This window comes from Oncorhynchus kisutch, linkage group LG14, assembly GCF_002021735.2.
Source record: "Oncorhynchus kisutch isolate 150728-3 linkage group LG14, Okis_V2, whole genome shotgun sequence".
In the NCBI taxonomy this organism is placed as follows: domain Eukaryota; kingdom Metazoa; phylum Chordata; class Actinopteri; order Salmoniformes; family Salmonidae; genus Oncorhynchus; species Oncorhynchus kisutch.
Genome location: NC_034187.2, coordinates 46,675,922 through 46,747,783, shown reverse-complemented (window position 1 = coordinate 46,747,783; position 71,862 = coordinate 46,675,922). Strand labels below are relative to the sequence as shown.

Genomic DNA, 71,862 nt, shown 5'->3' with positions numbered 1-71,862 from the left:
TGCACGCCTCCAACTCAATCATCAAGATTGCAGACGACACTAGAGTGGGAGGCTTGATTACCAACAACGACGAGATGTCCTACAGAGAGGTGAGGCCCCTCGGAGTGTGGTGTCAGGAAAATAACCTCACGCAATGTCAACTAAACAAAGGAGAGGATCGTGGACTTCAGGAAACAGCAGAGGGAGCCCCCCCCTCCCCATCCACATTGACGGGACTGTAGTGGAGAAGGTGGAAAGTTTCAAGTTCCTCGGCATACACATCATGGACAAACTGAAATGGTCCATCCACACAGACAGCGTGGGGAAGAAGGTGCAACAGCGCCTCTTCAACCTCAGGAGGCTGAAGAATTTTGGATTGGTACCTTAAACACTCATTTTTTTTACAGATGCACAATCGAGAGCATCCTGTCGGGCTGTATCACCATCTGGTACGGCAACTGCTCCACCCACAACCACAAGGCTCTCCAGAGGGTAGTGCGGTCTGCCCAACATATCACCGGGGGCAAACTACCTGCCCTCCAGGGCACCTACAGCACACAATGTCACAGGAAGGCCAAAAATGTAATCAGGGACAACAACCACCCGAGCCACTGCTATCATCCAGAAGGTGAGGTCAGTACAGGTACATCAAAGCTGGGATCGAGAGCCTGAAAAACAGCTTTTATCTTAAGGCCTTCAGACTGTTAAACAGCCATCACTAACATAGATTGGCTTCTGCCAACATACAGACTCAAATCTCTGGCCACTTTAATAAATGTAATAAAAGGATTTAATAGTTAATGTCTACATATGCTACATTACTAATCTCATGTGTGTATACCATACCATCTACTGCATCTTGCCTATGACGCACAGCCATCACTCATCCATATATATATATGTACATTCTTATTCATCCCTTTACATTTGTGTGTATAAGGTAGTTGTGATTTTTGTTAGATTACTTGTTAGATATTACTGCTTTGTTGTCGGAACTAGAAACACAAGCATTTTGCTACACTCGCATTAACATCTGCTAACCATGTGTATGTGACCAATAACATTTTAATTGGCTAGGGCACTGTAAAATGGCAGCCATCTCCTCCGGGAGTTTGAGACCTCACTTCAACAATGTTGTGCCCTGCTGAACGCAGCCAAGTACTACAGTATATTCAGTACTACTTTACATTCAGGTCAGTCCAGATAGCAGTGGCCCAGTCAGTCATTCAAGTAGGCTTATCTCCCCAAGGCCTTATCAATTCAACCACCTCTGACGTAGACAGTAGGGGTCCAGGGTTGGGTACAATGAGACACTCCCGTCCCCCACCTTAGCCCTCCAGAACCTGACCTACCAGGCCAACCCCAGGCTGTAGCTATTTTAGCTTATCTCTGGCTCTGCATATCATCAATACCCACACACCTCAATGGAACTCCCCGAAACAGGGCAGATGGTTGGTCCCATTGGTGTGCTAAAAGGAGATTTACTTTGAATTGTTCTTAGTGCTCCTTTGTATTATGGGCCTGTTCCATGAGAAAGAGCTTGAAAACAAGGAACATTTACATGTATTAATTAAGCCCCATAATGACCCGTCAAGTGATTATTGGCATGCATTCCCTGGGCTTTTGTAAACTTTGCAGAGCACCGTATGGCTTGGGATCTCCCCCCTTTGAAATGGGTAACAGATTGTGGGAAGAGAGGGCTGAAAGGAGTGCATACACATGCCCACACATTGTGTGATTGGTTGGTTGGAGTAGGGTACAGAGCAGATCAATTCCTATATTGTCACTAACAAGAATAGAATATGCTATTAGTTCAAATTAATCCTAGCATTTGAATTGCATACTGTTTCACAAAGACAGACTCCGAAACAACAAAATATATTAAAGTATTTATAATACAAAACAACCATAATAACAAAGTACAGAATGTCAAGTACAGAATGAATTGTCATTGAACAGAATCCCTTTCATTGAAAAAGTTAAACAGGTTCACACCCACAAGGTGTACATATTATACACAAACAATGTAATGATAATTATATTTTAACATCACATATGGCATTAACTTAATTTGGCATTAAAATCAAAGACAACTACTGGGGACTGGAATGGTTGTAATCATCTAGGCCAACTGCTGTGATGTAAGCACTTATATGCTTGTTACCATGTGCAGCCCTCAATGCACAAACCCGTATCCCTACGCCAAGCCACAAAGTTTCATGGCGCATTAACATCAAAGTGTAGTTGTTGTAGAGCTGGACCAATGTAGGTCCGACCACTGGACCAATGTAGCCTCGCAAACACAACACACAATGCAAATAAAGAGAGGGGGGGGGGGGGGCTGAACAGTGAGGGCACTATTTTTTCATAATTATATCTGATGGGGAATCCCTTTAAATAATTATTGGCAGCATGCAGGATTGGCAGCCAGATCAAACAAGCCACTGAGCAAAAGCCCTATAAATATATCACATTCATTCATTCGCTTCAAAAACACCCTCCCTGCATTCCCCAACTCCCGTTGTCCCACTCCTTACACCATAGTTCCTGGTGATGCTTTTGTCTTTTTCAAATACACCTCCGAGTTCCCATCTGTAACCAAATGGCTGAAACCACTTTGGAACGAGGCGAGGAGCCGTCCTGCAGACAAGCAAAGGCAAAGAAATAACAAAAATGCCAAAGTAAAGTTCTTCAGTGATTCAGAATTACAGTACATCTCAACTGGAGCTTGATATCATGTTTAAAGGCCAAATGTTCAATAAAGAGAGCACCCATAAAAGTTTACTTAAGTATTAAGGGGTTTAAATGTGAATATTTTAGGCATGCTTATTAATGACAACTAGGAGTTCCCAAAGATAAATCATTTTCCAATTCCACTCGAGATGACAACCACAATTCGGTCAATGCCTCAAGGCTGACAGTCAGTGACACTAACCTGTCCAAGTCCTCTGGTCGCTCAGGCTGAAGCTAGTGCACTGAGGAAGGGAGTTACAGATAAAGGCCGCCTCCTTGTCGCTGTGCACCGACAGCATGCAGCCTTGGTGGTTGTACGAGGGCCAGCATCTGTATTCCATATTTCCAGAGGTGCTCATGCCTTTCATGACTGCATAATCTAATGGGGGGAGAAGAAACACCAGAGTCTTTCAGAGACGTTGTGGGGCCTGGGCCAAACTCATCTGCTAAACATTTTCATGGGCTGCAAATTAGGAGCGCCTGACCCCCTCCGACCCAACATCAGAACAGAAGTCAACTCATTCACAGTGAGGGGAAGATGGCAGGGGTGTCATGTTACTCCATTGGTACTCCTTCACCTAAACCTACAAGGCCGGGGTTAAAAATGTTGGAGGGGGCATATTAATAGGGAACAACCGCTCCAGTTGGGGCATTAGTGCGGCAAACAGAGGGTCACTTTAAGGTTCTTTATAAGAACACTCAGTAGAAGAAAATCATCTGGAAAAAGGGAAGACATTGGGATTATCTGTTTTATTTGAAGTCTTGGACAGTGAGTCTCCCATGTATATCCTCTGTCTATGGACTTCCAGATACTCAAAAAATTCTAAGTTAACATACCATTCATGAGATCTATAGGCCCAGGAATCAATTTTGCCTGTAACTGAAGACACGTACTTGAGAACTAGAGTTCTAAAAAGGAACTGCGAACTGCTTTGCCGTGACCTAGCAGCTTGCAGTGTTAATATATCACAACACTGTTGGTCTAAAGCATTCCTTCATATTTCCAGACTCAGTCCAATCAATCCACTTCCCGAGCTTACTATGATTACTACTCATAATGTAGCCGTATAAAACATTGAGCAGCTTGAAAATACAGCTGCAGGATCTGGGCCAGTCTGGAGCACTGTAAAAGCCATTTAGACCAAAGAATCAAAGAAAACAGGAGACTGTGGTAAGAAGGGGTTCACTTCATACCTCTGATTATTGACGAAGGCATGTTGTCCAGGTGCAGGCCGGATTTGTACAGATGGAACATGTCTTCAAAAGCTTCCAGCGTGTCATTCACATCCCCTTTCAGCTCTCCTGGAGAAACACAGCGGAACTGGTCAGCACAGAAAAGGTATGAGTGGAAACACCCCTGGAATTGGTCATATGTGAACAATTTGTTTTTCCTGGTCAGGCTAATGTGGTCGGCCATATTTGGTCTTTCCAAATGATTAATAGTAATGGCGGGTCATGTTCAGTCTACTCCAGTCCTCACCCGTTGAGTTCATGATTTGATCCACCAGATGTCTCAGAGCAGGCGGGGCTTGGTGAGGCAGGAGATAGGTGAAAAAATACCTGAGGCAGGGTAAAAGAAACACTTCTCATTTAGACAAGTCCCGTCACATATTTCATGAAATGTTGACTCTTCATCACACTATTAAACCAAGCATGCAGTAAACCTCGCAGAATCATGAGTGAATATATGTAGCCTACAAAATAGCAGTGTCACAGAACAAAGCGAGCTATAACACATCTCACCCACCTTTCCAATGCTTAAAAAAAAAAAAAAATTGGACAAATTTCACTTTCCACAGCTAGAGATGTGTTTCTATCAAACTGACTTATTATGGATAAAAGTATGTGCATAATGACATAAAAATAACTTTTGCGGTTAAATTCCATCAAGCTAATCAATTGCACTTTCACCACCCTTATTTGATCTATAGCCTCGTGAACTGCATGATTTCCATCGCGTGACTCCAAGTTTACTTCGATATGATGGTTATTGTATCAATATTTGCACTGCCATTTCTCGCATAATTAATTTTACAGACGGAAAAATATCCAACCATGTCGAACGAACAAATTGTCTGTCGGCATTTATAAAATTGTCCCGGCATGAAATGGTTGGATGGAAACCTGGTTATTGGAGAGACTCCGTTAAGCATGTTTTTTAGTCTTAGCAGAAACTTCTGGATCTGGGAAACTATCCCTAGGAGTGCAGCAATGACATCTCACCAACCTGGCAAAACACTTGAAAATGGCTCTGTTTTTTTACCCAGATTTAGCCTAGCAATAGGAGTGCAGCTATATTACCTGTAGGCGTTGTAGAGATTCCTCATCTCGTTGAGGCCCTCACACACTCCCTGGGCCGAGCAGGGCAGGCTGAAGTTGCGAAGGGGGAACTGTAAGATGCAGTCCTGGTCCATCTGACAGGCAGGCTCCGTCACGCTGGCGTCATCCAGGTCTGTGAGCTTCAGCTCCCCAGACACCATGACAAACTGACGGGGCTGGAAGTCCAATAGAGCCACTGAGCCCAGAGGGGAGTGGGAGAGGTAGTGGAGAAGCCTCACCAGGCCCAAACAAACCTGAGGGGAAAATGTACAGGTTGGATGTTGTTGACATTACGGTTGCCATTGTCTACTCTATTGTCCATTGACATGTACAGTATATGTCATATGTACTTGGTGATATGGGGATGATGTCATCGTATGTGATAGTATTATTGTGACTGTCTGCTCTTTTGCCTATGTCCTGTGGTATGTAAAAAATATGTGCAAGAAAATACATTGTAATACATTGTTGTTACAAGTGTAATTAAAAGGTTACTACACAGGTTTATGGGCAACATCTTGTAACGTGTTACCCACTCTAAAAAGGAAAGAAGAAGAAAACCAATTATATTGCACAAAGACTCTTCTTGTATCACACTGCTTTTTCAGAACATTTGTGCAGTTGCTGCGTCACATCACATCGATGCTTGTTACTGCATCCCTGTACAACATGAGCCATAGAAGAATTGTCAAGATGAAACAAAGCGGTGGAACAAGCATCGTGTTGGCACAGCCCACAAAGAAATGAAACGGGTAGCATTTGCCATGCGTTGACGCGGCAGAAAATGATTTTGTCACGCTGCAAACATAGTTGGGACATTAGGTAACCCGGCGAGTCTGTTGAACGTCTCTCAGTGCAGCCGCAGCGCTATAAAAAACAGAGGTGGATGAAACCAAACACCTTTTTGAATGACTCTACAGCGGTGAAGTGTTTTGCTCCGAGAGACCAGGCACGTTGAAATAAGTGTTCCTTTAACACCTCACCCCTAACTGTTGCTCACTGTTACTCATTTCTCACTTTCGTGGATGCTTGAAATTACTTGGCCTGAAGGAAACAGGAACACTTATGTACTTCTGGACATATACCCATGCACACTCATGCATGCTCCCTCACACACACACTATCAGTGTCACACACACAGTATGCACTACGCACACTAGAAGATAGTAGAGGGCTTAAGGCACGAGAAGAGGGGACCGACATTCGAGATCCGCCTAAACGCAGACATCTATCCTTCAGAGTATTTGATCAGGCTCAGTTGGAATGGAGATGGGGCCTGGGTTAATCCACTCCAGGCAAAGAATGTCATCCTCCAACAGCAGCTCTTTCTCCACCCCCATCCCTCCCTTCCCCACCCCAGGTATGCCCCAGAGGGAGCCAGGGGGTGGGCCACTCCTGATTAACACTCTCTCCAGGGATGTGGAGGAGGAGGGGCATGGTAGAGAGAGGGAGATTAAGTGTGTGTGTGTGTGTGTGTGTGTGTGTGTGTGTGTGTGTGTGTGTGTGTGTGTGTGTGTGTGTGTGTGTGTGTGTGTGTGTGTGTGTGTGTGTGTGTGTGTGTGTGTGTGTTGAGAGATCAGAGAGAGACAGAGGGCCTAGTGGTCTTCTTACCCGAAATCGTTCCTCCCAGGGGCTCTGTAGGAGCTGGATCATCTGCAGTGGGAAGCCCTGCTCCAGGATGGCTGTGATGCCTCCTGCCCCCACACTGTCATCGCAGTGGCCTCGGAGCTGCAGTAAGGTAATATGTTATACTGCATTATTAGTGTCACAGTAAACCTGACACCGGGAATGTAAACTAGTAAAGTATAGGGATAAAATTATGTGAGCGCAGCATAATAATATCAAAACACATGTTCTCAGGACAAACCAGTACAATGTGGTGTTCTACTCTGGCCTATTACAGTGAATAGGTGCGTTCATAAATGTATTCATTAAACTGTGTTACACGGTAGCCGGTAAACAGGTTAGGATTGTTTACATTCAAGTTGCACATTTGACCGTAATGGATTGATTAAATAGACTTTGGGGATTTTTACACCTATTCTAGGTTAACAGATAGAAAGGGGCATTGTATCTCCTCCAGCTTCTGGTGCAGAACTGTGACTCAAGGTCAGGGGAGATTCAAGAGGTTTAATTGAATTACATGGGAAGGTCCTACAGATGCAGTGAGGCTTTTCATCAATATTCCACATGCAGCAGAGCATATAGGCACAGGGAAGCAGTTAGCTCCTTAAATAGACAGCAAAGTCGCATCAATGGTTTCTAGCACTGTAGGCCATGTTGTCTGTAACGTTTATGTTGTGTGTTTGTGATGTATGTAAGCTTCTGACACCTTGATTAGCCTATACACCCTGGAGATCAATAAAGTTATATTCTACTGGTTACCTTAGGCTAATTATTTATTTAATGAATAATACTTTATTCACGTACCTTTATGATGTTTGGATGTTGCAGTCTCTGCAATAAAACGATTTCTTTTTTCAGTTTAAAAGACACGAGCTCGTAACAGCCCACGGGGTCTTTAAAATCCTCGAGACATCTCCCCATGTCAGTTCCTTGATCGTACACAGTTTTCAATGCCACAGACTGTCCCTCCGATAGCAAAACTTTAAGTACTATTTTGGTATAGCCCGAGCCAAGGATATGCACAGCTTTCATATCAACAAGCTGATCACAGCCAATATGATCCTTATTCATTCTAATAAATCCACTGGAAACGTCACTCTCATTCTCCAAACTAACATCCAAATGTTTACTTTCAAATGATTTGTGCTGCCCAAAGTGTCCCGATTCATCCAATAACCTCTTTACCCCAGAAGAGATGAGGAAAGGAAGAATTTCCTTGCGTCTTTCGTTGAGTTCACGAACTAATCCGTTACGCTCCATAACAAAACCATCCTCAATAGTTCCATTGGTAAAAATTCCTTTATGATCTCTGAAGTGCCAACTGTTCACAAAAAGACTTAAAGAAAAGACCAGAAAAGCTAAAAGTGCCGCGGCGCACAGAGAGCTGCCCATCGTTGACATTTCGTGCGCGGGTCGAAGGAAAACGCACTGAACTTCAATCGGAGGAAGACCTCTTCTGTAGTCATGACAAGAGAGAAAGGTTGAGCTCGTAGTTTTCACCTCTTGTGGCACGCCCCCAGAGGCGTGTCTTCCCTTAAAAGTAAAATCCTGCCCCTGTTTTAGCTAGTGCAGGGTCATTTGGAACATATGGAACTATTTTAAGATACCTTGGATCATTTAGCTACTTGATTTAGATTTTTGGACCCTTTAGGTATACAGTGCTTTCTGAAAGTATTCAGACCCGTTCCCTTTCTCCACGTTTTGTTACATTACAGCCTTATTCTAAAATGGATTAAATTATTTTTTTCACTCATCTATCTATCTACATATAATACCCCATGATGACAAAGCAAAAAAACGTTTTTAGAAATGTTTGTAAATTTACTACAAATAAAAAACAGAATAGCTTACCAGTCAAAAGTTTGGACACACCTATTCATTTAAGGGTTTTTATTTATTTGACTATTTTCTACATTGTAGAATAATAGTGAATAATAGTGAAGACATTAAAACTATGAAATAACACATATGGAATCATGTATATAAACTCTTCAAAGTAGCCACCCTTTGTCTTAATGACAGCTTTGCCCACTCTTGGCATTCTCTCAACCAGCTTCATGAGGTAATCACCTGGAATGCATTTCAATTAACAGGTGTGCCTTGTTAAAAGTTAATTTGTGTAATTTCTTTCCTTCTAAAATGTGTTTGAAGGTAGGGGTGGTATTCAGAAGATAGCCCTATTTGGTAAAAAACCAAGTCCATATTATGGCCAAGAACAGCTCAAATAAGCAAAGAGACATGACAGTCCATCATTACTTTAAGACATGAAGGTCAGACAATTCGGAACATTTCAAGTACTTTGAACATTTCTTCAAGTGCAGTCGCAAAAACCATCAAGCACTATGATGAAACTGGCTCTCATGAGGACCGCCACAGGAAAGGAAGACCCAGGGTTACCTCTGCTGCAGAGGATAAGTTCATTAGAGTTACCAGCCTCAGAAATTATAGCCCAAATAAATGCTTTACAGAGTTCAAGTAATACATCTCAACATCAACTGTTCAGAGGAGAATCAGGCCTCCGTGGTAGAATTGCTGCAAAGAATCCACAACTAAAGCCCACTAATAATAAGAAGAGACTTGCTTGGACCAAGAAACATGCGCAATGGACATTAGACCAATGGAAATCTGTCCTTTGGTCTGATAAAATTAGACCAAATTAGAGATTTTTGGTTCCAACCGCCGTGTCTGTCAGACGCAGAGTAGTAGGACATGATTTGGAAAGGCACACACCTGTCTATATAAGGTCCCATACTTAACAGTATTTGACAGAGCAAATACCAAAGGAATTGTCCGTAGATCTCTGAGACCATGTCAGATTGTGTCAAGGCACAGATATGGGGAAGGGTATTAAAACATCTATGCAGCATTGAAGGTCCCCAAGAACACAGTGGCCTCCATCATTCTTAAATGGAATTAGTCTGCAACCACCAAGACTCTTCGTATCGCTAGCCAGCAGCCAAACTGATCAATCGGGGGAGCAAGCCTACTTGAAGGTAACAGCGCTTACTATTGCTCCTAGTGGCCGGTTTCCACGTCGTCTCTTGACGTCCTCAGACATGGCTAGACGTCGAATACGGACTTGTGACCTGGCTGTCTTTTCTGCACATTTTGCTATGAGGATGAGAGAATTATACATTTTTATAGCTAATTTCCTGCTTTTCTACACATTTTGCCATGAAGCTGACAGAACATTTTGCGGTTTTACAGCTAATATCCTGTGGTCCCCTTAACCTTGCGGGGGCTGCGGGTGTGTGTGGTACACCACTGCCTAGGCAAAAAAAGAAGAGTGCGACCATGCTCGCATGCGCACACACATTGAACACAGTGGATTTTTTGCAGGATATGGGCATCAATATTCAACAGCAAAAAAATTTTTAAAACTGTTTGCTTCTTCCAATAGTATGTTTCCTACTCTACATGCCAGAGAGGCATGTTTGGTCTACATCAGTGGTTCTCAACCAGGGGTAGTACCCCTGTGGGTACTTGGCTTATCCCCAGGGGCTACTTGAGAAGACTCTTGAGACCATAGGCTTACTGGTAAAATGGATGAGGGGGTACTTGGTGGTGCAGTAACCAAAAAAGGTTGAGAACCACAGGTAACATGTTTCCATCTGAACATTCAACAAAGTTGTGTCCTGCTGAACGGAGCCCAGGACTGACATCAGTCTCTCATACCTCTCAGGCGGTCGATGAGTTCTGAGTGTGTCTTTCCAGTGGACATCCATGCCATGGTTCTTGACAGCAGCACACCCATAGGGACTGCCACTACAGCCAGTATGAACACTGCTTGCATCTCCTACACTGGTGGAGCTCCCTGACAATGTCAATAAAAACACATACTGTCACACAAAGACCCCATTGCAATGTATGCTCAGACCGACTGACGTGCGCACACACAACTGAATAAATACAGACACATGCAAGTATTGTTCAACAGGTGGCAGTAAAGCACCAAAAGCCCAAAGCTGGTGTGGCGAACAGTACACAAAATATGGTGATTAGTAGTCTAACAGTAATATACAGGTAACTGCCAAAACAAAGGAAACACATGAGTAAATGAGGGATACAAAGTATATTCAAAGCAAGTGCCTCCACACAGGTGTGGTTCCTGAGTTAATTAAACAATTAACATTCCATAGCCTAATGCTTAGGGTTATGTATAAAAATGCACAGTTTTGTCCATTATTTTGGCTACCATGACTAGAAGAAGAGATCTCAGTGACATTGAAAGAGGGGTCTCAAAAGGAGTGCAGGGGGTTTAAAGGGTGTGTGTGTGTCTCTCAGTCACCAGATCTCAACCCAGAACACTTTTGGGAGATTTTGGAGTGGCGCCTAAGACCGCGTTTCCACCACCACCCACAAAATACCAAATTATGGAATTTCTTGTTAAAACTTCTTAAGGTATAGGGGGCAGCAATTTCACTTTTGGATAAATAGCGTGCCCAATTTCAACTTCCTGCTACTCATGCCAGGCATATAAGATATGCATATTATTAATAGATTTGGATAGAAAACACTCTGAAGTTTCAATAACTGTTTGAATCATGTCTGTGAGTATAACATAACTTATGTAGCAGGCAAAACCCAGAGGACTAACCGTTCAGAATTATAATTTTTTTGGTCTCTGTCTGTTCACTGATTTCTCATTGGCAAATTATATTTCTTAGGAACCTGTTTTCAGTTCCTACCGCTTCCACTGGATGTCACCAGTCTTTGGAATTTGGTTGAGGTTATTCATTTGTGCAATGAAGAAGTAGGCCATCTAGGAAATGGGTAACACTGTTGAGAGTGCGCAAGATGTGAAAAGTAGCGTTGGTTTGTTGTCTTCCTGTATTGAACACAGATAGACCCATCTACAATTTGATCGATTATTAACGTTTAAAAATAACGAAAGTTGTATTACAAAAGTAGTTTGAAATATTTTGGCAAAGTTTTATAGGCAACTTTTTAAATATTTTGTAGCGACGTAGCGTTTTTTGGAAGCTGTTTTTTTCTGGATCAAACGCGTCAAATAAATGGACATTTGGATACATATGGACGGAATTAATCGAACAAAAGGACCAATTGTTATGTTTATGGGACATATTGGATTGCCAGCAAAAGAAACTCGTCAAAGGTAATGCATGTTTTATATTTTATCTCTGAGTTTTGTGTAGCGCCTGCAGGGTTGAAATATGCTACCCTCTTTGTTTACTATTGGGCTATCATCAGATAATAGCTTCTTATGCTTCCGCCGAAAAGCCTTTTTAAAATCTGACATGTTGGCTGGATTCACAACGAGTGTAGCTTTAATTGAGTATCTTACGTGTGTGATTTAATGAAAGTTAGACTTTTATATAATTTTTTATTTTATTTGCCGCGCTGCATTTCCCCTGTTTTTTGCCCGTGGGACGCAACCGTCCCCTTTACCATAAGAAGTTTTTAAAGAATGGTGTTGCATCCCTCCAATAGTGTTCCAGACACTATGCCAAGGTGCATTAAAGCTGTTCTGGCGGCTTGTGGTGGGACAACGTCAAGACAATTTATGTCGCGGTTTTCTTTATTTTGGCATTTTCCTATATCTTATACAGAGGGAATTAACTTAGCATGTTATTAAATAAATTCATGCTGAAAATAGATAAGGAGAGACTTTAGTCTGAGGACACCTTTGCACACACCAGTGTCACAGACATTACATTGAAAAGAACAGTTTGAGAATTATCAAATCTAAACTAACAGTAACATTTGATTTCTTAATTCATATAAAATAAATATAATTCATAATTAATTGAGATATAATGAATGTAAACATCTTCATGCAGATGGATGAAATAACCATAGTGGCACACTTTTCAAATGTTGTCTGTTTTAGATGGCATTTTTCATGGGCATCAGACTGGCACCGTACAGCATTCCTCAGCAAAATGGCATAATCTTCTGATGGGTACAGTGGCAGAGAAAAAACAGCTAGCCAATTGCCAGTGCTGGAGAAATGAACTGGATCTCTACTTAAATGAAAGCCCAGCAGTTCTGTTAGGAAGCACTAACTATAGGTTTAATGGCATTAAACATGTAACATAGCTGAATTATTAACCATTACTCTCGATCCTAAACCGAAGGTCAGATTAGATGATTCATTGTGAAATGTTCACAGTTCACACTTTCCTTACTGAAATATATAATATGGTGGGTCATTTGGGAACAATAATTCTGAGAGCATGCCTTTTTGTACTCCTTGCCCATTTATCTTCCTATCTCTTGTCATAAGCAACATCTTGCCTTAGGGGAGAAGGATACAAATGTTCCCAATTATGGAAATCTTTCCACTCAGTCTTGAGCTGTAAATACATTTTTAAAAATGGCTCATATCACAAATAACTGGGAAGAGATCTGCCATGGGAAATTACCATGGGTGTCAGTTCAGATCCACCCCTTATCTGGAGCAGACAAAGCTATAGCTGGGCTGGGGATATAGCAACTTTAGCGAACTGGGGGCATTAGCCTCAAGACATGATCAAACCTCACAGCTTATTTACAGACTGGATGTAGCTACAACACTGGCTTGCAATGTAGATGATAAACCCAGTTTTGTATCTGTCATATGAGAATCCAATGGCAATGGGAAGATTGAAGCTCAATCTGAGTACTTTACATCTCTAGGCCTACTTAAGGATAGGGTCTATTTTTCGCCATTTCCTCCTGACTGACGTGCCCAAAGTACACTGCCTGTTACTCAGGCCCAGAAGCCCGAATATACATATCATTGGTAGCATTGGATAGAAAACACTTTGACATTTGTAGAGATGTTAAAATAATGTATGAGATTATCACACAATTGATATGGCAGGCAATAATCCATAGGACAATCAACCAGATTTTCTTTTTTGAGCTCCCAGGCTCTTATAATGGAAAAGCTATGGGTTCTATGTAATTCCAGCTCCCAATTCCTATGGCTTTCACTCGATGTCAACAGTCTTTGTTCATTTTTTCAGGCTTGTTCCTTCAAAAACTAGCAAGAATTTTGAGTTTTTATACAAAGAGTCACGGTACAATATCAGTCTGTTGGCGCGCGACGAAGAGGACACGCGCTTATTAATTTTACTTTTCTATTGAACATACATTCTTTCCGTATTAAATATTATAGTTTATTTACATTTGAGTCTAGTTTGACTTGTTTGAACAAAGTTTAGCAGTAGCTTTTTGGACTCCTTTGTCTGCATGTTGAATGAGTGGAATACTGAAATCGATGGCACCAACTAAACTGACTTTTTGGGATATAAAGAAGGATTTTATCTAGCAAAATGACCATTCATGTTGTAGCTGGGACCCTTGCGATTGCAAACAGAGGAAGATTATCAAAAGTAAGTGAGTTATTAAGGCGCTATCTGTGATTTTATGAAGCCTGTGCTGGTTGAAAAATATGTCAATGTGGGGTGCCGTCCTCAAAAAATTGCATGGTATGCTTTCGCCTATTGTAAATCGACAATGCAGTTAGATTAACAAGAGTATCTTACGTGTGTGATTTAATGAAAGTTAGACTTTTATATAATTTTTTATTTTATTTGCCGCGCTGCATTTCCCCTGTTTTTTGCCCGTGGGACGCAACCGTCCCCTTTACCATAAGAAGTTTTTAAAGAATGGTGTTGCATCCCTCCAATAGTGTTCCAGACACTATGCCAAGGTGCATTAAAGCTGTTCTGGCGGCTTGTGGTGGGACAACGTCAAGACAATTTATGTCGCGGTTTTCTTTATTTTGGCATTTTCCTATATCTTATACAGAGGGAATTAACTTAGCATGTTATTAAATAAATTCATGCTGAAAATAGATAAGGAGAGACTTTAGTCTGAGGACACCTTTGCACACACCAGTGTCACAGACATTACATTGAAAAGAACAGTTTGAGAATTATCAAATCTAAACTAACAGTAACATTTGATTTCTTAATTCATATAAAATAAATATAATTCATAATTAATTGAGATATAATGAATGTAAACATCTTCATGCAGATGGATGAAATAACCATAGTGGCACACTTTTCAAATGTTGTCTGTTTTAGATGGCATTTTTCATGGGCATCAGACTGGCACCGTACAGCATTCCTCAGCAAAATGGCATAATCTTCTGATGGGTACAGTGGCAGAGAAAAAACAGCTAGCCAATTGCCAGTGCTGGAGAAATGAACTGGATCTCTACTTAAATGAAAGCCCAGCAGTTCTGTTAGGAAGCACTAACTATAGGTTTAATGGCATTAAACATGTAACATAGCTGAATTATTAACCATTACTCTCGATCCTAAACCGAAGGTCAGATTAGATGATTCATTGTGAAATGTTCACAGTTCACACTTTCCTTACTGAAATATATAATATGGTGGGTCATTTGGGAACAATAATTCTGAGAGCATGCCTTTTTGTACTCCTTGCCCATTTATCTTCCTATCTCTTGTCATAAGCAACATCTTGCCTTAGGGGAGAAGGATACAAATGTTCCCAATTATGGAAATCTTTCCACTCAGTCTTGAGCTGTAAATACATTTTTAAAAATGGCTCATATCACAAATAACTGGGAAGAGATCTGCCATGGGAAATTACCATGGGTGTCAGTTCAGATCCACCCCTTATCTGGAGCAGACAAAGCTATAGCTGGGCTGGGGATATAGCAACTTTAGCGAACTGGGGGCATTAGCCTCAAGACATGATCAAACCTCACAGCTTATTTACAGACTGGATGTAGCTACAACACTGGCTTGCAATGTAGATGATAAACCCAGTTTTGTATCTGTCATATGAGAATCCAATGGCAATGGGAAGATTGAAGCTCAATCTGAGTACTTTACATCTCTAGGCCTACTTAAGGATAGGGTCTATTTTTCGCCATTTCCTCCTGACTGACGTGCCCAAAGTACACTGCCTGTTACTCAGGCCCAGAAGCCCGAATATACATATCATTGGTAGCATTGGATAGAAAACACTTTGACATTTGTAGAGATGTTAAAATAATGTATGAGATTATCACACAATTGATATGGCAGGCAATAATCCATAGGACAATCAACCAGATTTTCTTTTTTGAGCTCCCAGGCTCTTATAATGGAAAAGCTATGGGTTCTATGTAATTCCAGCTCCCAATTCCTATGGCTTTCACTCGATGTCAACAGTCTTTGTTCATTTTTTCAGGCTTGTTCCTTCAAAAACTAGCAAGAATTTTGAGTTTTTATACAAAGAGTCACGGTACAATATCAGTCTGTTGGCGCGCGACGAAGAGGACACGCGCTTATTAATTTTACTTTTCTATTGAACATACATTCTTTCCGTATTAAATATTATAGTTTATTTACATTTGAGTCTAGTTTGACTTGTTTGAACAAAGTTTAGCAGTAGCTTTTTGGACTCCTTTGTCTGCATGTTGAATGAGTGGAATACTGAAATCGATGGCACCAACTAAACTGACTTTTTGGGATATAAAGAAGGATTTTATCTAGCAAAATGACCATTCATGTTGTAGCTGGGACCCTTGCGATTGCAAACAGAGGAAGATTATCAAAAGTAAGTGAGTTATTAAGGCGCTATCTGTGATTTTATGAAGCCTGTGCTGGTTGAAAAATATGTCAATGTGGGGTGCCGTCCTCAAAAAATTGCATGGTATGCTTTCGCCTATTGTAAATCGACAATGCAGTTAGATTAACAAGAATTTAAGCTTTTATTAAACGATATACGATACTTATATGTTCATAAATGTTGAATATTACGATTATTTATTTTAATTGGTCACCCTCCAATTTCACCGGATGTTGTCGGCAGGTGTCCCGCTAGCGGGACGCCTAGCCTTAGCCTACTTAAACATATATTGATGTATCTTAAGAACTAAAAGCCATATTTAAAATGTTATTCAAAGTTAAGCCTTTGAAGTTTTTGGGGAACTAATATGAAATCTATGTTTTCTCCCAAAAAAGGGGCCGCTTGGAACATGTATATCTAAATTTGAAATACATCAACAAGTTCTTCACATAATACGCTAGTGTGTAGGCATATTTCAAATGTTATAGTCAGTAATCTAATTATCTCAGCACTAAGGCATACATCAAAAAGTAGTGCTTTCTCTAGGAAACTGACTGCTTTGCTTGAACCATTGAAATCACATTTTTTGGACACTTTGACAAGTCGTTGATAAAGTTTGATTTCCAGACTGTGTTTCTATGGAAGACAGTGCGAAAGATGTTAAATTTTGTAAAATTTTTAACCAATTTTGCTCACTGGGTGCCTCAGTGTCAAAAATACCATTGATCCTTCCTCCAGCCTACTCTAATGGGTTCAGTGATGAGGTGTCTGCATTATGATTAATCTGTTGACACAGACCAGCTGGCATGCCAATGATCATTCACCAGAGCAGAAGATAGAGTAACCCAAGGAAGAACACACTTGCTCTCCCTCTCTTGTCCCAGGTGCCTTTTCTGACTACAGGTCACCAAAGGACAGCAGAGTGTGTATCAGCAGAAAGGCGTCATCACCTGATGGCTACGGTGGTGGTAGAACTACAGGTTACCGCCTAGGAATATGAGCTGGAGATATACTTGAATTAATGGAGTACTGCAATTCCATTTGGAAGCAAAACTAAGATTATTTCCCAAATCTAAACATTTGGGACCACAATTCAAAAATATTAGGCGTAGTTTATGTCTTCTGTATTGTATTTACACCAACAAGGTGTAATTTCACAATTGCTTCTGCAAATCTGACCTAAAGGGATAGTATTGCCTATTATATAGGCTAGTTATGTGACAATACTTTATTATTCACAATAAATTATGCAGACATAGGCTACAGGTTTATGGCTTTATGTCAGATTTCTAAATATTAAAACTAGATAAAACTAGAGCCTGCAGGACTTGTTTGGTCAACTGTAGTGTTAAAAATGCTAAGCATCATTATTAGCTTCTACAGACATATTTGTCTTCTCTTTTCAGCAGTAGGCATTTGCTTTCCAAACTGTACATTCTTCTCGCGATTGTATTTAGAAATGTGCGAAAGGCAAACTGACTGCCATAGAAATGTAATCCATAGATGGCGGTTCCAATTCAAGTCAGGACTGGCAGCCATTGCTAGTGTACCCATGTGTTTAATGGTCAAATTGCCAGGGTTAGAGGTTCCAAAACCCTTCTGTGGATTACATGTCTATGGCCACAATACAACAAGTTGTTCTATATTTGGCACGTGTGCTGCCCAAATTGCAGCCTTCCCGACTAAGGGTTTATGATAAAACTTAATCAACAGCTATTTTTTGAGCTATTTATCCTCTGTGGCTAAATTATGCTCTCTGGTGTAATATTTTTGAATGATTTTCAAAATAGACAAGAGTGATATAATTGTATGAAAAAATATTATTTATATAGCCTAATTATGGCAAGATGATTTACATTTATCAGGGGATGCTACAGCACCTCCAGAACCCCTACTTCCCACAGCTATGCAGGCCACAGTAGCAGTATCGGGCAAACATGAAAGCAGCAGTGTCAGCAAATCAACATCCTCTTTAGATCCAAATATTATGTAACATCAACATTTAGCAAATAGCCCAGCACTGCCAAACTGAGGTTGTTTCTGGTGGACACAGCAAAGTATCAGCTGATACTTTAGACCAAAATACATTGTTATATCAACCTTTGATAGAACGTCTCCCATGTCAATTATAGTGGGGAGAACAAGTATTTGACACACTGCCGATTTTGCAGGTTTTCCTACTTACAAAGCATGTAGAGGTTTGTAATTTTTTATCAAAGGTACACTTCAACTGTGAGACGGAATCTAAAACAAAAATCCAGAAAATCACGTTATGATTTTTAAGTAATTAATTTGCATTCCTGTATAGACACACACTCACTTTCTTGACAATTTCCTTCACAACAGCTCTGCACTGCTCTGCGAAGGGCAACAAGTATGAATGCCCTGACTTCTACAGTCCTCCCGGTAGCCGAGCGGTTCAGAGCATTGGGCCAGTAACCAAAAGGTTGCTGGTTCAAATTCCTCAGTCAACTAGATTAAAAATATGTTGATGTACCCTTGAGCAAGGCACTTAATCCTAATTGCTCCTGGAAGTCGCTCTGGATAGGAGCGTCTGCTAAATGGCTAAAATGTAAATGTAGTTCAGTAAATAGTGATTGATTTAGGAATTGGACATCAACATTGTACATGCTGAAACTCTGCTGACCACCAGAGATGACAACGTCATGCACCATTAGTAATTGCGTTAGGCCTAAAGACAACACGAGGAAGATTTTTAAAAATATCTTTACCCACTTCTTCCATAAACATCAGTTATTGTTCATTTCATCCGCTGCAGTCCCTATCCACGGGACTCTCTTATGAATGTGGACAGGCGGAGCATCTCTGCCTAATTGGGCCTTCAAGCAACGCAACAATACTTTAGAAATGTCATTCCTTACCCAATGAATTTGGTTTGCCTACTCAAGGCAACCATTGATTACTGAAAATTCCAGTGTACATTTGACAAATGGCAAGCACTGCTACTGTAGGGGTTATACAGAAATACACTTATCCCTCGGTCTGTCTTCTGACAGTGAGATACCGGTGATGTCACTGTGTCCTCCCAACACTGTGTGCCTGGAGGCCCGGGCGACTCTGATCCAAACCAAAGGGGACCAGTCTGACAGCTGCAGCCTCTCCAGGCCCTCCTCCTCCCAGCTCTACCACCAAGTCTTACAGGGCGATGCCAACGATTCGCCACAGACCCGACGATGTCACTGTAAAGGCAATGCGTGTCTGGAGTCACACCCAATTACTGTGTGTCCTCCTCACGCCGACTGCTCGATGGGCGCTTTCAAGACCAGTTGCACCTGCAGCCCATCCCAATGACGGCGGTGGCCCCCACAAGTCCAAACAGCATCAAGTGGTCACAGTCAGCTCTGTAGTCTATATATACTGTACATACATTAGCATATTATCATGGAAAAATATAATCTCAAAACAAGGTCAATGACACAGAATTATGTTTCTATTTTAGGGATGACAGACTCTACTGGATCCCTAGAAAGTCAGTTTCCACGACAATAAGATCATTATGTGAATAAAAATGACCAACAATTTACCTTGCGTCCAATTGTACTCAGTGCATGGTAGTAATTAGGACAACAATCTTTAGCTCTTAATTTAGCTATACAACACGGTCATAAGCTCAAGATAGTATTGTGTGACTCAAAATATGAGTACTGGTGACCAATGTCTCAAGATTTAATGTTAAATGTTTTACTTAGATTTTCCTAGAGATATATAGTACTTTAATTATGCAAAGAGAGCCTCTTTTCCTGTGGCATTTCCTTGACAGTTACTCCCAGGTGGTAGTGGAGTATCCTCTGGCGGTGCTCGTCGGGTGTGCAGTGGTCCTCCTAAGATGGCCGGCCTGTTAATTGGTCCCCTACCAGACTTCCCTGACCCGCTGATGGTGAATGTCTCCCTCGGCAGCACTGTGGCTACAAGTGAAAGCATATCAGTGCAATTGCAGGTCTAATGAACAGTCACAGTTGAAAGTTTACAAACACATAGGTTGGAGTCATTAAAACTAGTTTTTCAACCACTCCACAAGTTCTGGCAAGTCAGTTAGGACATCTACTTGGTTCATGACACAAGTAATCTTTCCAACAATTATTTCGATGTATCACAATTCCAGTGGATCAGAAGTTTACATACACTAAGTTCTTCTGTCTTTAAACAGCTTGGAAAATCCCATAAAATTATGTCATGGCTTTAGAAGCTTCTGATAGGCTAATTGACATAATTTGAGTTAATTGGAAGTGGACCTGTGGATGTACTTCAAGGCCTACCTTCAAACTCAATGTCTCTTTGCTTGAAATCATGGGAAAATCAAAAGAAATCATCCAAGACCTCAATAAAAAAAATTGTAGACCTCCACAAGTCCGGTTCATCCTTGGGAGCAATTTCCAAACGCCTGAAGGTACCACGTTCATCTGTACAAACAATAGTATGCAGTATAAACACTATGGGACCACGCAGCCATCATACCACTCAGGAAGGAGACGTGTTCTGTGTACTAGAGATGAAGGGACTTTGGTGCGAAAAGTGCAAATCAGTCCCAGAACAACAGATGTACGAGGAAACAGGTCCAAAAGTATCTATATCCACAGTAAAACGAGTCCTATATCGACATAACCTGAAAGGCCGCTCAGTAAGGAAGAAGCCACTGCTCAAAAACCACCATAAAAAAGCCAGACTATGGTTTGCAACTGCACATGGGGACAAAAATGAAACAAAAATAGAACTGTTTGTCCATAATGACCATCGTTATGTTTGGAAGAAAAAGGGGGAGGCTTGCAAGCCGAAGAACACCATCCCAACCGTGAAGAACAGGGGTAGCAGCATCATGTTGTGGGGGTGCTTTGCTGCAGCAGGGACTGGTGCACTTCACAAAATAGATGGCATTATGAAGACGGAAAATGATGTGGATATATTGAAGCAACATCTCAAGACATCAGTCAAGAAGTTAAAGCTTGGTCGCAAATGGGTCTTCCAAATGGACAATGACCCCAAGCATACTTCCAAAGTTGTGGCAAAATGGCTTAAGGACAACAAAGTCAAGGTATTGGAGGGGCCATCACAAAGCCCTGACCTAAATCCTATAGAAAATTAGTGGGCAGAACTGAAAAAGTGTGTGCAAGCAAGGAGGCCTACAAACCTGACTCAGTTACACTAGCTCTGTCAGAAGGAATGGGCCAAAATTCACCCAACTTATTGTGGGAAGCTTGTGGAAGGCCAGCCAAAATGTTTGACCCAAGTTAAACAATTTAAAGGCAATACTACCAAATACTAATTGAGTGTATGTAAACTTCTGACCCACCCGGAAATGTGATGAAAAAAATTAAATCTGAAATAAATATTTCTCTCTACTATTATTATGACATTTCAAATTCTTAAAATAAAGTGATTATCCTAACTGACTAAAACAGGGAATTTTTACTATGATTAAATGTCAGGAATTGTGAAAAACTGAGTTTAAATGTAGTTGGCTAAGGTGTATGTAAACTTCCGACTTCAACTGTAGGTATTGACCCACTAATTCATCATTCAAGTGTTCACTTTCAGTTATGCAAGAATATAAGCAGTCACTCTAGCTCCATTTTTGTAAGTGAAGACTGAGCACAGATGATGATGAGGGGTGCCATGTTCTTGCCACCATCTGTGGTATCACAGGTCACTGGTCTTCTGCTCGGGAAATTATGCCAGTCTTCAGAGCATGAAGGCGATCTACTCCATGTGTGAGATTGAGCAGGTCAGGGTAGGTGACTAGGTCTTTACTCATCTTAAATCAGCAGACCATCTGCCATTTTCCACCATTACGAACCAGACCATGAAATCAGGGAGCCAACAAACAAATTAAAGACAATTCTGGGATGCAGAACTTGGCAGACACTGATATAATAAACAAAATGGTGTGCTATTCTTAATTTGAAAGAAAATAAAGTTGTTAATGGATCCCCATTGGTTGACAATTGATTTATTTTACCTTTATTTAACTAGGCAAGTCAGTTAAGAACAAATTCTTATTTTCAATGACAGCCTTGGAACAGTGGGTTAACTGCCTTGTTCAGGGGCAAAATGACAGATTTGTACCTTGTCAGCTCTGGGATTCGATCTTACACCCTCTCGGTTGGTAGTCCAACACTCTAACCACTAGGCTACCTGCTACTGACAATAAGTTACTTGATGATAAGTTGCAAAAAAAACTGCACCTTTCATTTTGCTCTTGTAATAAAAGGTAGATGGAACATAATTATAGTTTTTGCCATGGGTAGAGTGAGAATAAATTATCATAGAAGTCCATAGATGTGTTAAAATGACAAAATTCTCTTCTCCATGTTTCAGATTCATTCACAACCCCACTTCCAAGAACTCTGCAAGCAACATATCTGTTTGGAAGTGGACGGTGCCATGATCAGGGGCGGATACTGTCCAAGTTGGTCATTGGGAAACTACCTTGGCATTTCTCAGCAATGCCTCATCCTGTCTAAGCCTGACATCTTTGCAGGTGACGGAGAGTCTTCACCTTCTCCGCTTTTGCACCGCATACTACCACAATGGAAGCCTGGTGGCGTATTGTGCAGAGAGGGGCAAGCAAGGTCACTGTGCATCTGTGCCAACTCGGTGCAAACACTCGTGCAGTATTCTAGATATTGCATTACCTGGTTGATAAGGACTTTCTAGGGCGGCAGACAATAGAATATCAGGTCCCCTCACTGAAATATAGCCTCCTGTTTCTACCGGTGGAAAAAGGAGATCACTTGATGGAGATATACATGAACAGCCTTGAAGATCTTGAGCTTATATACAAGAACACTACTATTACAGGAATGGACCTAGGCATCAAGCAAAACCTATTCAAGTATTATTTGGCTAGGGATGCCATCTACCCTGTTCTGGCTGTAGTTTCGCTGTTCCTCACCATGGCCCTTTATTTGCGGTCACTTTTCCTATCAGCACTGTCTTTACTCGCAATTGTGAGTTCGCTCTTGACTTCCTATTTCTTCTACAAAGTGGTTTTCCAGCTGACATTCTTCAACTTAGCTTCAGCTCTCGTCCTGTTCGGCAGTTGCTCTAACCAGACTTTCACTTTCATTAATTTCTGGAATCTACAACTATCCCAGAATCCACCTGCTTCTCTAGAGAAGAGAGTCAATCAAGTTCTCCAAGAGGATGGATATTTGATACTTGCATCAGGACTGACTTCTAGTGCCATGTTCTTCTCATCACAGCAATGCGATGCTTTGCGGTGTACCTGGGAACTGCGTACTTAATCTGTACTCTCTCCGCCCTTGCGTGGTTGCCCAGCTCTCTCACTTTGTGTGAGCGCTACACTGCGGCTGCCTCAGCCTCAGTTACTGTTCAGACCTGGAAGCCTTACGGAACGGAAAGCCCAGGCGGGTTCTGGGACACAAGTTCACTAAGGCAATGCATCTTCACCTTTGGTCAGAAGCGGGGACTGTCCGACACCTCCAATGTACTTTCCCTGAAAAATCCTCCCTTGTGGAGTGGTCAAGTTCAGCTACATTTGGGTCTGCTGGTTCGCAGTGTTGGCCGCAGGTGGAACATGTATCTCAGCTGTAGACCCTGGTATGAGACTACCAACTTTAGACAACAGGGCAACTCAGTTATTCCACTCCAGCCATCGCTTTGAAAGATATGATGCTGAATATTGCCACCAATTAATGTTTGAATGACTGTTGAATGGGGAGGACCAGTTTTTTACATTAACTCTTGTTTGGGAATCACCCCAACCGATAATGGCACTCCCTTTGATCCAAAAAGCAATGGATCTTTATAGTTATGGATCCAGAGTTTAACATGAGTAAACCGTGTGGAATTGTGTGGAAGAGTTCAAAACCAAGGCTTTTATTTACCCTCATCGTCCGAAAACAAAGGCTCAACAGACAATGTCTGTATTGTCAAGCAACTCATAGACTGGGTGTCTATTCCACGTTGCTCCGAGAATGAGGATGCTTTTTTTTGTTGCTGCAACGCTATTCCTTTTCCTTACCTACCGGGTGTTTTTGAACAAAGCCTGAGCATGATGGTGGCCGAGCGGCATGCAGAGGGTTATGTGTCCGGGGTTGGAGGCCTACATTTTGGGGCATATGGGCAAATAGAAGTCCTGGTAATGGTATTTAGAACTACGCACCGCTATAGTTACAACTTTAGTAACACCACCCTTTTCTATAATGATATTGTGTCATGGTTTAATGGATACATTTCTAGGGCTCCACTGGGAGCCAGTTGACACTGACTTGCAACAATGTCTAAACTCAGAGACCCTTGTGGTTACTGGGTTCTCCATAGCCCTAACGTTTGCCTTGCTTCTTCTGACCACATGGAATATTCCACTGAGTATTTATGGCACTGCTGCTGTTGGAGAAAGTGTTTTTTTGTCACCATCGGTCTCCTTGTCCTTCTAGAATGGCAGCTTAGTGGTGTGGAGGCACTCTGCATATCAGCTGCTGCTGGGCTGTCTTGACTTTTTAGCCAACTACTGCATATCATATAATTCAGCTCCACACGCTGATAGAGCTGGAAGAGTTGGATCCATGGCCTTTTGCTGTGCGGGCATCATTATGCACCCTACTACTGCCTCGTTGTTCAGAAAGCTGGGGATAATCCTACATCTGGTGAAATGTGTAGCATGTGGATTTGCCACCTTTTTCCAATCCCTATGTTGCTTTTTCAGTCCTAAAAAAACTGTGGTAAAGTAATGTTGCCATGTTCATCTAAACAGGGAACTGAAGGTCTGCCATCCTGCTCAGCATCAGAACCTAGGTCCTCGACCTCTGCAGTCAGAGGGGCTTTTGGGAGTTCAAAGGAATTTCAATAAAGACCAGGGTAATTACCTTTACCCAAACCAACAGCGCCAAAGACAGTCAACACAGAGTTCATCTGACGCGCTAGAAGATTCCAATGAGACTTGGCTGAGTGATACTGAACCAGGGCCCTCAAACCAACAGATATCTATTAAAGCAGAGGGAGAACTTGAATCACAACCAGGGCACCTTATTAATGGACAGAGAGACACCCTACGTCTCTCCCTGAGAGAGACCACCTATGAGACAGCCTCTCCCGGATATGGGAGGGGTCATACAAGCCAGAGTGAAGGACCAGTCATGTTGCCAAACAGTAAACCAGATTTGCCTGATGTATGGATCAAACGAGTTGGGCCAAGGGAAGATACAAACTGAATGCGATTTCAAAATAATCTAAGCATGCAAAAGTGTTCAGTTCATCGTCTGTCAGCTTCATTCGCTCAATCAGAAACTATCCTTTGATAAAGTATTATCATAAACAGGTCTAGTTAATGCAGATACTGCTTCATGTGGAATGTTATGTGACAAAGATTCTTCATAATGGATTTAGAAATGTTGAAAATTCACAGCTAGACAGACACTGGAACTTGGATAGTCACTGGCCTTTTTGTCTTGGACTGATCCACAAATTGAATAATTTCCCAATACATTTTAGATGTGAGAGAAGGTGCGCTTTTGCAATGCTTGTGCCTATGCTATTAACTTGTGCCATGCGATTAGAGGCAAAGACCACTAAAACAAGAGGCACACCTCACTTTATCTTAACATGGAAAGGTGATGTAATTCACATCAAATCACAAAAAATAGTTCAGAGATGGAGTCATCTCTATATACATTGTGTAACCATTTTAATGTCAGAACATACCACCCATTGCTGTTGCTCAAAGTCAATGCCAAGAAATGTAACATTAATTTGGTAACTGTGAAGACAATTTTGTGTGTATTAATTAATTAGGGGAACTGAACAGCACTGTTGCAGACCTGCAGGTACAGAGCTATATTTGAGCCTTGTTTTTTTTAATATTTTTTTTATTTCACCTTTAATTAACCAGGTAGGCCAGTTGAGAACAAGTTCTTATTTACAAATGTGATCTGGCTAAGATAAAGCAAAGCAGTGCGACACAAACAGCACCAGAGTTACACATGGAATTAACAAACGTACAGTCAATAACACAATATAAAGTCTATATACAGTGTGTGCAAATGAAGTAAGATTAGGGAGGTAAGGCAATAAATAGGCCATGCTGGCGAAATAATTACAATTTAGCAATTAAACACTGGAGTAATAGATGTGCAGAAAATGAATGTGCAAGTAGAGATACTGGGGTGCAAAGGAGCAACAAACAAAAAAACAATATGGGGACAAGGTAGTTGGGTGGGTTATTTACAGATGGGCAATGATCTGTAAGCGGCTCTGACAGCTGATGCTTAAAGTTAGTGAGGGAGATATGAGTCTCCAGCTTCAGTGATTTTTGCAGTTCGTTCCAGTCATTGGCAGCAGAGAACTGAAGGAGGGGCGGCCAAAGGAGGAATTGGCTTTGGGGGTGACCAGTGAAATATACCTGCTGGAGCGCGTGCTACGGGTGGGTGCTGCTATGGTGACCAGTGAGCTGAGATAAGACAGGGCTTTACCTAGCAAAAACGTATAGATGACCTGGAGCCAGTGGGTTTGGCGACGAATATGAAGCGAGGGCCAGCCAACGACAGCATACAGGTCGCAGTGGTGGGTAGTATATAGGGCTTTGGTGAAGAAATGGACGGCACTGTGATAAGATTGCATCCAATTTGCTGAGTAGAGCGTTGGAGGCTATTTTGTAAATTACATCGCCAAAGTCAAGGATCGGTAGGATAGTCAGTTTTACGAGGGTATGTTTGGCAGCACGAGTGAAGGATGCTTTGTTGCAAAATAGGAAGCTGATTCTAGATTTAATTTTAGATTGGAGATGCTTAATGTGAGTCTGGAAGGAGAGTTTACAGTCTAACCAGACTGAGCATGCATTTAGTTTTACTTGCGGTTGGAGGTTGGAGCAGTTGGAGGCCACGGAAGGAGTGTTGTATGGCATTGAAGCTCGTCTGGAGGTTAGTTAACACAGTGTCCAAAGAAGGGCCAGAAGCATACAAAATGGTGTCGTCTGCGTAGAGATGGATCAGAGAATCACCAGCAGCAAGAGCGACATCATCGATGTATACAGAGAAAAGAGTCGGCCCGAGAATTGAACCCTGTTGCAACCAAATAGAGACTGCCAGAGGTCCAGACAACAGGCCCTCCGATTTGAAACACTGAACTCTTGTCTAAGAAGTAGTTGGTGAACCAGGCAAAGCAGTCATTTGAGAAACCAAGGCTGTTGAGTCTGCTGATAAGAATGCGGTGATTGACAGTCGAAAGCCTTGGCCAGGTCGATTAGTACGGCTGCACGGTATTGTCTTTTATTGATGGTGGTTATGATATCGTTTAGGACCTTGAGTGTGGCTGAGGTGCACCCATGACCAGCTCTAAAACCAGATTGCATAGCGGAGAAGGTATGGTGGTATTCGAAATAGTCAGTAATCTGTTTGTTAACTTGGCTTTCGAATACCTTAGAAAGGCAGGGTAGGATAGATATAGGTTTGTAACAGTTTGAAGAGGGGGATGACCGCGGCAGCGTTCCAATCTTTGGAGATCTCAGACGATACGAAAGAGAGGTTGAACAGGCTAGTAATAGGGGTTGCAACAATTGCGGTGGATAATTTTAGAAAGAGAGGGTCCAGATTGTCTAGCCCATCTGATTTGTAGGTGTCCAGATTTTGCAGCTCTTTCAGAACATCAGCTATGTGGATTTGGGTGAAGGTGAAATGGGGGAGGCTTGGGCAAGTTGCTATGGGGGGTGCAGAGCTGTTGACCGGGGTAGGGATAGCCAGGTGGAAAGCATGGCCAGCCGTAGACAAATGCTTCTTGAAATTCTCGATTATTGTAGATTTATCGGTGGTGAGTTTTTCCTAGCCTCAGTGCAGTGGGCAGCTGGGAGGAGGTGCTCTTATTCTCCATGGACTTTAGTGTCCCTTACCTTTTTAGAGTTTGTGTTACAGGATGCAAGTTTCTGTTTGAAAAAGCTAGCCTTTGCTTTCCTAACTGCCTGTGTGTATATTGGTTCCTAACTTCCCTGAAAAGTTGCATATCGCGGGGGCTATTCGATGCTAATGCAGTACGCCACATGATGTTTTTGTGCTGGTCAAAGGCAGTCAGGTCTGGAGTGAACCAAGGGCTATATCCGTTCCTGGTTGATTTTTTTTTGAATGGGGCATGCTTATTTAAGATGGTGAGGAAAGCACTTTCAAAGAATAACCAGGCATTCTCTACTGGACTGAGGTCAATATCCTTCCAGGACACCCGGGCCAGGTCGATTAGAAAGGCCTGCTCGCTGAAGTGTTTTAGGGAGCGTTTGACAGTGATGAGGGGTGGTCGCTTGACCGCGGACCCATTACGGACGCAGGCAATGAGGCAGTGATCGCTGAGATCCTGGTTGAAGACAGCAGATGTGTATTTAGAGGGCAGGTTGGTCAGGATATCTATGAGGGTGCCCGTGTTTACGGATTTGCGGTTGTACCTGGTAGGTTCCATAATTTGGGTGAGATTGAGGGCATCTAGTTTCGATTGTAGGACGGCCGGGGTGTTAAAGCATATCCCAGTTTCGATAATGAAAAAGGAATGTCTTGCACATTTATTGGCAGGCCTGAATTTGACAAACGGGGATTTTACTGGCCTGTGGCTCCATCCATCATGTGGCTCCTTCAGATAATTCACATCACTGTGCAAAGAAATTAAGATTCAGCGTAGAGTAATACAATCTCTATTTACACTTGACAAGGTATTCAAAAATGTAAATCACAACAGTAGTGCAGACTGCGTTTACAACATTGCACCACCAGCTGGAACATCAGTTGAAATATACAGTACCAGTCAAAAGTTTGGACACACCTACTCATTCAAGGGCTTTTCTTTATTTTTTATATTTTCTACATTGTAGAATAATAGTGAAGACATCAAAACTATGAAATCACGCATAACCAAAAAAGTATTAGACAAATCAAAATATAATTTTAGATTTCAAATTCTTCAAAGTAGCCACCCTTTGCCTTGATGACAGCTTTTCACATTCTTGGTATTCCCTCAACCAGCTTCATGAGGTAGTCACCTGGAATGCATTTCAATTAACAGGTGGGCCTTGTTAAAAGTACATTTTGGGAATTTCAGTCCTCCTTAATGCATTTGAACCAATCAGTTGTGTTGTGACAAGGTAGGGGTGGTATACAGTAGATATGGCTATTTGCTAAAAGACGAAGTACATATTATGGCAAGAACAGCTCAAAAAAGCAACTCTGCCTAGAAGGTCAGCATCCCGGAGTCGCCTCTTCACTGTTTACGTTGAGACTGGTGTTTTGCAGGTACTAATTAATGAAGCAGCCAGTTGAGGACCTGTGAGGCGTCTGTTTTGCTCAGTTGTGCACCGGGGCCGCCACTCCTCTTTCTATTCTGGGTAGAGCCAGTTTGCACTGTTCTGTGAAGGGAGTAGTAACAGCGTTGTACAAGATCTTCAGTTTTTGGGTAATTTCTCACATGGAATAACCTTAATTTCTCAGAACAAGAATAGACTGACGAGTTTCAGAAGAAAGGTCTTTGCTTCTGGCCATTTTGAACCTGTAATCGAACCCACAAATGCTGATGCTCCAGACACTCAACTAGTCTAAAGAAGGCCAGTTTTATTGCTTCTTTAATTAGCACAACAGTTATCAGCTGTGCTAACATATTTGTAAAAGGGTTTTCTAATGATACATTACCCTTCTAAAATGATCAACATGGATTAGCTAACACAACGTGCCATTGAAACACAGAGGAGTGATGGTTCCTGATAATAGGCCTCTGTACTCCTATGTAGATTTTCCATAAAAAAATTATTCAGTTTCCAGCTACAATAGTCATTTACAACATCAACAATGTCTACACTGTATTTCTGATAAATTTTATGTTATTTTAAATTGACTTTTTTTTTTTGCTGTTCTTTCAGAAACAAGGATCGAATCCCCGAGCTGACAAGGTAAAAATCAGTCGTTCTGCACCTGAACAAGGCAGTTAACCCACTGTTCCCCGGTAGGCTATCATTGTAAATAAGAATTTGTTCTTAACTGACTAAATAAAGGATAAAATAAATAAATATATACTATATAAAAAATTATCCACTTTAAATTCTGTCTGAAACACAACAAAATGTGGAAAAAGTCAAGGGGTGTGAATACTGTAGATGGATAATCCACAATGTCTCAAAAAAAGCAACATTATTTCTCATACATTTACAAACAAGCAAGCATTTTCATTAATGTTTTTATTAAGAGGTTATGGCATTTGCGCATAATCATTTCAATAATTTTTTCTAAATAAAGTGGATGTATTCCCATCGCTATGTAAAAAGGGTTGTTTTTCTGTTACTAAGACAGTAATTGTGGTCATTTAGGTCACTATGTTTACTTGGATTCACGTCAGACATTAGAAACATTTTTTTATGAATTTCTTCCCTTTATCAAGACACCTTCATGTTGGTTGGTGAAGCCCAATCACTGAATTTGTATGAGTGTTGCATCTTTGTAAAATTACATCATACGTTTATTTTATGAAACCTTATAATAAATAAGCCAACCTTTCAGCCAGACATCTGTGAGGAACATAAACATTGTGTTTTGATGTTCTGAATGCAACTCCAATTGCAACCATTAATCCAACAGCCCTTGGCAACCCTCTGAGACAACTGTCATCTGCAACCCAGTTTTAGTCAATAAGCACATAGGACGTGTTGCTAGGCTGCAGACAGATGGCGATCTAGGGAACACAAGAGCTGCAGCACCAGCGCCACCTCCTGCAGGGGCAGCCACACGACACAGCAGTCAGAGCTCACCTCTGGAAAGAGAAACACAGAACAACCTCTCTCAGGAGAAATAATTCTAGATGTGAGATGATGAACTAATGATGAACCTCCTGACGGCAGGTGATGGTGACAAACTTCAACTTGTGTCAAGTTGGCTGGACGTCCTTTGGGTGGTGGACCATTCTTGATAAACATGGGAAACTGATGAGCGTGAAAAACCTGTCTGGCACCTACTACCATACCCGTTCACAGGCACTAAAATATGTTGTCTTGCCCAACAAGTGACATCAAAGTAGCCAGCGTGAAAAGCCCAGCACCGTTGCTGATTATAGCTTTCACCTGGTCTGTCTGTATACGTACCCAGGCCATTGGCGTCGCTTGTCAGTCAAAGGAACATAGATCACCCCCATAAGGGCTTTCCTGATGAAGGTGCCGTCACTCTGGCGATCGTACTGTTCTAGGACCTGGCTTCCCCCATCAGGACCAACAGGCAAAACCAGCCTTCCACCAGGCTTCAACTGATCCAATAGCTGTGTAATGAAGGCATAAATGATGAGAAAAATGCACATTTACTTTCCCACCCTTGTGAAAATACAATGTTGTAAAATGTGTGTTAATGTATAATGCTCTGATATAATTCCCATGATTCAAAATGCTCTGAAATACTAATACCATTTATATAGTAATGCTTTGACATCATAATGCCCTTAACGGTGTAATAATGCTCTGACATAATGCCCTTAATGGTGTAATAATGCTCTGACATAATGGCCTTCATGATGTAATGATGCTCCGATATACAGTACCAGTCAAAAGTTTGGACACACCTACTCATTACAGGGTTTTTCTTTATTTTTACCATTGTCTACATTGTATAGTGAAGGCATCAAAATAGTGAAGGCATCAAAACTATGAAATGACATATGGAATCGTGTAGTAACCAAAAAACTATTAAACAAATCAAAACATATTTTATACTTGAGATTCTTCAAAGTAGTCATCCTTTGCCTTGATGACAGCTTTGCACACTCTTGAGAATGCCAAACTTTGACTGGTACTGTAGATGCGGTAAAGGAGTCAATGGAACACAGACGTTCCACTGACCAGATTGGCGCATATTAAACAAATCTGACCTACAAAGTGGATATTCGTCAAATTTGTCATGATATATGTATTGTAAAGTATTCACAACCCTTGACTTTTTCCACATTTTGTTGTGTTACAGCTGGCATTTAAAATGTATTACATTTTGATTTTTTTCATCTTTGGCTTACACACAATAACCCATAATGTCAAAGTGGAATGTTTTTGTTGTTACATTTTTCACAAATTAATTGTCTTGAGTCAATAAGTATTCAACCTCTGTTATGGCAAGCCTACATAACTCCTTGGGCTTACTCTGCATGCAATAATAGTGTTTAACATGAGCAATGAATTTCAAACACAGATTCAACCACAAAGACCAGAGATGTTTTCCAATGTCTCGAAAAGAAGGGTACCTTCTAGATACATTTTTATTTTAAAGAAGACACTGAATATACCTTTGAGCATGGTGAAATGATTCATTAGGCTTTGGATGGTGTATCAATATACCCAGCCCCTAAAAAGATACAGGAGTCCTTCCAAACTCCAAAGTTGTCGGAGAGGAAGGAAACCGCTCTGGCATTTCACCATGATGCCAATGGTGACTTTAAAACAGTTACAGAGTTTAATGGCTGTGATAGGAGAAAACTGAGGTTGGATTAACAACATTGTAGTTATACCACAATACTAACCAAATTGACAGAGTGAAAAGGAAGCCTGTACAGAATAAAACATATTCCAAAACATGCATCCTGTTTGCAACAAGGCACTAAAATACTACTGCAAAGAATGTGGCAAAGCAACTCACTTTTTGTCCTGAATACAAAGTGTTGTTTGAGGCAAATCCAATACATAACATTACTGAGTACCTCTCTCATAATTTCAAGCATAGTGGTGGCTGCATCATGTTATGGGTATGCTTGTAATCATTAAGGACTGGGGAGTTTTTCAGGATAAAAAGAAACAGAATGGAGCTAAGCACAGGCAAAATCCTAGAGGAAAACATGGTTCTGTCTGCTTTTCACCAGACACTGGGAGATTAATTCACCTTTCAGCAGGATAATAACCTAAAACACAAGGCCAAATCTATATTTGCTTACCAAGAAGACAGTGAATGTTCCTGAGTTTTGACTTAAATCTGCTTTAAAATCTATGACAAGACCTGAAAATGGTTGGTTAGCAATGATCAACAACCAATTTGACAGAGCTTGAAGAATTTTGAAAATAATGTAAATGAGATATTTCTGTATTTAAATTTTCAATAAATATGCATAAATTTCTAAAAACAAATTTTCACTTCGTCATTATTGTGTGTAGATGGATGGGTGACAAAAAAATGACCATTAAACCCATTTTGATCCCACTTTGTAACACAACAAAATGTGGAAAAATTCAAGGTGTGTGAATACTTTCTGAAGGCAATGTAAGTCCGATTTGGATATATTTGGCTGTTTTCTCTGCATACAATGGCTAAATGCTAACTCCTGTTTGTATAAGCTGGTTAGTATAGCCAGCATACAGAAATTGGTGGTACAAAGTCGATCGAGTCATGTGCTTTCCGAAACATGACCTGCCAAACCGCGCTTCTTAACACCCGCCCGCTTAACCCGGAAGACAGCTGCACTAATATGTCGGAGGAAACACTGTTCAACTGACGACCGAGTCAGCCTGCAGGCGCCCGGCCCGCCACAAGAACGCGATGAGCCAAGTAAAGCCCCCCGGCTAAACCCTCCCCTAACCCAGACAACGCTGGGCCAAATGTGTGCCGCCTTATAGGAATTCCAGTCATGGCAGGTAATGACACAGCCTGGGATTGAACACTGCGATGTAGTGCCTTAGACCGCAGCGCCACTCGGGAGGTCCTACATACTAAGATTTTTACCTCAACATAGTGTGAAATACACATAAACAATAGCCTAAATGTAAGCTAATTATACCCAGGGGCAATGAAGAGACCCCACACGTTTCCATGGCAATTCCATTGTTTCGCTCATGTTCAATTCACCTCTTTACCGCATCTATTACTGATGATAAATTCAAGTCGTCAGTAAAATAAAAATACTGGCTTGAAAGTTATTGATCGGCCAAGTCCTTACAGCTTTAGGGAGCGTGGGCGCGGCTGCCCCTACATGAATGGCATCATATGGGGCTCCATCAGGGTAGCCTAACCGTCCATCTCCGACTGAGAAAAACATAAATATTATGAAACATTGTTATGGTGTGTGGAGAGAGAGAATTTATTTGACAATTTAAAACAATACAATCACACGTGGATAATGCATTTACAATCATCAAGGATAACACAAGAAATTTTGAAAACTTATTTTCATTGTGGTCCTCTTATTAGGCATACATTGGTTAGACATATAACTCATAACAAAACAAAAAGACAGAACGACATTGTCATAGCCTGGGGCATTACATACAGACGTTTATTTTTGTCAGCTTTTGACATTTTTAAATGAAGTTATGGTTGGTTTGGCTTTGAGTTGCTGTGGTAGGTTGTTCCACTCAACAGTCCCGGTATATAAAAACAGAGTCTCTGGCTCTGGTGTTGTATTAGTGGACATCTCTAATATAAGTACAATTATTTTGATAGGTACATAGGGGCTGAGTAAGTAATAATTCTATGGATCAGACCAAGTTGATTTAATTTGACCCTTTTCTCTACAGATAGCCAGCCTAGCTGATTAAAATGCTCAACCACCAGATGAGTACGAGGGGGGAGTTTAAGTACAACTCTCACCAGCTTGTTTTGGCTGGTCTGTCGCTTAGATGATCATTAGATGTTTAGGGATGCTGGTGAACAATGATGTCCATGCATAATCAAAGTGACACTGAACTTGTGCACCTGCCAGAGTCTTTAGGGTGTCACTATCAAGATATTTTGAGGTCCGAGCTAGGAATTTCATTTTTTGGTTTATCTTTGTTAAAACATTCAGGGACATAGTCTCTCCAATTCACACCCAAAGTAGCTGACTGAGGTTTTTGGTGTAACCACTGAGTTGCCCACTTTGACACTAAAACTAGGGGGCCTTGCAAGCTTTACTCTGGAACCAAAATGTTTTTCCAAGATGCAGAGAAAGGTTGTTATCTGATAGCCATTTAGTGATATTGGATAACTCTGCACTAAGGTTCTCTTCTACTGAGGCTTTGTCCTTATGGTACACCAGTAGAGCAGAGTCATCCGCATACAACTGGTTACAAGAGCAGGCTGATTTCATATCGTTAATGTACAGTAGGAAGAGAAGTGTGCCAAGGTCCTCCCCTGTGGCACCCCACAGCTAATCCCCTTTGCAATAGAATGTTTTCCATTAACATCCATCATTTGGTCTTTACCCGTTAAATAGGTTTCAACTGAGTCAAGAGCCATTCTCTTAAATCCAAGGGCTTTACCTTATAGAGCATGATACTATGATCAAACATGTTAAATGCCTTCTGCAGATCCAGCATTACCATTCCACAGAAATTTCCCTGGTAAAATTCTTTCCTGATAAAGTCAGTTAAAAACAATAGGTGTGTCAGTGGAGAGGGACTTTTTAAAATCAGACTGTAGTTCGTATTAAATATTATTCTTACTAGTATTTTCCTCTATCTTTAGACATCACACTCAAAATAGATACAGGTTGCCCTTGTCTGTTTTGCTGCCCTTTTTGTGGATAGGGATCCCTCTAGCAAGTGTCGTATTCGTGGGAACTCTGTATCACCCATTTAATGTTGATTAAATGGGTGACACAGGGGGCAATAAGTTCAGCACCATCTCTTAAAAACATGGTAGGGATATTGTTGAGGCCTGTAGCTTTAGTGCAGTTTAATTCAGACCGTCTCTTAACAACTTCAGCCTGAGACACTGCTATAAAGGAAAAGGCATAAGCTTGTACATCCATCTTGAAGTAATAGCCTAGGACCTGATCCTAGCATACACTCCAGTACAACCAGGTAGCTTCTCAACCAAATTTGAGGAAACTGTTGTGAAAAAGGTATTGAGATTGTCAGCTGCCACTTCTCCATTGGCCTCAATACCCAAGCTTTTACAATTTGTTTTCTGTTATCTATATCCCAAATGTTTTAAGGACTGCCACAACATCCTAGGATTATGCCTATTCTCACAAATTCTGTTGTAAAATATGCTTTTTTGGCATCTTCAATCATCTGACTAGCTTTGTTCCTTAGGGTTCTGTGTCTAGTGAAAGCATCTTCCTCTTTGGTTCTGTTATATTCTAGAAATGCAGTATTCCTTGATTTAATGGCCTCAAGGATTTCCTGATTCATCCAAGTTTCAGTTCTTTGTTTAATTATTATGGCTTTCCATGGAGCCACTATAAACACTCCCACACTTTATCCATATCTAGACATTTAAGTACCGGGTCCCAATTAACTTTATTCAAGTGATCAATAAATGCATCTTTGCTATAATGTTTCAGACACCTAACAGTTATTGTGTTGTGACAGTTTGAGCCTTTTTTGTGCAATAAATCATTGAAAGGTCACTAATCCCATAGGGAATGACACCACTTTAAGAAATCTTAGATTTATCAGACACCAATACAAACATATAGTGTATCATGACTAGATACAGTTTGCCAACTCAACATTTCCATCTATCATTATTTGTTTGTATGTTGTCTGAACCTACAGCTGAATACATAGCCTTTCATTCACCGGACTTACCGACAAGTCTGATACGCCCTGAAGAGAGCAGCTCGGGGTCGTCAGCCTGGACGTTCCTCACAGAGGTTTGGACCAGCTCATCTATGTGTTCAATCCCTACTACTTTCCCTGAGGGCCCTACCTACAGAGGGAAGGAGAAGCAAATGACTATAAGGAAATATCACAAATATGATTATTGTGAAGTACTCATACTGATCGATTCTGGAACTTACCATCCTTGCAAAGCACGCTGTGAGATAGCCACTGCCTGATCCCACATCCAATGCAGATGCCCCGTCCATTAGCTTGTCACTTAGTATCTCCAGGGCATGTGCATGCTGAATAAACACCGGACAGCATCGTGTCATTATCTTTCCTACTTAGAAAACTACAAGTTCTATACTGAGAAACTTACCATGTGTGGAGCACTGATTGTTGCCTTGAATCCTATGAAAACAAAGGAGCTCATTATGTACTGTATGTAGTGATAACATCTATTCAACTGTCAATTATGCTACTTTGTACAAGTTTGTATGCTAATCATAACTGAAGTAAGTCTACACTGAAGTAAGTCTACACACCCCTTGCACAGTCTTCACATTTTGCTGCCTTAAAATTAACTCTAAAAAGGGAATACATTAAAAACAAATCCCGATAGATCTACATAACCTACTTCACATTTTCAAAGTGAAAGAGAAATTATGAAAAATATAATTATACGTAGACGTCTGATTGTGTATGTCTTCACACCCCAGAGTTAATACTTGTTGGAAGCCCCTTTAGCATCCATTACAGCTGTAAATCATTTTGAATAAGATTCCAACAACTTTGCAGAACACTTAGGGTAACATAAACTGAGTGTACAAAACATTAAGAACACCTGCTCTGTACATGACAGACTGACCAGGTGAAAGCTATGATCCCTTATTGATGTCACTTGTTAAATCCACTTCAATCAGTGTAGATGAAAGGGAGTTGACAGGTCAAAGGATGTTTAAGCCTTGAGACAATTATTTTGTATGTGTGCCATTCAGAGGGTGAATGGGCAAGACAAAATATTTAAGTGCCTTTGAACAGGGTATGATAGTAGGTGCCTGGTGCACCGGTTTGTGTCAAGAACTGCAATGCTGCTGTATTTTTCACGCTCAACTGTTTCCCATGTGTATCAAGAATGGTCCACCACCCAAAGGATATCCAGCCAACTTGACACAACTGTGGGAAGCAACATGGGCCAGCATCCCTGTAGAATACTTTCGACACCTTGTAGAGTTCATAACTCAACAAATTGATGCTGTTCTGAGAGAAAGCAAGTCAGTCCTGCTAAAAAATAAAACTATCACAGGGTCAGGTTTTCGGAAGACTGAGGCGGGTTTTCCTTGTACTTTTTTACTTGAGATTTGCTCCTTTCCTATTTATTTTGAACATGACAAACCTTCCAGCATACCCATAACATGATGCTAATGCCACAATACTTAAAATTTGGCAAAACATAATAAATTGCAGTGGTGTATTTTTTGTTGTTTTATTAACAAAGGCTTCTTTCTTTTTACTTTGTCATACAGGCCAGTAATATGGAGTGAACACAATGTTGTTGATCCTCTGTATTTTGAACTATTGTGGTGGCAGCATCATGTTATTGGTAGGATTGAAATATGAATGGATCAAAGTTAGAGGAAACCCTGCCTCAGTCCTCTTAATACCTAACCCTGGAATAGCATTTGAATGTTGTGTTCCTGAATAGTCCAGTCTCAGTCCTGATTTAAATCTGCTTGAAAATCAGATTAGATTCATCCAAATTTACTGAGCTTGAGCAATTTTGACAAAAACAATGGATATAGAGTATCTTGCCCTAAGATGGTAGAATCTTATTCAAAATGATTCACAGCTGTAAGTACTGTATTAACTCTTGGGTGTGAAGACAAACGCAATCAAGACACCATTTTTTTAAATTAATTTGGAAAACATATTAGATGTGTAGAATTTCACTAGGCACTGTACCTATGGATTGAGGGGAGTCAGCATAGGGGTAGTCTCTGGAGTAGATCCCTCGGTCGGTGGCAAGCATGGCGTCAAACACCCGATCACTGCGGATAACCCCATGTTCTTTGGAGTAAAGGAGGTAATTTTCAAAGACAATTATTGAACACAGTGGCTTTTTAGCAGGATATGCAGTAACCAGAAAATATATATACAGTAACCAAAAAAGGTTGAGAACCACAGGTCAACATAACATGTTTCCATCTGAACATTCCACAATGTCGTGTCCTGCTGAACACACCCCAGGACTGACATCCGTCTCTCATACCTCTCAGGCGGTCGATAAGTTCTGGGTGTGTCTTTCCAGTGGACATCCATGCCATGGTTCTTGAAAGCAGCACACCCATAGGGACTGCCACTACAGCCAGTCTGAACACTGCTTGCATCTCCTACACTGGTGGAGCTCCCTGACAATGAAAATAAAACCACACAATGTCACACAAAGACCCCATTGCAAGGTATGCTCAGACCGACACACACACACACGTTTATAAAAACGAAAATATCAAGTTTGTTAGCTTGCCATCGAACGTAACAAAAACGGTTGGTTTATTGCTTGCATAACTCATAAAATACTACATGTAACACTAACGTGAGTAGCAAAGCTTTTCCAAATGATGAAAACGTACCTTGATAGTAGCTACTTACCACCATCGATCCTCAACATTTGGACTGTTGCAGGACACTTCCTGGTCCCCACAAAGGACTACCATAGCTGGCCAATAACTTTGGGTTTACATAACTGAAAGCCAATGAGCACCAATAGAACCTCAGAATGACTTGACAGACAGTGACCTCATCTAATCAAATCACTCAAAACACGCCAAAGGAGGAGTATTTGGATTTGTTTAGGATACCTGCTAGACTAGTAGGCTAGCACGTTTATGTCCTACTGCCTGGAAAATACGGTTTAGTTGCTTTACGTTTTATTCGCAGGTAAGACACCAAGATAATATGTTTAGCAGAGTGAACGTTTAGCTTCCATTTAGCTCTACTTTTGAAATTCCAATGACAATGTGATTCATTTAAAGCTAACGCGCCAACTTGGTAGCTACGGTTAGCAAGCTAACAAATAACGTAGAAACACTCATTCAATGCTGTAAACAGCAGCTCATTTCTAACTTGGTGAAAAGTTTACCAAGACCTTGCAGTTGGTATACAGTTTAACTTAATTGCATTGCTCAAGCTAGCTATCACTGAATTGATTTTTGAGCTAGCTATCTGTTCATAGAGTTGTTGACATGCTTTTCTCAACAGACCACAGACAGACTGCATCTGCATGAAGATGATTGAGGATTTCGAGAGTCACGAGACTCGGTCCAGCGGAGAGCTGTGGTCAGAGATCTGCTCGAGCCTGCCTGACGTACAGGAGGAAGCTCAAGGCCAAGAGGGGGATGATGCCACACTGTTCACAGATTCATTCCAACCCTCACATGTTGGCAATGGCCTGCAATCTAATGGCATGTCTACGAGTTCCTCCTCTCACAGCGTCTGGGAACCTATGGAAGACTCAGATGTCTACATTGCTAGTTTAGGTAAAGTCAATCTAATATCAAACTTCTGTCATGTGTGGCCCTCCACCCTTATCTATGGCCCTTTTGATGGCATCAACCCTGGTCCTTGACTTTAACTCAAACGCCCGTGTGAGTGCTAGGCTGGAACAAAAGCCTGCACACCCAACAGCTGTCTGCTTTACTGTAGTTTTAGAGGCATAGCCTTCTTTCCAGTTTCTATGTTGTGTTCATGTAAACAGTAGTGTAAAACTTCTCATGCATCAATGTTATGTCCAGAAATAGATGAATAATTAATTTGAAAGTATCATAATGCATATCCCACTGGGCATACACTGGTTGAATCAACATTTATGTCATTTCAATGAAATTACGTTGAACCAATGTGGAATAGACATTGAATTGACATCTGTGCCCAGTGGGATTTTACTATTGATCCCATTCTCTCCTTGCAACACACTTCTAAGTCTTATTTTCACACAGCTATTTGGGATGATTGTGAGAAAGCTGTAAATCAAGGTCGGAAATCAAGGTTCTATTAATCCTAATCTCATAGTTCTTAACATTTAATATTAAAGTTCATTATGAATCCTGTCTTTCAGAGAACCGTCTGAAGAGAATAAAGGGCCAGTGCACTGAGGTGACTTCCAGGGAGATGCTGCGCTCCCTATCTCAGGCCAAAAAAGAATGCTGGGATAGATTCTTGCATGACGCTCAGAGCTCAGAACTCTTTCAGGAGGGTGAACTAGATCAGAGGTGAGCTGAAGAGCATAATTTGTTGTTCTGTTTGAAGTAGGCCTATTAACTTTCTCCACTAGTTCTGGACAGCTTTGGAGGCTGAGCTTGTAAAGAGTCTTACAGGTCCATGGATTGTTCTGTTATAAACTGTTATATATTTTTTTACATTTAAGTAATTTAGCAGATGCTCTTGTCCTAGTGCATTCATCTTAAGAGAGCTAGGTGAGACAACCACATTTCAGTCATAGTACGTATATTTTTCCTCAATAAAGATGTTATCAGCAAAGTCACTGCTAGTAGGACTGAGGGGGATAGTAAGACTGATGAGACCGGAGGTGTCAGAACGGAGTGCTCGGATTGGGATGTTGGGTTTGAGCATATCCTGAAGGTAGGGAGTTGCAGTTCTCTTTGCTGCTCCTTTGGCAAGCACCATGGTCTTGTAGTGGATCCAAGCTTTGACTGGGAGCCAGTGGAGTACAAAGGAGGAAGGTGACATGGGAGAACTTGCAAAGGTTGAACACCAGACGGGCTGCAATATTCTGAATAAGTTGCAGGTGTTTGTTGGCACAAGCGGGGAGGCCCAGCACCGCTTCCTGTGTGAGGAAAGGTTGTACTTTACGGATGCTGTAGACCATGAACCTGCAGGAGCGAGTCACTGCTTTGATGTTTGCAGAGAACGGCAGGATGTTGTCCAGGGTCACGCCAAGGTTATTTTCTCTCTGGGATGGGGACACCGTGGAGTTGTCGACCATGATGGTGAGGTCTTGGAGCGGGCAGGCCTTTCCCAGGAAGAAGAGCAGCTCCTTCTTGTTGAGCTTGAGGTGGTGGGCTGACATCCAAGCTGAGATATCTATAGGGCATGCAGAGATGTGTGTTGCTACATGGGAATCAGAGGGGGGAATGAGAAAAATAGTTGAGTGTCAAATCAAATTTTGTTGTCACATACACATGGTTAGCAGATGTTAATGCGAGTGTAGCGAAATGCTTGTGCTTCTAGTTCCGACCATGCAGTAATATCTAACAAGTAATCTAACCTAACAATTTCACAACTACCTTATACACACAAGTGTAAAGGAATGAATAAGAATATGTACATAAAAATATATGAATGAGCGATGGCCGAACGGCATAGGCAAGATGCAGTAGATGGTATAGTGTACAGTATATACATATGAGATGAGTAATGTAGGATATGTAAACATGATATAAAGTGGAATTGTTTAAAGTAGCTAGTGATACATTTATTACATACATTTTTCATTATTAAAGTGGCTAGTGTGTCATCCACATAGCAGTGATAGTAGACCATGAGAGGATATGACGAAGCTGAGTGACATGGTGTATAGAGAAAAGAGGAGAGGGCCTAGAACCGAGCCCTAGGGGAACACCAGCAGTGAGAACACGTGGTGCAGACACAGATCCTCTCCACACCACTTGGTAGGAGCGACCTGCCAGGTAGGATGCAATCCAGGAGTTGCAGAGCCTGAGAGGAGGATCTGATGGTTCAGTGTCTAAGGCAGCAGATAGATCTAGGAGGATAACGACAGAGAGTCAGCTTTGGCAGAGCGGAGAGCCTCCGTGACACAGAGCGCAGTGACATCAGAGGGGCTGATTTCTTTAAGAGGGGAGCAACTCTGGCCATCTTCAAGTCAGAGGGGACACAGCCAGTGGTCAGGTATGAGATGATAAGGGAATAGGAGAAGGTCTTTGGAGAAGGGAAGAGGGGATGGAGTGGGTAGGTTGTCTGGCGACTGGACATCACTACTCGCAGGATTTCATCTGGAGAGAGGGGGGAGAGAGGGAGAAAGAGGTCAAGGCGTAGGGTAGTTATGTGTGAGTGAGACCAGGGAACTCGGTAGCCTGAGTGTATGAGGAGCGGATGTCAAACATTTTTTCAAGGTGGTTGACAATCTCGTCCGCAGGGAGGGGGAGTAAGTGTAGGATTAAGAGGTGGTAAAATTGTTTCCCGGGGTTGGAGGTAGAGGCTTGGAATATAATGATAGAAAGTGGCTTTAGCAGAGGATACAGAAGAGTAGGTAAGGCGGAGGGAGTGGAAGGATGATAGGTCCTCCAGAAGATAATTTTTCCTCCATTGCCGCTCAGCTGCCCGCAGCCCTGTTCTGTGAGCACGCAGTCACTCAGGTAATGCCCTGTTCTGTGAGCACGCAGTCACTCAGACACGGAGCAGGAGGGGAGGCGACAGTTTGAGGCGGTAAGGGAGGAGAGCAGGTTCGAAGCGGCAGAGTCAGGACACAGGCAGGAGAAGGATTTAGCAGAAGGGAGAGATGATAGAAGAGAGAGAGTGAAGATTGCGAAAGTCCATGATCATCTGGGTATAGGTTGAGTGGGTAGGATTGCAGGGGAGAGTGAGAACTACTTTGTTTATTTTTATCTGAGACCTGGGGGGGGGGGGGGGGGGGGGGGGTTGCAGTGAGATTGGTAGGTGAACAGCCTCTAGTAAAGTAGAGTTCAAGCCTATTACCTGACTTGTGAGTGGGAGGTGACTGGGTGAGGTCAAGAGGCAAGGAGGGGAAAGAAGAGGTGGAGAGAAATTAGTCAAAGTCAGGCATTGGGAGGTTGAAGTCACCCAGTACTTTGCCTCTTTTTGTAATGAAATGGTGTGTCATAACTTCTATCTGTTCTTCACAGTGCCCTGGAGCATCTAAAGCGTTGGCTGGTACCTGAGAAAGTGGCCGTCAGTGCTGAGGAGCTGGAATATCTCCTCCTGCCGTCACTGAGCCGAGAGCATATCTCTACGGACCAATCACAGAGTGGACCAGAGGCAGCCACTCAGAACCCTGAAGAGGATGAGAGTCACACACCAGAGAAATAACTACCTGTTCACTTCAGACATTTTACCAATGACCCTTATATGTTATCATGTGTTATTACTGAACAGGAACATGATGTGATTTCTTATACTGTTGTTATTAGGTCGTGTGTTTGGCTTGTTAATTAATGTCTTGTCAAAACGGGAAAGAATTCAATGACATATCATTGCAAAAGCTGCAACGGTCCATTGTTGGTTATGTTACTTTTATAAAATATTGTCATGTTGATTTTATGATATGGTTCAATAAAAAACTGCAGTTCATTGTTAGGGAATATCCTGAAACCACACTAGTTGCATTTTGTTAGCCTACTACACTATGTAGCACCAGAGATGGTCTCTAATGTTGTAATGAGCTTCGGCACTGCTTTTATGATACGAATCCTATCCAGAGTATTAATAGTTAAGATGGAATCATTATAAATGTAGCTACTATATGTCAATTTCCATATGTATGATAAATGTACTAGGTTCATTACCATGTGTATGATATACTGTACCACATATTTAAGATTCTGTAAGCACGAAGAGAGATGAATTTGTATGAAGGAATCTTTTGAAACAAAGTTAATAAACTTGAAAAAAAAGTGTTTCTCTACCCGTGTCTTATTCTTTCACGTTCAAAAAGTATCACAATAATTGGACATGTATACGTTGTACTGTATAGCTACCCCTAGATGGCAGCATTGTAATCAACAAAATAATTTAGATGTAAATAAATCAGCATGGCCAAATATGGTGACTGAGGACTCGTCACGTGAGTGACATTCAACATTCAATCAATTTCCTACTGTGTACTTCAGTTAATATTCAGCAGTGGAACTGTCTATGCCATGGAACTGGACCTCAGTGGTAGAGGTCCCCCCCACCAGCCAGATTTGAATACAGCAGTGAAAAGGTAGACTACTTGAAAGGAGACAGATTGACTGATGACAACACTGGGCAGATAGCCTTCTCACAAGACTTGCTTTGAAGAGTCTATTTTGGATCGCTGTTAAAGTTGTTCAAAAGTCCAGGCTCTTTTGCAGCCGGCCGCGACCGGGAGACCCGTGGGGCTGTTGCACAATTGGCCCAGTGTTGTTAGGGGAGGGTTTGGCCGGCAGGGATGTCCTTGTCCCATCGCGCACAAGTGACTCCTGTGGCGGGCCGGGCGCAATGCATGCTGGCACAGTCGCCAGGTGCAGTGTTTCCTCTGACACATTGGTGTGGCTGGCCTCTGGGTTAAGTGGGCAATGTGTCAAGAAGCAGTGCGACTTGGTTGGGTTGTGTTTCGGCGGATGCACGGCTCTCAACCTTCACCTGTCCTGAGTCTGTCTGGGAGTTTCAGACAAGACTATTGGATACCTGTTCAAATACAATAAAAGGTACATGTTCAATGTATTTTTGTAACAAATGTATAAATGATTCTTGTGTATTTCCAAAGGGAAATTAGAGAACATAGGCTGTCTAAAACATGTGGATTGCAAAATAAATTAAATTATTATTTGTCTGTGGTGTTAAGTGTGCATGACATTTTATACTAGATGGTCAACATGCTGGAATACAGTTATTTCAAGCTAAAAGTACAGACTGTGTATTTGATTTAATACAAGATCACTATACAGTATGATACTGAAAACATCTTATTTGAATTTAATCTGATTCAAATGTGTGACATTTAAACTTCTTAAGGTATAGGGGGCAGCATTTTCACTTTTGGATAAATAGCATGCCCAATTTCAACTTCCTGCTACTCAGGCCAAGAATATAAGATATGCATATTATTCGTAGATTTCGATAGAAAACACTCTGAAGTTTCCAAAACTGTTTGAATCATGTCTGTGAGTATAACAGAACTTATGTAGCAGGCAAAACCCTGAGGACTAACCAGTCAGATATATATATCTTTTAGGTCTCTGCCTGTTCAGTGGGTTCTCATTGGGAAACAATATTTCTTAGGCACTTGTTTTCAGTTCCTACCGCTTCCACTGGATGTCACCAGTCTTTGGAATTTGGTTGAGGTTATTCCTTTGTGCAAGGAAGAAGTATGGCCATCTACGAACCGGGTAACACTGTTGAGAGTTGTGCAAGACTTGAAAAGTAGCGTTGGTTTGTTGTCTTCCTGTATTGAACACAGATAGACCCGTCTTCAATTTGATCGATTATTAACGTTTAAAAATACCAAAAGTTGTATTACAAAAGTAGTTTGAAATGTTTTGGCAAAGTTTACAGACAACTTTTGAGATATTTTGTAGTGACGTTGTGCATTTTGGAAGCTGTTTTTTTCTGGATCAAACGCGCCAAATAAATTGACATTTTGGATATATATGGATGGAATTAATCGAACAAAAGGACCAATTGTGATGTTTATGGGACATATTGGAGTGCCAACAAAAGAAGCTCGTCAAAGGTAAGGCATGTTTTATATTTTATTTCTGCGTATTGTGTAGCGCCTGCAGGGTTGAAATATGCTACTCTCTTTGTTTACTGTTGTGCTATCATCAGATAATAGCTTCTTATGCTTTCGTGGTAAAGCCTTTTAAAAATCTGACATGTTGGCTGGATTCACAACGAGTGTAGCTTTAATTTAGTATATTACATGTGTGATTTAATGAAAGTTAGATTTTTATATCATTTTATTTGAGTTTACCGCACTGCATTTTCCCTGTTTTTTGGCCAAGTTAAGAAGTTAATTACAATGTTGTTAATGTGTTAGGAACGTTCTCCAAAGGGTTTGATATTGGGAATGTTCTCAAAAGGTTCAGAAAACGTTAGGAAAACAAATTATTCTGTGGGAATTTCATTATTTCAGCATAGCGTTTGGTGCAGGTTTCCTCGTGGTTCTATTTAATGTCGTGTTCCCAAATTGTTCCAAGGTTAAGAAACGTTTTTCTGTAGGAATTTCAGTACTTCCACAGAAGATTCCACACAAGTTCTCATGTGGTTCTATTTAATGTCCTATTTTTACTACATTCTGGGAACATTTTCAAAAATGGTGCGACTTTGTTTTCAGAACATTCTGAGAATGTGTGGTTCTCATGTGATTTCTTTGCAATATTCTGGGAATGTAAAAACCACAAGAAATTCCATTAAAACCACAAGAAAACTTTAGTTACATTCAGAGAATGTTCTAAATTTTTGGTTTAAAAACAAATGCATTCTGTTCTCAGCATCAACAAAACTGAACTCAGCAAAAAAATAAACATCCTCACTGTCAACTGCATTTATTTCGTTTAAATATTTGTATGAACATAACACAATTCAACAACTGAGACATAAACTGTACAGGTTCCACAGACATGTGACTAACAGAAATTGAATAATGTGTCCCTGAACAAAGGGGGGTTCAAAACCAAAAGTAACAGTCAGTATCTGGTGTGGCCACCAGCTGCATTAAGTACTGCAGTGCATCTCCTCCTCATGGACTGCACCAGATTTACTAGTCCTTTCTGTGAGATGTTACCCCACTCTTCCACCAAGGCACCTGCAAGTTCCCGGACATTTCTGGGGGATTTGCCCTAGCCCTCACCCTCCGATCCAACAGGTCCCAGACGTGCTCAATGGGATTGAGATCCGGGCTCTTCGCTGGTCATGGCAGAACACTGACATTCCTGTCTTGCAGGAAATCACACACAGAGCGAGCAGTATGGCTGGTGGCATTGTCATGCTGGAGGGTCATGTCAGGATGAACCTGCAGGAAGAGTACCACACGAGGAAGTAGGATGTCTTCCCTGTAACGCACAGCATTGAGATTGCCTGCAATCACAACAAGCTCAGTCTGAGGATGCTGTGACACACCGCCCCAGACCATGACAGACCCTCCACCTCCAAATCGATCCCACTCCAGAGTACAGGCCTCTGTGTAACGCTCATTCCTTTGACAATAAACACGAGTCCGACCATCACCCCTGGTGAGACAAAACCGCGACTCGTCAGTGAAGAGCACTTTTTGCCAGTCCTGTCTGGTCCAGCGACGGTGGGTTTCTGCCCATAGGCGACGTCGTTGCCGGTGATGTCTGGTGAGGACCTGCCTTACAACAGACCTACAAGCCCTCAGTCCAGCCTCTCTCAGCCTATTGTGGACAGTCTGAGCACTGATGGAGGGATTGTGCGTTCCTGGTGTAACTCGGGCAGATGTTGTTGCCATCCTGTACCTGTCCTGCAGGTGTGATGTTCGGATGTACCGATCCTGTGCAGGTGTTGTTACATGTGGTCTGCCACTGCGAGGACGATCAACTGTCCATCCTGTCTCCCTGTAGCACTGTCTTAGGCGTCTCACAGTACGGACATTGTGATTTTTTGCCCTGGCCACATCTACAATCCTCATGCCTCTTTGTTGCATGCCTAAGGCACGTTCACGCAGATGAGCAGGGACCCTGGGCATCTTTCTTTTGGTGTTTTTCAGAGTCAGTAGAAAGGCCTCTTTAGTGTCCTAAGTTTTCATAACTGTGACCTTAATTGCCTACCGTCTGTAAGCTGTTAGTGTCTTACTGACCGTTCCACAGGTGCATGTTCATTAATTGTTTATGGTTCATTGAACTAGCATGGGAAACAGTTTATAAACCCTTTCTAATGAAGATCTGTGAAGTTATTTGGATTTTTACTAATTATCTTTGAAAGACAGGGTCCCACACAAGATAGGGTCCCGCAGCTCGGTCCCACATTTTGTTATCTCTTATTTGGCTAAATGATTAACCACAGTTTTGATACAGCAATCTTAAAATGGACTGCTACCTTGAATGCAACATTGACATGTTAAATTTTTTTAACTCCAATTGAACTCTGTCTGAGACATTTCCTGACATCTTATTTTCCTCTCTCTCTCAATCCAGTTCTTGCAACCAAAACCTCCTGCCACCTGAACTTTGCACATTCATCCCTAAACTGCACACTGCTCTTTGTGTTACCGTTATTTTATGAGGTAAATTGACTGAGAACACATACTCATTTACAGCAACGACCTGGGGAATAGTTACAGGGGAGAGGAGGGGGATGAATCGGCCAATTGTAAGCTGGGGATAATTAGGTGGCCATGATGATATGAGGGACTGCTTGGGAATTTAGCCAGGACACCAGGATTAACACCCCTACTCTTACAATAAGTGCCATGGGATCTTTAATGACCTCAGAGTGTCAGGACACCCATTTAACATCCCATCCAAAAGACAGCACCCGACACAGGGCAATGCCCTGGGGCATTGGGATCATTTTTAGACCAGAGGAAAGAGTGCCTCCTACTGGTCCTCCAACACCACTTCAAGCAGCATCTGGTCTTCCAGCCAGGGACTGACCAGGACCAACCCTGCTTAGCTTCAGAAGCAAGCCAGCAGTGGGATGCAGGTTAGCATGCTGCTGTAATACACAATTTCACTTAATTGTTTACATTTTAGTCAATTAGCACACTCTCTTATCCAGAACAACTAGAGAAAAGTGCCTCACTCAAGGGCACATCAAAAGATTTTTTGACATAGTTGGTTCGAGATTCAATCCAGCTACCTTTCAGTTACTGGCCCAACGCTCTTAACCACTAGGCTGCCTGCCACTTACTCTTCATAGTGTGGATCTGTGGAAATTCTGCAACTATATATTTTTTGTCTAAATATTCTGTTTATCGTCCTCATATTCTGTCTATTGTGGCAGCACCATTTCACATTCAAATTCCTGCACATGCAAATGTATTTGGTGAATAAAACTGATTCTGACATGTTAACCTGAGTTTAGCTGGTTTGTCAGTTTATATTTTATTATTTGGGACTGGTTATGTACTGGATGAATGGTACCAGGTACCATGCTGTGTGTGTCCTTCCCTGGGCTTAATCCCCTAAAAACTGGCTCCTACCTGCAGTTAGTGGACTCAAGATTAATGGTGTTTGCTTGAGCTGGCTGCTTTTTTTGAGCTGTCTGCTTTTCATTTTGCTGGTCGAACAAGTAATAAGCTAGCTAAGTTTAGCAAGTAGATTTCACTCAAGGTATAGTATACCTATTAGAATGTATTTCCCAATACATTTAATGGGTTTCCCAAGTTGTTCGGCACTTACTGCTCAACCCGGCTAGCCAGGGTTGCCAGGTGAAGCTAACATTTCTAGCCCAATGACCTCTCAAAACCGGCCCAAAAGGCCTGAAAACCAACCTCGTTTTTTTTCACATCAAGAGAGCAGTTGCCCTTTCTATCAACTCTTTTGTAACGGATTTCCTCCTCTTCGTCTGAGGAGTAGTAAGGATTGGACCAAAACGCAGCGTCGTAAGTGTCCATATTGATTTATTTAAAAAAAAACACAACTGGACACTGGAACAAAATAATAAACGTGAATCAACGAAACAGTCCCGTGTGGCGACAAACACTGACACGGAAACAAACACCCACAAACCAAAAGTGAAACCCAGGCTACCTACGATTCTCAATCAGAGACAACTAACGACACCTGCCTCTGATTGAGAACCATACTAGGCCGAACACAAAAACCAACATAGAAAAACAAACATAGACTGCCCACCCCAACTCACGCCCTGACCATACTAAAACAAAGAATAAAATAACAGAACTATGGTCAGAATGTGACACCTTTTTCCAAAACGTTACCGAGTCAATTAAGAAGGAATATCTTAGTAACTTGTAATGACGTTAGAAGCTAAATTCGGGTTTCCTCAAAATAATAATTATCGCAAGCTATGACAATGCTTAATCATAGCAATCAAACAAGTTAAATCGACATCCATTGATGTAAAATGATCTGGCGAGTTTATAAGGGGCAAATTATCTTTTCTCTTGCCATATATTCAAATTATTTAATTAGGTTATAAGGCACAAGGGGTATGTCATATGTCCAATATACTATGGCTAAGGGCTGTTCTTAAGCACAACGCAAAGCGGAGTGCCTGGATACAGCCGTTGGGCAGGTAGCCTATCGCCCCTGGTAGGCCTGCATCTCATTTCAGATAGTCTACTCTACAAGATATAAACTGAACGATTTAGCAGCTTGCTTAGATCAAATTAACAGACTCATTTATGATTGAATAGCGAGGCGATTTCACAATAATAAGTGCTTGCGTTTTCCAATAGCTTGCTGGAATAGGCTACTGAGGATGGGGTCATAATCACTCCAGTGAAAGTGACCAATCTAAGGTTTCTAGACACGCACCCGCCTGTAAACCCACCCCCCAATCAGCCTGAAATCCAAACCCAAAGGTGCCAAGACTTGAAAGAGAGCAATTGAGAGACAATTGAATGCATTTTTACACATTTGAATCACGTTTCTTTTACAGTTCTATATATACTCTTTCATTTTTTTTTGGGGGGGGGGGGGGGGGGGGTGACGATGTTCTTCTGCTCGCTCAAAGTCAGAATTGCACGCCCTAAAGTTTAATTGGCGCTCTTGACTGACCTGTGCACTCGGGGGACCGGTCCTCTGCTAGCTCGACCATTTTCTTCTCTCTCGATTCAGTATTTGCAAGCGCAATGATGTTTCATCTTGCTCGCGCCCGCCATCTACTGCTCGTTCGACTTTTGGAGTGGATTTGATCCTGCGGCTACTGTTTATCAGTAGTTATGTTAATCCTTAACCACTGATTCCTCGCCTGGTCTCTTCTCTGCACCTGGGTCCACCCTCACCACGTCATATCTACAAGGAATCGATGACAACACTTGGTATATGTATAGAATAAAACAACACGTTTTGATTATTTAATTTACCTCCAACATGATTGGCACTACTTTTATTGATCTCACATTATTTCTGTATGATGTTGTTTCTGTATGCAGTGCTGCTGCTCTGCACATTTGTAGGTAAGTGAAACTTACCTGATGATGCATTCAAAAATTACATTTTATGTTACATTTTCTTTTCATTAACTTATCTTAATGTTATTTTGTTGTTTGCAGGTGCACTATCTTCCTTACCCTATTCAGCCAGGTCCCATCTACTTTTAACTCCATGCAAGTGTGGCTTGTTTGGTGTCTGCTGTGAAGGAATACCACAACAAGTTAAATACTCAAATCAAATGTTATTGGTCACATACCCATGGTTAAAATATGTTAATGCGAGTGTAGCGAAATGCTTGTGCTTCTATTTCTGACAGTGCAGTAATATCTAACAAATTCACAACAACTACCTAATACACACAAATCTAATGGGTTGGAATAAGAATATGTGCATATAAATATATGGATGAGCGATGGCCGAGCGGCATAGGCAAGGTGCAATAGTTGGTATAAGGTAAAGTATATACATATGAGATGAGTAATGTAAGATATGTTAACATTATTAAAGTGGCATTGTTTAAAGTGACTAGGGATCCATTTATTAAAGTGGCCAGTGATTTGAGTATATATGTAGAAAGAAGCCTGTCTGAGTTAGTGATTGCTGTTTAGCAGTCTGATGTCCTAGAGATAGAAGCTGTTTTTCAGTCCCAGCTTTGATGCACCTGTACTGACCTCGCCTTCTGGATGGTAGTGGGGTGAACAGGCAGTGCTTCGGGTGGTTGTTGACATTGATGATATTTTTCGCCTTCCTGTGACATCGGGTGCTGTAGGTGTCTTGGAGGGCAGGTAGTTTGCTGGATGATGATGAGTTGTGCAGACCACGCACTACCCTCTGGAGAGCTTTGCGGTTGAGGGCGGTGCAGTTGCCATACCAGGCGGTGATACAGCCTGACAGGATGCTCTCGATTGTGCATCTGTAAAAGTTTGTCAGGCTTTTAGGTGACAAGCCCAATTTCTTCAGCCTCTTGAGGTCAAAGAGGCGCTGTTGCGCCTTCTTCAAAACACTGTCTGTGTGGGTGGACAATTTCAGTTTCTGTGACGTGTATGCCGTGGAACTTAACTTTCCACCTTCTCCAATACTGTCAATGTGGATAGGGGTTTCCTATGCTGTTTCCTGAAGTACACGCTCATTCCTTTGTTGACGTTGAGGGAGAGGTTGCTTTCCTGACACCACACTCTGAATGCCCTCACCTCCTCCCTGTAGGCTGTCTCGGCTGTTGTGTTGTCTGTAAAGTTGATGATTGAGTTGGAGGTGTGCATGGCCACACAGTCATGGGTGAACAGGGAGTACAGGAGGGGGTTGAGCACACATCCTTGTGGGTCAGCAAAGTGGAGATGTTGTTTCCTACATTCACCACCTGGGGGAGGAATGTCAGAAAGTCCAGGACCAAATTGCACAGGGTGGGGTTGAGACCAGGGCCTCCAGCTTAATGATGAGCTTGGAGGGTACTATGGTGTTGAATGCTGAGCTGTAGTAAATGAACAGCATTCTAACATACAGTAGGTAGTCCTCTTGTCCAGATGGGATAGGGCACAGTGCAGTGTGATGGCGATTGCATTGTCTGTGGACCTGTCGGGGCAGTATGCAAACTGAAGTGGGTCTAGGGTGGCAGGTAAGGTGGAGGTGATATGATCCTTGACTTGTTTCTCAAAGCACTTCGTGATGACAGGAGTGAGTGCAAAGGGCAGTAGTCATGTAATTCAGTTATCTTTGACTTCTTGGGTACAGGAACAATGGTGGCCATCTTGAAGCAAGTGGGGACAGCAGACTGGGATAGGTAGCAATTGAAAATGTATGTAAACACACCAGCCAGCTGGTCTGCGTATGCTCTGAGGACGCGGCTAGGGATGCCGTCTGGGTCGGCAGCCTTGCGAGGGTTGACACGTTTAAATGTCTTACTCACGTCTGCTACGTCATCCAGCAAAGGCAGCAGCGCAGTCATCAACTACATGCACCATTTCTTCACCAACTACAGGAGTTGGGGAAACACGTGTGGACCTGAATTGTGATAACTGCAGTGGCCAAAACAAGAACATGTTTGTGCTCTGGTATTGTGCCTGGCGAACCATGCACAAGCTCCATCAGTCTGGACCTTCACTTCCTGATCACTGGCCACACCAAGTTTGCCCCCGACTGGTGTTTAGGGCCTCATCAAGCAGCGCTTCAGAAAGACCAGATTGAACACTGTCTGAGATTGTTGGTGTTGTGAAGGACATCACTGTGACAGGGGTCAACATCCCACAGCTGGTTGGACTGGAGGATGGTACGGTGCTGGTGGAAACCTATGGCTGGCAACAACACCTGACTCCGTACTTCAGGCCACAGCCACAGTTCAAGCAGTACCAGCACTTCAGGTGATTATCATTTTCATTGCATTGTATGAGATTCTTCTTCTTATCTAAACCTGGGAGGTGAATTGATGTTGTGCAAGGTTGTAAGGTTGTAATGTAATTTTTTTGTTATTTCCTGTTTTACAGCTTCGTTGTTGTTGCCAAGAAGCGATCAGACTCAGTCTGGACCAGGTTTCAGCTGCTGCGCAACGCTGACATCCTTCCTCAAATAGATGGTCTGCCTGTACAAGCACCACTTGGACTGGACACAGATAGACAACATTATGTTTTTGAGAAGATCAGAGAGTGTTGTGACGAAGAGGCTATGGGACATCACATATGCCCTGCAGTCAAGGGCAGGACAGAAACTCTCCGATTATAGATTCCCTTGTTCATGCGTGGTTCAGACGGACCAGTCATCATCACTATCTGCAGTGCCTCTATTCAAATGACTCTCCTAGCACATGCCATACGTTGTTGCCACTATTATTTTTTATCCTGCTGCTCAGCCACTTTACCCCTGATTGTATGCATACAACTTCATCATCTATCATTGATATTGTTCTTCTACATACTGTATATTATTTACATTGACACTATCTATTTCTGATATTGCCATTATGCAAGTAACCATTTGGCTGTACCGTTTACATCCTCTTGGCAATATGTTGCTGGGTGTTAAATCTTGTTAGGGCTAGGATCCTTTTTTCAGATTTTCCATCTGACTGCCGTGCCCAAGGTAAACTGCCTGTTACTCAGGGACAGAAGCCAGGATATGCATATAATTGGTACCATTGGATAGAAAACACTTCGACATATGTAGAAATGTTAAAATAATGTATGAGACTATAACACAATTGATATGGCAGGAGAAAATCCAAACAAAAACCACCCGGAAGTTGTTTATGAGACCCCATGCTCTTACAATGGAAAGTTATGGGTCCTATTCAATTCCAGCTCCCAGATTGCAATTCATATGGCTTCCACTAGATGTCAACAGTCCTTTGTTCAAGGTTTCAGGCTTGTTTCTTCCTAAACGAGGGAGTTTTGCTACAGGGAGTCAGTTGTAAATCTTTATTTCACATGACCCATCAGATTAGACAACTGGTTGGTAGGTGATCAAATACATATGTCATGCAATAAAATGCAAATTAATTACTTAAAAATCATACAATGTGATTTTCTGGATTTTTGTTTTAGATTCAGTCTCTCACAGTTGAAGTGTACCTATGATAAAAATTACAGACCTCTACATGCTTTGTAAATAGGAAAACCTGCAAAATCGGCAGTGTATCAAATACTTGTTCTCCCCACTGTATGTATACTGTAGCTAAGAAAGTAATACTAAGTGTATGTTGTGTAGTAAGCTCTTAGTAGCCCATATGCCTCACCCTAATAATTTGGTCCCTTTCCCCCTCACAACTTAGCCTACTGTTCTGACTTGGTGGTGCACATGTGGCCTGTAGCCTGTTTTAGAGAAATTACATTGAATACTGTGTTTGGTTCTGATTTCTTGACTTATGAAATCATGAAATATACTTATTCCTTTCAACTGAGGGAGAGAGGGTAATTTATAAAAATTACTATTATGTCAAGATATGCTATTGTTAGCCATCAGGGATCCTATGGGAAGAGAAAATACACTGTCTGGTACAAGTCAACATGACAGCCATGAGTTGGGGAGGGGTGTGCACTTTGGGGCAGAGGTCAGGTCAGATGAAGTGAGGAAGAACAGGTATCACTAAGGTTCTGTCTAGCAACAGAGATGCATTGGCTTTTCAGATGTGTAGGAGTAGACTCAGTGCTTGTGTGAATGTCTTTTGTGTGAATGTTTCTTGCCTGTTCGATTCTTTGGGAAGAATAAACGTTGATTAAAAACCGTGGTGAATCCTGCTGACAATGCCAACTGTTAGGTTCTAATTATCAGAGTAAGAACTCGACGGACACTATGAATGCTTAAACCAACCAAAGAGTCCAGATCAGTGGAACAGGAACCAGCACAACAAATAAGGTAGGCACAGTTCCTACACTCATTTTGACATCTTCGGGAGATGAAAATCGTGGGCTGAACAGCCAGGAGGTAATCGTTGTAATAAACTGCTCTCTAAAGATGAGAAAACCACCTTGAGTCAAGAACTACAGCATGGGAGTAACTTCAATGTAGCTGAAGTTATATTGCCAGAAAGTTTAAACATTTTTTATGTTCCCTACTCACAAAAAAACTCAGAAAGGGCATCAAAGTTGTATACATTGATGGCAAATAGTGTTGCTTTGTTTTCATGTACTATACTGAATAAAAACCTAAAGTTCAATGTGTTTCCATCACATTCTCAACTCGACCTATAGTTTTGTCACAAAAAATGGTTGCATTAAATAGCAAATGTGCCTACTCTGGTCATGGCACATGCACTGCTGTGGTGCTGGAGATAATGAATATGATGTTGAAAACTGGCAGAATTGCCCTTTAACATCCACTGAAAAGCACCGAGCACATTGCATAAGTAAGGAAAGTAAGGCCCTACTAGGCCCTACTAGAGCCATTGCTCCTGATGTTTTTTGAGAGGCATGTCAACCTTTTTACTAGCGTATGAAAGCTGTCAACGAAGGGCCGGGTTGCGTGTAAGAAATTGCAATATGAGTTTATGATTTACTGTGCAACTGGATGAGATCTAAAGTGTTCACCGCAGGAAGACTCCCGCCTCTCTCTCTCTCTCTCTCACTGTCTAGTCTCTCTCTTCAAACCCCCTAATTTTCTCTCTCTCAGCTCTCTCTGTCACTCTCTTTGGCATCTTGCCCTGTATTCCCCTGCTCTTTGAAGATGAGCTGTAGCAGCAGCTAACTAGACTTCCTGTGTCATCTCCTCTGATCAGAGGTTGTGTACTGTCATCTACAAATCTGTGTGCACGAAGGTGTACAAATGAGCATTTCTCTACACCTGCAATAACATCTGCTATAAATATGTGACAAATAACATTTGATTTGATTTGAATTTGATTTGAGTGCATAGCATTTGCTGTCTGTTAGGTTCATGGCAAGCATCAAGCGGTTTGAAGTTTGTGTACTTCAACTGTACATTCAAGCATTCAACGCATGACATGCTCTGTCAATATTAATGTTATAGAACTGTGGATGTACTAACTACAGTACTTTAGTGACTGATTTTGAAGCTTTTGTAAACTTATTGAATTGGTATCGATATAGCCTATTATAATCATATCCTGTTTGACATTGATTATGAATGTACTTGTCACTTTGTTTTAGAAGGGATGGTAAATGACCAATTGTTTCTCGTGACACCTTGGTTGGGTTCAATAAGGCCCGTAATGGAAAAGGTTTTCAATGGAAAACTAAAATGTATGTTACTTATTGGAAAGATCCAGGTAGTCCCTTGCTGTTTCAGTCCATTTTATTTAGTTTGGTGCTTAATGAACACACACTCGTGTTGGTTTTTGACTAATTTGAAGATGTGAAGGTTGTTTATTTGCTTGTTCATATTCACTCATTCAGAATAGAGGAATTTCTGCATGATATTGTCTTGTTAAAACTGGAGTAGGAATGAATCTCAGCTGCAATTCAAAACCATTGCATGAAGAGATCATTTTCAAGTTGGTTCCAGAAAGTATAGGCTAGGTGTCTTCCTAAATGAGGAGCAAGTGCAGCTCAGAATGCAATTTAGGTGCTGATATAGTGTAGGAGGTCATGCTCTCTGCAGTCTGCCAACTTAGCAGCTTCCCACCATTTTAATGCTCTATTAAATCGTACATGAGGCCGTTTACAGCAGTTAATTACACACTCCAAAGTTAATATTGATGAGGCCAATGATTTACCCCAATAAGTGGGATTTTGACATGATGCCAACATGATAATAAAATGATAATAAAATTGTCTCTCAGTTAGCCTAAATATTAGGCCATCGTCAAACCATTTACTTGATTTACATTATATAAACAAAAGTATGTGGACAATCTTTGAAATTAGTGGATTCGTCTATTTCAGCCACACTCGTGAAATCTCTAGAGACAAACATTGACAGTAGAATGGCATTCCTGAGGAGCTCAGTGACTTTCACCATGGAACTGTCAAAGGATGCCACCTTTCCAACAAGTCAGATTGTCAAATTTCTGCCCTGCTAGAGGTGCCACAGTCAATTGTAAGTGCTTTTATTGTGAAGTGGAAAAGTCTAGGAGCAACAACGGCTTAGCCGTGAAGTGGTAGGCCACATAAATTCACAGAATGGCACCGCCTTGTGCCAAGTCAGCTAAGAACAAATTCTTATTTACAATGACTTTCTATCAGAAGGCAAAAGGCCTCCTGCGGGGACGGGTTGGGATTAAAAATGTAAAATAAAATCTAAATATAGGACAAAACACACATCACGACAAGAGAGACACCACAACACTAGATTCAGATAGACCTAAGACAACAACATAGCATGGCAGCAACACATTAAAACACAGCGTGGTAGCAGCACAACATGTTAGCAGCACAAAACATGGTGCAAACATTATTGGGCACAGACAACAGCACAAAAGGCAAGAAGGTAGAGACAACAATACATCATGCGAAGCAGCCACAACTGTCAGTAAGTGTCCATTGAGTCTTGGAATGAAGAGATGGAGAAAAAACAGTCCAGTTTGAGTGTTTTTTGCAGCTCGTTCCAGTAGCTAGCTGCAGCGAACTGAAAAGAGGAGCGACCCAGGGATGTGTGTGCTTTGAGTACCTTTACCAGAATGTGACTAGCAGAACGGGTGTTGTATGTGGAGGATGAGGGCTGCAGTAGGTATCTCAGATAGGGGGGAGTGGGGCCTAAGAGGGATTCATAAATAAGCATAAACCAGTGTGTCTTGCGATGGGTATACAGAGCTGACCAGTTTACAGAAGTGCAATTATGTGTCCTATAAGGAGCATTGGTGGCAAATCTGATGGTCGAATGGTAAAGAACATCTAGCTGCTCGAGAGCACCCTTACCTGTCGTTCTATAAATGACGTCTCCGTAGTCTAGCATGGGTAGGATGGTAATCTGAATCAGGGTTAGTTTGGCTGCTGTGGTGAAAGAGGAGCGATTACGATAGAGGAAGCCAGGTCTAGATTTAACCTTAGCCTGCAACTTTGATATGTGCTGAGAGAAGGACAGTGTACAGTCTAGCCATACTTCCAAGTACTTGTATGAGGTGACTACCTCAAGCTCTAAACCCTCAGAGGTAGTAATCACACCGTTGGGGAGAGGGGCATTCTTCTTACCCCTTGACATTTGTTTTGGAGGTTTTCAGAACAAGGTTAAGGCAGAGAAAGTTTGTTGGACACTAAGAAAGCTTTGATGTGGAGTGTTTAACACAAAATCCGGGGAGGGGCCATTTGAGTGTAAGACTGTATCATCTGCATATAGAGTAAATGGATGAGAGAACTTCCTACTGCTTGAGCTATGTTGTTGATGTAAATTGAAGGGGCGGGGGGGTAATCCCTTGGTGACAGGCAGTGGCGAGACAGCAGGATGTTTTGACTTTATACACTGCACTCTTTGAGAGAGGTAGTTAGTAAACCAAGCCAAAGACCCCTCAGAAAAACCAATACTCCTTAGCCTGCCCACAAGAACAGAATGGTCTATCGTATCAAATACTTTGGCCAAGTCATTAAAAATAGCAGCAGAACATTGCCTAGAATCAAGGGCAATGGTGACATAATTTAGGACCTTTAAGGTTGCAGTGACACATCCATAACCAGAGCAGAAACCAGATTGCATACCTGAGAAAACACTATAGACATCAAGAAAGCCAGTCAGTTGATTATTTACAAGTTATTCCAACACTTTTGATGAATAGGGCAAAATAGAAATGGGCCTATAAAGGGGGAGATCAACCTGATCCTAACTATTAAATAAAGGATACACCGTGGCTGCCTTCCAAGCAATGGGAACCTCCCCAGAGAGGAGAGACAGGTTTAAAAGGTCAGAGATAGGCTTGGCGATGATAGTGGCAGCAACCTTAAAGAAAAAAGGGTCTAAACCATCTGAACCAGATTGAGGTCACTTTAGGAAATCAGACTCAGTGACCACATGCAGGGGGAAACTTTGTGGTGGGGCAGTGGAAAAAGAGGGAGGAGCATCGGGGATAGTCACATTAGAATGGGTGGAAGAGGAAATGTTGGAAGGCAAGGAAGCATGGCAGAGTCAAATAGGAATCCTGACTTAATGAAGTGGTGATTAAAGAGCTCAGCCATGTGCTTCTTGTCAGTAACACCCACATTTATTCTCCAGGTCTTTAACCGTTTTTCACTTCTTGGGGTTAGACCCACAGAGAGAGAACTGCTCCTTAAGGTAACTAACTTTGGGCACGTGCCCTACGTGCCCGGTCGATATTCTGCCATGATTACTATACATTTAGTTAACTGTCGAGACTAAGTTAACAATGAAATAAATGTTAGCTGACATGGCTAATTGAGTTACTGTCAGTGAATGATAAAACAAGGGCTCTAAGCGAAAGTTTATGTCACTTATGCGTGGAGCCAGCCCTGCATGGATTTCATTTAAGTTTAAGTAGGCTTATATTTTCATTGTCGGCTGTTGATGGGTGGACATTGGATAGCCTAAAACAATTAACTGAATTTGCTCCATCCCAGGGAGGACTTTGATTGGAAAATCTAGATTTCAAGGTAACACAAATACCGTTGGTGTCATTGGTTTACATTTAGTAAGGAGTTGTTCCGATTTGGGTTGATTTAGGAAGAATCATAATTATGCACTTTGCAACAAAGTTTTGCCTTGATATTGATTTCTTCATAGTCTTGGGCGGCTGCGTCTCGTGAAGCATGTTTGATTCATGCAGCAAGTTTGTGCAGAAAATAATCTCCGTCGCAGTTAGAGCATATTGATATGGCCACTGGTAGTTAATTCTGACGTCCGTATACTTCGATAATAAACTATCATTGTGAAAATCGTGGCTCTTGGAACGATACTGTTCGTTGTCCCAGCGCAACAGCAGTCTCTCGAATGCAGCGCATGAATATTATCTCTAGCATGCCACTTCGGAAGTAGGTCACCGTTTTACCATGTCTCAGCTCTATTGGGTGCTCGTTTTATTTCACAATTACACGTCGACACTGTTCATCATTTATAAAAAGGTGTAATTTGAAGTAAGAGTGGACTCAAATCGACCATCTATCGTGACCTAAGGTAAAATTATATAGCGCATAATGCATCATGTTTAATGTATCGCCTATGTGAGATACGTTGTAATAACATGTTTATAACTGCTTCATTATGCATGCAGTCAGATGTCATGGTTATTCCTTGCCTGCACCCACCTGAACCGTTACTTCTGATATTATAGTATAGCCTTAGAATAGCCCGTGTCGGGAGTCGAACTCAAGAATTTAGAACAGATTTTTTACAGTGCATTATCAATTTCATGATTTGGGTTTAACCGGATTATAATGACTGACTATAATGTTAGGCTAAATGTCCGATTAGTAGGCTAATCGCTCATCTAAATATTGAACACGCATTGAGTCGTGTGAGTTGGCGGTCTAAACTCATAGCCTCGTTGCTCATGGTGGTAAATTAATCTGGTAAATCCAGAACCGTGATAGATATGAAAGTGGTTCAGGTTTATGTGATACGCCCTATGAGAACGGCACTGTAACGGAAGGTCGGTAAAAAAAAATATATGCTTTATTGTCACATACACCGGATTAGGTGCAGTGAAATGTGTTGTTTTACAGGGTCAGTCATAGTAGAACATAACTGGAGCAAATGAGGGTTAAGTGCCTTGCTCAAGGGAACATCGACAGATTGTTCACCTTCTCGGGCTCAGGCATTCGAACCAGTGACATTTTGGTTACCGAACCAGCCAAACGCTCCGTTAGACTACCTGGTTCCCTCATCATATCCATGGTCTTCCACCGCTCTCTCCCATTATTGAAAGTTAAAAATAACACGATATGACATATCATAAACCATATAATATTATGATTGTTTTCTTTATCCAAGTTATCCATAAAGTTTTCCTTTTTTAATAACATTTTTTTTTAAACAACGTGCGTCATTTACACTTCATTCGTTCCATAGCCTGCTGTCTTATCCCAATGAAGCAACTTGATTTGACATCCATAGACAGAAACTCAAAGTGCCCCCTTCTGTTCCCTCATTATCTCTAAATAAAAATGGTCTTTCTGATGTATTGCATGTCATGGTCCTCTGAGTCCACTGGAAATAATGTCCCTTTAAATTGCGGGATGTTTGGAAATGCAAGTCTAAAAATGCAGTCCAGAATCAAGTCAACTGAACATGATTCTGGTTGCATGTACATCTGCTATAGAATAGGAAAATGCTGAAGAAGGAATAACATCATGCAGAGAGTTGGCTTGTTTTTAGAAGGAAAATGACATTGCATTTTTGGGATTATTTTCTTGATACACATCTTAGTATTGATTTGTAAATTAAATGATTATAACATAAGAAAACAAGATTACCAGAACCACAGGCATCTGTTAAATTTTTTTTTTTTGTCATATCTTATTAATTTCTTGACTCAGTAGTGGGTGTTTGCAAAGGTTACTCTTTGGTTGTAAAAGATTGGAGGAAACCAGTGCAATGATATTGTGAAGAAAGAAAGGACCAGACCTGGGTTCAATTAGTATTTGTTTTCTTTCAAATACGGCACTTGATTGAGCTTGCTTGGCACAATGGACTCAATGGAGTAGTCCCAAATGTGCAAACCCCATCTATCCGGCACTCAAGGCAGGCTCAATAAAAGGCATGTATTTGAGTGAACCCACGTCTTTAAGAGTCTTGCATTTGCTAGCAATCATGCATATGATGCATATAGACAAGGGGTATTCTGCATTCCAAAAGGCAATTCATGTAGCCTACATCAAACTTCTGTTGTAATTGATGTGTGAGGAATTTGTGTGAATAACAGAAAACTATATCCATAGAATGGCAGGCTGGGGTCCCATAAAGTGCCATATTGTTGGTGTGTATAGAGCCTACTGTTACAAAGTGGTATTTCATACAAGATCCAGCTCCTGTAGTCCTGTTATTGTTTTTAAGACCAGTTATTCATTTGTGCATTAAAAAAAAACCATCTCCATTCATGTCATAAGAATTTCCCACTACCTGTACTGGGAGTGATTAGTTAGTTTAGAGTTATGTGTGTTATTCTGCATTGATTTCAGTGGGTAGGCTAATTGTTAGGAAATTGTTTGCTTAGTAGTCACACCAACATTTGAATGGTTGCCGATTGATGATAGGCATTTGTATGATATAAAACATGAATTGTCATAAGAGAAAGCAGTTAATGAATGTCCATTCAGACAGTAACTATTAGAGTTTTTCAAGCAGACTATGGATCATATCAGCTTTTAGGTTTTATCTCCATGCGGCCAGTATTGGAAAAAAATACTTCAATCCGGATTGTATGGCATGGATGATCGCTTCAGTGAGTCTAAGATATGAATGACCTCTGTGGAAAGTTGTGCTTCTCTGGAGTGAGAAGAACAATTTACTCTTGTGTTCTGTGCCTGAGAGAACATACAGTGTGTTCGGAAAGCATTCAGACCCCTTGACTTTACCACAATTTGTCACGTTACAACGTTATTCTAAAATGGATTAAATTGTTTTCCCCCTCATAAACCTACACACAATACCCCATAATGACAAATCAAAAACTGTTTTTTAAAATACATTTTAGCAAATTTATCAACAATAAAAAAATGGAAAACCTTATTTACATACAGTTGAAGTTTACATAGACTTAGGTTGGAGTCATTAAAACTTGTTTTTCAACCACTCCACAAAGTTATTGTTAACAAACTATAGATTGGGCAAGTCGGTTAGGACATCTACTTAGTGCATGACACAAGTATTTTTCCAAGAGTTGTTTACAGACAGATTATTTCACTTATAATTCACTGTATCACAATTCCAGGGGGTCAGAAGTTTACATACACTAAGTTGATTGTGCCTTTAAACCGCTTGGAAAATTCCAGAAAATGATGTCATGGCATTAGAACAGTGGTTCTTAACCTTGTTGGAGGTACTGAACCCCACTAGTTTCATATGCGCATTCACCGAACACTTCTTAATTGGAAAAATAAAATGATTTTTTTCAAATTCAAAACATCGGTATATATTTGACTGGTGCACAAAATGAACCGTGCATCAACATCACTGTGTTCAAAGAACAAAATCATCAAAACATGATTTTTACACAAAAACTAAAACATAATAATTAATATTTACTGCAAATCAGAGACCAGTTCAGAAATGCGCGGCTTCACCTTGGCAAGTGCCACTCTGTCATTTTCGCAACAAAGTCTGTTCCTTTTCTTCGTTTTTATGTCCGCGAAAAGGATTGCTCGCAAAGATATGTTGTAACAAACGGTATACAAATCTCCAGAGCTTTCTTAGCAATAACAGGGTACGTTACCATTTGTTGACACCAAAACGTTGAAAGCGTTGTTTTTCTGAAGAGTTGCTGTTGAACCTGGCTCTGCTGAATTTCAATGATTTCATCGAGGTATTCATCATTGACATCTGTTGTCTCAACACTAAACGTGACCGGCTGTCTCACCCATGCTGGATATTTGCAAGCTCATCTAAGTGCGTGGCAATTGCTTGCTTCAGTTCCGCGGCTACAGAAATGTCTCCAGATACATCTTCGATCTTACTTACACAGTTGTCCAGCAGGGGAAAGTTTGCGAAGTTATTGTTCTCTGTTCGTCATTTCCATAACAGTAGCTTTTTTTGAAAAGCTTTCAGGTTTTCCTCCGCTTCGATGATGTTGACTCCACCGCCCTGTATCTTTTGATTGAGATGATTGAGAGCTGCGAAGATAATCGGCCATGTACTCTAAAATGAGAATGAACTCAGAATTTTTGAAGCAATCTGCATGACTGTAACGGCGTTCTTCGTTTGTCGAAAGAGAGTCGGACCGAAATGCAGCGTGGTGGTTAATCATGATCTTTAATAAAGAAAACGGCGATACATGAAATAACTTATAAATACAAAAACAACAAACGGAACGTGAAACTTAATACAGCCTATCTGGTGAACACTACACAGAGACAGGAACAATCACCCACGAAAGACAAAGCGAAACTCAGGCTACCTAAATACGGTTCCCAATCAGAGGCAACGAGAATCACCTGACTGCTGATTGAGAACCGCCTCAGGCAGCCAAGCCTATACAACACCCCTAATCAGCCGCGATCCCAAATACTACAACCCCCAATACGAAAATAAAATAACATAAACCCCTGTCACACCCTGGCCTGACCAAATTTATAACGAAAACACAAAAATACAATGACCAAGGCGTGACAATGACAATGTTGGTGCTCTTGCAAAAACGGGGCTAATTCCACACGCATGGCAAAAACACGATTCAGCACCTGTCCCCGGGATAACCACCGAACGTTAGAATGGTACAGAAGTACCTCGAATTCAGAGCCCATTTCTTTACACAGCTCACTGAAGATGCGATGCCGCAGAGCACTAGTTCGCACATAGTTCACGCATTCCACTACAATTTTTAATACTTCTGCCAGTTTTGGAGGCAAGGTTTTTGTTGCCAACGCATGCCTGTGCAGAATACAATGCGTAACAATGATGTGTGGTGCATCGGCTTTCACTAGCGCACCAAAACCAGACTTTCTTCCCAGCATGACTGGAGCTCCGTCCGAACAAACTGCAGAAACCATATCCCACTAAAGATTGTTGTCTTTGAAGAAGTCATCCACAAGTTTCTTCACATCGGCTGCCTTAGTTGTTGTTGTAAGAGGCTTACAAAATAAAAAATCTTCCTTTATCACGTCGTCTTTCACATAGCGCACGAATACAGCAAGCTGGCTTAGATTGGAAACGTCTGTGGTCTCGTCGAGTTGAAGGCTGAATTTTGCCGGGCTTGAAATCACCAGTGTGGTGTGTGGTTTGCCCTGCTTTGCGATCAGGTAAGCAACTTCGAACGATGCTGTGAGGATCGGTTTGTTGATGGGTACAAAGCCGAGAACAGGCAGAGTAGCCTTTTCATCGAATCTGGCTCTCTTCACCTTGAATTCAGCGAGCGTTGTGTTCTTGTATTTTCCATCTCCATGCAGCTTAAGGAAGTGTTCTTAGTTTTGCCGGTGCTAGACTAGAATTGCTCAACTTGGCATTGCAAATCATGCAGTTAGGACACGGACTCCCATCACGTTCCGTTATACATGTGAATCCATATTGTACATATTTGTCCGACCACTTTCTGTTTTTGCTCGACATAGTAAGTATGAAGGGATTAAAATATTAAGAAAGAAATCACAAGACGTACCATCACGACAGTCACAAGTCGACTACTGAGCGCACCAAATTCCCTGCAGCACAGATAGGCCAAGCGATGTAGCGTGATCACCTGCAGTCAATGATGGCCAAGCGGGGCGTGTCGTCACAAATCATATGAATCGGATGTGTGTCTTGACCTCCGCCGAACCCCTGAGACTGACTCACTGAACCCCTAGGGTTCGATCGAACCCAGGTTAAGAACCACTGCATTAGAAGCTTCTCATTTGAGTCAATTGGAGGTGTACCTGTGGATGTATTTCAAGGCCTACCTTCAAACTCAGTGCCTCTTTGCTTGACATCATGGGAAAATCTAAAGAAATCAGCCAAGACCTCAGAAAAAAAATTGTAGACCTCCACAAGTCTGGTTCATCCTTGGGAGAAATTTCCAAAAACCTGAAGGCACCACGTCATCTGTACAAACAATAGTACGCAAGTATAAACACCATGGGACCACGCAGCTTTCATACTTACCGCTCAGGAAGGAGCTCTGTCTCCTTGAGATGAACGTACTTTGGTGCGAAAAGTCCAAATCAATCCCAGAACAACAGCAAAGGACCCTGTGAAGATGCTGGAGGAAACAGGTACAAAAGTATCAAAATCCTCATTAAAACAAGTCCTATATTGACATAACCTGAAAAGGCACCTCAGCAAGGGAGAAGCCACTGCTCCAAAACCGCCATAAAAAAGCCAGACTACAGTTTGCAACTGCACATGGGGACAAAGATTGCACTTTTTTGAGAAATGTCCTCTTGCCTGATGAAACAACATTTTTAACTGTTTTGCCATAATGACCATCGTTACGTTTGGAGGAAAAAGAGGGAGCCTTGCAAGCCGAAGAACACCATCACAACCGTGAAGCACGGGGGTGGCAGCATCATGTTGTGGGGTGCTTTGCTGCAGGAGGGACTGGTGCACTTCACAAAATAGATGGCATCATGAGGACGGAAAATTATGTGGATATATTGAAGCAACATCTCAAGACATCAGTCAGGAAGTTAAAGCTTGGTTGTAAATGGATCTTTCAAATGAACAATGACCCCAAGCATACTTCCCAAAGTTGTGGCAAAATTGCTTAAGGATAACAATGTCAAGGTATTGAAGTGGTCATCACAAAGCCCTGACCTAGATCCTATAGACAATTTGTGGTCAGAACTGAAAAAGCGTGTGCAAGCAAGGAGGCCTACAAACCTGACTCAGTATCACTGCTCTGTCTGGAGGAATGGGCCAAAATTCACCCAACTTACTGTGGGAAGTTTGTGGAAGGCTACCCGAAACGTTTGACCCAAGTTAAATATTTTAAAGGCAATGCTACCAGATACTAATTGAGTTTATGTAAACGTCTGACCTACTGGGAATGTGATGAAAGAAGTAAAAGCTTAATTAAATAATTCTCTCTACTATTATTCTGACATTTCACATTCTTAAAACAAAGTGGTGATCCTAACAGAGAGAATCCTAAAACAGAGAATTTTTAAATGTCAGGAATTGTGAAAAACTGAGTTTAAATGTATCTGGCTAAGGTGTATGTAAACTTCAGACTTCAACTCTAGACATTCAGACCCTTTGCTATGAGACTCAAAATTGAGCTCAGTTGCATCTTGTTTCCATTGATCATCCTTGAGATGTTTCTACTTGATACTTGTCCACCTGTGGTAAATTCAATTGATTGGATATTATTTGGCAGGTGCACACCTGTCTGTAGAAGGTTGGCAGTGCATGTCAGAGCAAAACCAAGCCATGAGGTCAAAGGAATTGTCCGTAGAGCTCCAAGACAGTATTGTGTCGAGGAACAGATATGGGGAAGGGTACCAAAACATTTCTACAGCATTGAAGGTCCCCAAGAACACGGTGGTCTCCATCATTCTTAAAAATGAAAACATTTGTAACCACCAAGGCTCTTCCTAGAGCTGGCTTCCCAGCCATTCTGAGCAATTGGGGGAGTAGGGCCTTGGTCAGGGAGGTGAGTAGTAGCCACCCTTTGCCTTGATGACAGCTTAGCACACTCTTGGCATTCTCTTAACCAGCTTCTCCTGGAATGCTTTTCTAACAATCTTGAAGGAGATCCCACATATGCTGAGCACTTGTTGGCTGCTTTTCCTTGACTCTGTGTTCTAACTAAACCATAACCATATGAATTGGGTTTAGGTCTGGTGATTGTGGAGGCCAGGTCATCTGATGCAGCACTCCATGACTCTCCTTCTTGAATAAATAGCCCTTACATAGCCTGAATGTGTTTTGGGTAATTGTCCTGTTGAAAAACAAAGGATAAGTAAAGGAGTGGAATAAGAATATATATATATATATATATAAATATATGGAAATATATGGATGAGCAATGAGAGAGCGGCATAGGCAAGATGAAGTAGATGGTGTATAAGACAGTATCTGCATACGAGATGAGTAATGCAAGATATGTAAACATTATTAAAGTGGCATTATTAGTGACTAGTGATCCATTTATTAAAGTGGTCAATGATGTAGGTAGCAGCCTCTCTGTGTTAGTGATGGCTGTTTAATGGTCTGATGGCCTTGAGATATAAGCTGTTTTTCAGTCTCTCGGTCCCAGCTTTGAAGCACCTGTACTGACCTCGCCTTCTGGATGGTAGCGGGGTGAACAGTCAGTGCCTCGGCTGGTTGTTGATCTTTTGACCTTCCTGTGGCATCGGGTGCTGTAGGTGTCCTGGAGGGCAAGTAGTTTGCCACGGTAATGCGTTGTGCAGACCGCACCACCCTCTGGAGAGCCTTGCTGTTGTGGGCGGTGCAGTTGCCGTACCAGGCGGTGATGCAGCCTGACAGGATAATCTCAATTGTGCATCTGTAAAAGTAGGTCAGGCTTTTAGGTGACAAGCCAAATTTCTTCAGCCTCCTGAGGTTGAAAAGGCGCTGTTGTGCCTTCTTCACCACACTGTCTGTGTGGGTGGACCATTCCAGTTTGTCCATGATGTGTACGCCAAGGAACTTAAAACTTTCCATCTTCACTACTGTCCCGTCGATGTGGATAGGGGGGTGCTCCCTCTGCTCTTACCTGAAGTCCAAGATCATATTCTTTGTTTTTTGGATGTTGAGTAGGAGGTTGTTTTGATGGCACCACACTCTGAGTGCCCTCACTTCCTCCCTGTAGGCTGTCTCGTCGTTGTTGGTAATCAGTCCTACTACTGTTGTGTTGTCTGCAAACTTGATGATTGAGTTGGAGGCATGCATGGCCATGCAGTCATGGGTTAATAGGGAGTACAGGAGGGGGCTGAGCACGCACCCTTGTGGGGCCCCAGTGTTGAGGATCAGCGAAGTGGAGATGTTGTTTCCTACCTTTCCTACCTCCCCCAGGTGGTGAGAACCAGGGCCTCTAGCTTAATGATGAGCTTGTGGCGGTCCTCATGAGAGCAAGTTACATCATAGAGATTGTTTGTTTTTACGACTGCACTAGAAGAAACTTCAAAAGTTCTTTAAATGTTCTGCATTGACTGACCTTCATGTCTTAAAGTAATGATGGACTGTCGCTGCTCTTTGCATATTTGAACTGTTCTTGCCATAATATGGACTTGGTCTTTTACCAAATACGGCTATCTTCTGTATACTACCCCTAACTTGTCACAACACAACTGATTGGCTCAAACTAATTAAATAAGGAAATTAATTCTACAAATGTACTTTTATTAAAGGCACACCTGTGAATTGAAATGCATTCCAGGTGACCTCATGAAGCTAGTTGAGAGAATGCCAAGAGTGTGCAAAGCTGTCATCAAGGCAAAAGGTGGCTACTTTGAAGAATCTCAAATATTAAATCTATTTTCATTTGTTTAACACTTTTTTGGTTACTACATGATTCCAAATGTGTTATTTCATAGTTGTTATGTCTTCACTATTATTCTACAATGTAGAAAATTGTTCAAAGAAAGAAAAACCCTTGAATGAGTGAGAGTGTCCAAACTTTTGACTGGTACTGTATCTACAAGTGACATTTCAGTCTTTTATTTGTAATACATTTGCAATTATTTCTAAACCTGTTATTGCTTTGTTATTACGGGGTATTGTGTGTAGATTGATGAGGGTGAAAAAATAGTTTAGGCATTTTAGAATAAGTCTGTAACATAACTGTAACGGTTCTCTTGTGGTGAAGGAGAGTCGGACCAAAATGCGGCGTGTAGATTGCGATCCATGTTTAATAAACAAACGTAAAACACGAATCAATTACAAACACTACAAAACAAAGAACGTAATGAACGTAACAAAAACCCAAACAGCCTATACTTGTGTAAACTAACACAGAGACAGGAACAAGGACACTAAGGACAATCACCCACGAAACACTCAAAGAATATGGCTGCCTAAATATGGTTCCCAATCAGAGACAACGATAAACACCTGCCTCTGATTGAGAACCACTTCAGACAGCCATAGAGCTTAACTAGAACACCCCACTAAGCTACAATCCCAATACCAACACACCACATACAAAAACCCCATGCCACACCCTGGCCTGACCAAATAAATGAAGATAAACACAAAATACTTCGACCAGGGCGTGACAATAACAAAATGTGGAAAAAGTCAAGGGGTCTGAATTATTTCCGAATGCACTGTAGATCTTTGCCCTTCTAAGAGGTTGTAATAAGCATATGATTTGAATCTTTTTCCATTGAATACACAGTCCCGGTCTGTTCAGTGTTAACTTCTTGGCGCTACCCATCCCTTTAGCGGGATCATTTTCATCAGCAACCGCTGAATAGCATAGCGCAACAGTCAAATAACATTACTAAAACATATTCATATTCATAAAATCACAAGTGCAATATTGCAAAACACATTTTAGCCTTTTGTTAATCCACCTGTCGTCTCAGATTTTGAAATTATGCTTTACAGCGAAAGCAATCCAAGCGTTTGTTTAAGTTTATCGATAGCATAGCATAACATGTACACTTAGCATCAGGAAGCTTGGTCACGAAAATGTATATTTCTGTTTTTTTGTATTTGTTGTGTTCATAATAAAAAAGACAACAAATAAAAAATTTAAATAAATGAAAAAAAGAACATCCCTTACCCGGACGACACTGGACTCAAACCAGGATGTCTACTGGCACAGCTAGCACTGCGATGCAGTACCTTAGACCACTGCGATGCAGTACCTTAGACCACTGCGCTACTCAGGAGGCCTGGCCCAACACTCTTAACCGCTAAGCTACCTGCCGAATCACTTAAGCATGATTGGAACTACACAATGGGATAAGGCAAGTTTTTGCTTTCCATGACTCAATATTGTGTGTGTGTGTGTGTGTGTGTATGTGTGTCCACCTGAGGGGAAATTCATCTATTGAGATGATCCTATGGAAGTCAGCAGCAGTACCCTTCTGACTCTGTGGCTAATTTAAAACCCATATCCCCTCTGTGTTGATAGCGTCATAATGGTTTGGGCTAGAAACTAATATGACCTCACAATGGAAAGCTGAGACTCTCTCGAACATGTACCATAATAAAAACTGTATTGAGCCTTACTTTCTTAATGTTCTTAATTCACTGTCATGTTGGCTAAGTTTCTGCAAAAAAACTCTCCACATTCATTGATATTTCTATGTCTCCTCCCCCAGGGTCTGTATGAAGGGATGTGATGACCCATGCACGACAGAAGGACTCTCTGAGCAGATACCATCCCGGTAACTCCTGGGAGCAGTTCGGGGTGGTGCCACATGCTGAGGCCATGGTGGGAGCCCGGCCCGATCGCCCAAAACT

General features: G+C 41.6%; 4 protein-coding genes and 2 pseudogenes across 5 annotated transcripts in view; 4 read left to right on the top strand and 2 right to left on the bottom strand.

Moving 5' to 3' along the window:
• Positions 1 to 1,856: 1,856 nt before the first annotated feature.
• Positions 1,857 to 8,102, bottom strand: pkdccb (protein kinase domain containing, cytoplasmic b). Its single transcript, XM_020499767.2, has 7 exons — positions 7,462 to 8,102; positions 6,643 to 6,759; positions 5,014 to 5,285; positions 4,193 to 4,272; positions 3,907 to 4,014; positions 2,915 to 3,091; positions 1,857 to 2,619 (listed from the first exon to the last, which is right to left on the bottom strand). The coding sequence occupies exons 1-7, from the start codon at positions 8,056 to 8,058 to the stop codon at positions 2,513 to 2,515; spliced, it is 1,458 nt and encodes a 485-aa protein (XP_020355356.1). The 5' UTR covers positions 8,059 to 8,102; the 3' UTR covers positions 1,857 to 2,512.
• An 11,125-nt stretch (positions 8,103 to 19,227) lies between these two features.
• On the top strand, positions 19,228 to 23,839 carry LOC109904487 (protein dispatched homolog 2-like; annotated as a pseudogene).
• Positions 23,840 to 24,232: 393 nt separating this feature from the next.
• On the top strand, positions 24,233 to 25,027 carry LOC109904488 (protein dispatched homolog 2-like; annotated as a pseudogene).
• A 5,326-nt stretch (positions 25,028 to 30,353) lies between these two features.
• On the bottom strand, positions 30,354 to 39,407 carry pcmtl (l-isoaspartyl protein carboxyl methyltransferase, like). 2 transcript variants are annotated; one of them, XM_020500801.2, is made up of 9 exons: positions 39,307 to 39,407; positions 38,946 to 39,084; positions 38,639 to 38,743; positions 37,056 to 37,087; positions 36,874 to 36,978; positions 36,662 to 36,782; positions 34,087 to 34,172; positions 31,268 to 31,437; positions 30,354 to 30,939 (listed from the first exon to the last, which is right to left on the bottom strand). In XM_020500801.2, the coding sequence occupies exons 2-9, from the start codon at positions 39,061 to 39,063 to the stop codon at positions 30,927 to 30,929; spliced, it is 750 nt and encodes a 249-aa protein (XP_020356390.1). In that variant the 5' UTR covers positions 39,064 to 39,084; positions 39,307 to 39,407; the 3' UTR covers positions 30,354 to 30,926. The 2 variants fall into 2 exon arrangements, with proteins under 2 accessions (XP_020356390.1, XP_020356391.1); XM_020500802.2 differs by having other exon boundaries at positions 39,326 to 39,407.
• Positions 39,408 to 39,487: 80 nt separating this feature from the next.
• On the top strand, positions 39,488 to 44,346 carry ccdc32 (coiled-coil domain containing 32). The gene is made up of 4 exons (XM_020500803.2): positions 39,488 to 39,613; positions 39,935 to 40,212; positions 40,791 to 40,944; positions 43,576 to 44,346. Exons 2-4 carry the CDS (start codon positions 39,957 to 39,959, stop codon positions 43,757 to 43,759), a joined length of 594 nt encoding a protein of 197 aa, XP_020356392.1. The 5' UTR covers positions 39,488 to 39,613; positions 39,935 to 39,956; the 3' UTR covers positions 43,760 to 44,346.
• A 16,392-nt stretch (positions 44,347 to 60,738) lies between these two features.
• The window catches only part of LOC109904489 (bromo adjacent homology domain-containing 1 protein), a 23,767-nt gene continuing 12,643 nt past the window's right edge, over positions 60,739 to 71,862 (top strand). The window contains exons 1-2 of the mRNA XM_020501715.2: positions 60,739 to 60,993; positions 71,721 to 71,862. The exon at positions 71,721 to 71,862 is cut by the window's right edge and continues 1,472 nt beyond it. Coding sequence (XP_020357304.1) covers positions 71,741 to 71,862 — 122 coding nt within the window. The 5' untranslated portion in view covers positions 60,739 to 60,993; positions 71,721 to 71,740. The remainder of the gene's footprint in view (positions 60,994 to 71,720) is intronic.

Bases quoted from the DNA above. Each gene is read 5' to 3' on its own strand.
- pkdccb (XM_020499767.2), bottom strand. From the start codon at position 8,058: ATGTCAACGATGGGCAGCTCTCTGTGCGCCGCGGCACTTTTAGCTTTT. The intron at 4,273-5,013 runs GTAATATAGCTG...ACCCTGCCTCAG, and splicing joins AATCTCTACAACGCCTACAG to GTATTTTTTCACCTATCTCC. The intron at 2,620-2,914 runs GTTAGTGTCACT...GCTTGTCTGCAG, and splicing joins CGACCAGAGGACTTGGACAG to GACGGCTCCTCGCCTCGTTC.
- pcmtl (XM_020500801.2), bottom strand. From the start codon at position 39,063: ATGCAAGCAGTGTTCAGACTGGCTGTAGTGGCAGTCCCTATGGGTGTG. The intron at 34,173-36,661 runs GTAAGTCCGGTG...TGTTTTTCTCAG, and splicing joins AGGGCGTATCAGACTTGTCG to TCGGAGATGGACGGTTAGGC. The intron at 31,438-34,086 runs GTAAGGACTTGG...TTCATTACACAG, and splicing joins CGCCCACGCTCCCTAAAGCT to CTATTGGATCAGTTGAAGCC.
- ccdc32 (XM_020500803.2), top strand. From the start codon at position 39,957: ATGAAGATGATTGAGGATTTCGAGAGTCACGAGACTCGGTCCAGCGGA. The intron at 40,213-40,790 runs GTAAAGTCAATC...CCTGTCTTTCAG, and splicing joins TGTCTACATTGCTAGTTTAG to AGAACCGTCTGAAGAGAATA. The intron at 40,945-43,575 runs GTGAGCTGAAGA...TGTTCTTCACAG, and splicing joins GAGGGTGAACTAGATCAGAG to TGCCCTGGAGCATCTAAAGC.